Source organism: Eucyclogobius newberryi, unplaced genomic scaffold (genome assembly GCF_026437365.1).
Source record: "Eucyclogobius newberryi isolate DKJ021-1_F unplaced genomic scaffold, fEucNew1.0.hap1 SCAF_18, whole genome shotgun sequence".
In the NCBI taxonomy this organism is placed as follows: Eukaryota; Metazoa; Chordata; class Actinopteri; order Gobiiformes; family Gobiidae; genus Eucyclogobius; species Eucyclogobius newberryi.
In genome coordinates, this window is record NW_027315812.1 from 990,353 (window position 1) to 1,062,074 (window position 71,722).

Genomic DNA, 71,722 nt, shown 5'->3' on the forward strand with positions numbered 1-71,722 from the left:
TAGACCCGGTTTAGACCCGGTTTAGTCCCGTGGCAGTGGCAGAGTGGTTAGTCTTTCATCTGCTGTAGGAACTATCACTGCTGGAACGAGGTTCACCTGAAGAGGTCAGACGTCCCAGAGGAGTTCAGTGGATGGCAGGTCGTGGACTCAACGCCTCAGGAAACAAGCGACGGTACAAACACACACTAGCTTTAGCCACGCCCCTCACACACACTAGCTTTAGCCACGCCCCTCACACACACTAGCTTTAGCCACGCCCCTCACACACACTAGCTTTAGCCACGCCCCTCACACACACTAGCTTTAGCCACGCCCCTCACACACACTAGCTTTAGACACGCCCCTCACACACACTAGCTTTAGCCACGCCCCTCACACACACTAGCTTTAGCCACGCCCCTCACACACACTAGCTTTAGCCACGCCCCTCACACACACTAGCTTTAGACACGCCCCTCACACACACTAGCTTTAGCCACGCCCCTCACACACACTAGCTTTAGACACGCCCCTCACACACACTAGCTTTAGCCACGCCCCTCACACACACTAGCTTTAGCCACGCCCCTCACACACACTAGCTTTAGCCACGCCCCTCACACACACTAGCTTTAGCCACGCCCCTCACACACACTAGCTTTAGACACGCCCCTCACACACACTAGCTTTAGCCACGCCCCTCACACACACTAGCTTTAGCCACGCCCCTCACACACACTAGCTTTAGCCACGCCCCTCACACACACTAGCTTTAGCCACGCCCCTCACACACACTAGCTTTAGACACGCCCCTCACACACACTAGCTTTAGCCACGCCCCTCACACACACTAGCTTTAGCCACGCCCCTCACACACACTAGCTTTAGCCACGCCCCTCACACACACTAGCTTTAGCCACGCCCCTCACACACACTAGCTTTAGCCACGCCCCTCACACACACTAGCTTTAGACACGCCCCTCACACACACTAGCTTTAGACACGCCCCTCACACACACTAGCTTTAGCCACGCCCCTCACACACACTAGCTTTAGACACGCCCCTCACACACACTAGCTTTAGACACGCCCCTCACACACACCACCCTCAGGAGGAGTTAGATGTGATTTATTTATTTACTTCCTGCGTTGCATCTATGAAATTTCCCCATGTGGGACAATAAAGGAATATCTTATCTTATCTTATCTCATCTTATCTTATCTTGTGAAGAAAACATGAGTTTGTGATGTCAGAGTTTCAGGAGGCGGAGCTGAACTGTTTTAAGTCACATCTGAACTTTAAACTTTAAAGTTATTGATCTAATCTAAAGATGACAAAACTCTTCTCAGGAAACTATCGCTGTGGCCCCGCCTCCGTCAAAGCCATCAAGATGGGGAAAGTCTGCTTCCCTTTTGACGGGAGATTCATCTTTGCTGAGGTCAGAGTTCAGCTTCAGATCTTTTAACGTTTTCATAAAAACAACTTTGATTGAAACACTTTTGTCGACTAAAAGTAAAACAGAAGAGAAAAGAATGAAGCAGATGAAGCAGATGAAGCCTCAAATGTGACTTGAGTTTATTTGTGCCACAGACAAGTTTGTGTTTCATGTGGACAGAACCTGAGAGATGACCTCTGACCTCTGACCTCTGACCCCTGATCCTGACCTCTGACCCTGACACCCAGTTCTCCTGAGGGTTCTGACCTGACCTTGGACACGTGTCTGTGGTTTCCAGGTGAACAGTGACGTTCTTTATTACTCACGAGACAAATATGGAAATCTGAAGCTGGAGCACATCGACAAGACCAAAGTCGGGAAGAAACTCATGACACAATCTCCACACAACGGCCAGGGTCTGGACATCACTCTGGACTACAAGCACGACGAGTGTGAGTCCAGCTTTAGTCCTGGTTTGGACCTGGTTTAGTCCTGGTCTCAGTCCTGGTCCTGGTCCTGGTCCTGGTCCTGGTCCTGGTCCTGGTCTCAGTCCTGGTCCTGGTCTCAGTCCTGGTCCTGGTCTCAGTCCTGGTCCTGGTCCTGGTCCTGGTCCTGGTCCTGGTCCTGGTCCTGGTCCTGGTCCTGGTCTCAGTCCTGGTCCTGGTCTCAGTCCTGGTCCTGGTCTCAGTCCTGGTCCTGGTCCTGGTCTCAGTCCTGGTCCTGGTCTCAGTCCTGGTCCTGGTCCTGGTCCTGGTCTCAGTCCTGGTCCTGGTCTCAGTCCTGGTCCTGGTCTCTCCTCAGACTCTCCTGATGGTCAGCAGAAGAACGAGGAGGCTCTGGCCACGGCCGAGAGCTTCGGCTGCAGCAGAGAACACACTCAGCTCCCTCCAGCGACTGTGTCCATCAAGATCAACACCAAGAAGGTACGAGCCAATCAGAGCGCAGGGAACGGGCCAATCAGAGCGCAGGGAACGGGCCAATCAGAGCGCAGGGAACGGGCCAATCAGAGCGCAGGGAACGGGCCAATCAGAGCGCAGGGAACGGGCCAATCAGAGCGCAGGGAACGGGCCAATCAGAGCGCAGGGAACGGGCCAATCATATCCTTGAATAAGAGCTGAAGTGTCCTTTCTCTCCCCCTCTCTCAGGCCTTTGTGGGCAGTCCGGTGGAGGCACAGGTGGACTTTGTGAACCAATCAGACGCCCCGCTGCAGAGTCGGGTGCTGGTTACCGTGGAGACCATCTACTACACGGGTGTGAGCTCTCGACAGGTTCATCAGGAGACGTACAACCTGGACCTGCCCCCGAAGTCATGTGAGAAACGTGACATGTCTGACCAGTGTGTGACCGGTGTGTGACCAGTGTGTGACCGGTGTGTGACCAGTGTGTGACCAGTGTCTGACCGGTGTATGACCAGTGTCTGACCAGTGTCTGACCGGTGTGTGACCAGTGTGTGACCGGTGTGTGACCAGTGTGTGACCGGTGTCTGACCGGTGTGTGACCAGTGTGTGACCGGTGTGTGACCAGTGTGTGACCGGTGTGTGACCAGTGTGTGACCAGTGTCTGACCGGTGTATGACCAGTGTCTGACCAGTGTCTGACCGGTGTGTGACCGGTGTGTGACCAGTGTCTGACCGGTGTGTGACCAGTGTGTGACCGGTGTGTGACCAGTGTGTGACCGGTGTGTGACCAGTGTGTGACCAGTGTCTGACCGGTGTATGACCAGTGTCTGACCAGTGTCTGACCGGTGTGTGACCAGTGTGTGACCGGTGTGTGACCAGTGTGTGACCGGTGTCTGACCGGTGTGTGACCAGTGTGTGACCGGTGTGTGACCAGTGTGTGACCGGTGTGTGACCAGTGTGTGACCAGTGTCTGACCGGTGTATGACCAGTGTCTGACCAGTGTCTGACCGGTGTGTGACCGGTGTGTGACCAGTGTGTGACCGGTGTGTGACCAGTGTGTGACCAGTGTCTGACCGGTGTATGACCAGTGTGTGACCAGTGTGTGACCAGTGTGTGACCGGTGTGTGACCAGTGTGTGACCGGTGTGTGACCAGTGTGTGACCAGTGTCTGACCGGTGTGTGACCAGTGTGTGACCAGTGTCTGACCGGTGTATGACCAGTGTGTGACCAGTGTCTGACCGGTGTGTGACCGGTGTATGACCAGTGTGTGACCGGTGTATGACCGGTGTATGACCAGTGTGTGACCAGTGTCTGACCGGTGTGTGACCAGTGTGTGACCGGTGTGTGACCAGTGTGTGACCGGTGTGTGACCAGTGTGTGACCAGTGTCTGACCGGTGTGTGACCAGTGTGTGACCAGTGTCTGACCGGTGTGTGACCAGTGTGTGACCAGTGTCTGACCGGTGTATGACCAGTGTGTGACCAGTGTCTGACCGGTGTGTGACCGGTGTATGACCAGTGTGTGACCGGTGTATGACCGGTGTATGACCAGTGTGTGACCAGTGTCTGACCGGTGTGTGACCGGTGTATGACCAGTGTGTGACCGGTGTATGACCGGTGTATGACCAGTGTCTGACCAGTGTCTGACCGGTGTGTGACCGGTGTGTGACCAGTGTGTGACCGGTGTGTGACCAGTGTGTGACCAGTGTCTGACCGGTGTATGACCAGTGTGTGACCAGTGTGTGACCAGTGTGTGACCGGTGTGTGACCAGTGTGTGACCGGTGTGTGACCAGTGTGTGACCAGTGTCTGACCGGTGTGTGACCAGTGTGTGACCAGTGTCTGACCGGTGTATGACCAGTGTGTGACCAGTGTCTGACCGGTGTGTGACCGGTGTATGACCAGTGTGTGACCGGTGTATGACCGGTGTATGACCAGTGTGTGACCAGTGTCTGACCGGTGTGTGACCGGTGTGTGACCAGTGTGTGACCGGTGTGTGACCAGTGTGTGACCAGTGTCTGACCGGTGTATGACCAGTGTGTGACCAGTGTGTGACCAGTGTGTGACCAGTGTGTGACCAGTGTCTGACCGGTGTGTGACCAGTGTGTGACCAGTGTCTGACCGGTGTATGACCAGTGTGTGACCAGTGTCTGACCGGTGTGTGACCGGTGTATGACCAGTGTGTGACCGGTGTATGACCGGTGTATGACCAGTGTGTGACCAGTGTCTGACCGGTGTGTGACCGGTGTGTGACCGGTGTCTGACCGGTGTGTGACCGGTGTATGACCAGTGTGTGACCGGTGTATGACCGGTGTATGACCGGTGTATGACCAGTGTGTGACCGGTGTGTGACCGGTGTGTGACCGGTGTCTGACCGGTGTGTGACCGGTGTATGACCAGTGTGTGACCGGTGTATGACCGGTGTATGACCAGTGTGTGACCAGTGTCTGACCGGTGTGTGACCGGTGTGTGACCGGTGTCTGACCGGTGTGTGACCGGTGTATGACCAGTGTGTGACCGGTGTATGACCGGTGTATGACCGGTGTATGACCAGTGTGTGACCGGTGTGTGACCGGTGTGTGACCGGTGTCTGACCGGTGTGTGACCGGTGTCTGACCGGTGTGTGACCGGTGTATGACCAGTGTGTGACCGGTGTATGACCGGTGTATGACCGGTGTGTGACCGGTGTCTGACCGGTGGAACAGAAGGGCCTCTGACACGCCTGCACTGCCCCTCCAGCCCAGCAGATGGAGGTCACGGTTCCTTCTCACGACTACATGAGGTTCCTCAGTTCTCAGCCCAACCTGAAGCTCACAGTCACCGCCAAACTGCCCCAGGGCGGAATCGTCAGCGAGTCTGCCGTCATCAGCCTGGAAGTGCTGTGGCTGCAACTCAGGGTGAGACCGGGACCAGGACTAAAGACAGGACCGGGACCAGGACCAGGACCAGGACCAGGACCAGGACCAGGACCGGGACTAAAGACAGGACCAGGACCTGGACCGGGTTGGGGCCCGAGGCGGGTGTGGACACATGTTTAATGTAGAAGATAACGCGCACACACTCGCTGTCGCCCCCTGCAGGTGTCTTCTCCGGTGTACGTGGGACAGAGGACCATGGCCTCTGTGTCCTTCAACAACAAACTGGACGTGGCCCTGGTCCAGCCCAACCTGGCCATGGAAGGACCCGGGCTCCTGTCCTATAAGTCCAAGGACTTTGAGTAAGACCTGATGTTCAGATGAAGTTTGTGGCTGAAGCTGGAGTTCACTTTTGTTTCTTTGTAGAAACATTGAACCTGGAGCTTCTCTCAAATGGGACGTGGAGTTTTACGCCTACTCAGTCGGGACTAAAACACTCTCTGCTCTCCTGGTCAGCAAGAACCAGTACATGGTAAGTCCTGGTTTAGTCCTAGTTTAGTCCTGGTTTAGACCTGGTTTAGTCCTGGTTTAGTCCTGGTTTAGACCTGGTTTAGTCCTGGTTTAGACCTGGTTTAGTCCTGGTTTAGTCCTGGTTTAGACCTGGTTTAGACCTGGATTAGTCCTGGTTTAGTCCTGGTTTAGACCTGGTTTAGACCTGGTTTAGTCCTGGTTTAGACCTGGTTTAGTCCTGATTTAGACCTGGTTTAGTCCTGGTTTAGTCCTGGTTTAGACCTGGTTTAGACCTGGTTTAGTCCTGGTTTAGACCTTGTTTAGACCTGGTTTAGACCTGGATTAGTCCTGGTTTAGACCTGGTTTAGTCCTAGTTTAGTCCTGGTTTAGTCCTGGTTTAGACCTGGTTTAGACCTGGTTTAGTCCTGGTTTAGACCTGGTTTAGTCCTAGTTTAGACCTGGTTTAGACCTGGTTTAGACCTGGTTTAGTCCTGGTTTAGTCCTGGTTTAGACCTGGTTTAGACCTGGTGTAGTCCTGGTTTAGACCTGGTTTAGACCTGGTTTAGACCTGGTTTAGACCTGGTTTAGTCCTGGTTTAGACCTGGTTTAGACCTGGATTAGTCCTGGTTTAGTCCTGGTTTAGACCTGGTGTAGTCCTGGTTTAGACCTGGTTTAGACCTGGTTTAGTCCTGGTTTAGACCTGGTTTAGACCTGGATTAGTCCTGGTTTAGTCCTGGTTTAGACCTGGTGTAGTCCTGGTTTAGACCTGGTTTAGACCTGGTTTAGACCTGGTTTAGTCCTGGTTTAGACCTGGTTTAGACCTGGATTAGTCCTGGTTTAGACCTGGTTTAGACCTGGTTTAGTCCTGGTTTAGACCTGGTTTAGACCTGGATTAGTCCTGGTTTAGTCCTGGTTTAGACCTGGTGTAGTCCTGGTTTAGACCTGGTTTAGACCTGGTTTAGTCCTGGTTTAGACCTGGTTTAGACCTGGATTAGACCTGGTGTAGTCCTGGTTTAGACCTGGTTTAGACCTGGTTTAGTCCTGGTTTAGACCTGGTTTAGTCCTGGTTTAGACCTGGTGTAGTCCTGGTTTAGACCTGGTTTAGACCTGGTTTAGACCTGGATTAGTCCTGGTTTAGACCTGGTTTAGTCCTAGTTTAGTCCTGGTTTAGTCCTGGTTTAGACCTGGTTTAGACCTGGATTAGTCCTGGTTTAGACCTGGTTTAGTCCTAGTTTAGACCTGGTTTAGACCTGGTTTAGACCTGGTTTAGTCCTGGTTTAGTCCTGGTTTAGACCTGGTTTAGACCTGGATTAGTCCTGGTTTAGTCCTGGTTTAGACCTGGTTTAGACCTGGTGTAGTCCTGGTTTAGACCTGGTTTAGACCTGGTTTAGACCTGGTTTAGACCTGGTTTAGACCTGGTTTAGTCCTGGTTTAGACCTGGTTTAGACCTGGATTAGTCCTGGTTTAGTCCTGGTTTAGACCTGGTGTAGTCCTGGTTTAGACCTGGTTTAGACCTGGTTTAGTCCTGGTTTAGACCTGGTTTAGACCTGGATTAGTCCTGGTTTAGTCCTGGTTTAGACCTGGTTTAGTCCTGGTTTAGACCTGGTTTAGACCTGGATTAGTCCTGGTTTAGTCCTGGTTTAGACCTGGTGTAGTCCTGGTTTAGACCTGGTTTAGACCTGGTTTAGACCTGGATTAGTCCTGGTTTAGTCCTGGTTTAGACCTGGTGTAGTCCTGGTTTAGATCTGGTTTAGACCTGGTTTAGTCCTGGTTTAGACCTGGTTTAGACCTGGTTTAGACCTGGTTTAGTCCTGGTTTAGACCTGGTGTAGTCCTGGTTTAGACCTGGTTTAGACCTGGTTTAGACCTGGTTTAGACCTGGTGTAGTCCTGGTTTAGACCTGGTTTAGACCTGGTTTAGACCTGGTTTAGACCTGGTTTAGACCTGGTGTAGTCCTGGTTTAGACCTGGTTTAGACCTGGTTTAGACCTGGTTTAGTCCTGGTTTAGACCTGGTTTAGTCCTGGTTTAGACCTGGTTTAGTCCTGGTTTAGTCCTGGTTTAGACCTGGTTTAGACCTGGTTTAGTCCTGGTTTAGACCTGGTTTAGACCTGGTTTAGACCTGGTTTAGTCCTGGTTTAGACCTGGTTTAGACCTGGATTAGTCCTTTTTTAGACCTGGTTTAGTCCTGGTTTAGACCTGGTTTAGACCTGGTTTAGACCTGGTTTAGACCTGGTTTAGACCTGGTTTAGACCTGGTTTAGACCTGGTGTAGTCCTGGTTTAGACCTGGTTTAGACCTGGTTTAGACCTGGTTTAGTCCTGGTTTAGACCTGGTTTAGTCCTGGTTTAGACCTGGTTTAGTCCTGGTTTAGTCCTGGTTTAGACCTGGTTTAGACCTGGTTTAGTCCTGGTTTAGACCTGGTTTAGACCTGGTTTAGACCTGGTTTAGTCCTGGTTTAGACCTGGTTTAGACCTGGATTAGTCCTTTTTTAGACCTGGTTTAGTCCTGGTTTAGACCTGGTTTAGACCTGGTTTAGACCTGGTTTAGACCTGGTTTAGACCTGGTTTAGACCTGGTTTTTCTCTTTTATTTCAGGCTTGGGGATTCATCGATGTGAATGTTCTTCCCGCTCCTCATTGGCTGCCTCCGACCTTTGGCTCCGCCCCTTTTGGATATCCAACACTCGGAAGCTTTGGTCGGTCTTTGGGCGGGGCTTAGGATGACATGGACTTTGATTCGCTCTTTGCTTCTGTCAATCATTCATCTTAATCAATGTATTCTCTCATGAACACGTCAGTTTTATTTGTTTATGATTTGATCTAAATGATTGTATTGTTTGTTTTTAATTCTTTTATGAAATTTAACCTGATATTTTCTGAACAATAAAGCATCCACAAAGACAACTGTTTACACTCTGTTTGTATTATTGCATACACCATTTTATTCATTATTCATTGTCCCGCGTCCGGCCCGCGTCCAACCCGCGGCCCGCGTCCGGCCCGGGTCCGTCCCGCGTCCAACCCGCGTCCAACCCGCGTCCAACCCGCGTCCAACCCGCGGCCCGCGTCCGGCCCGGGTCCGTCCCGCGTCCAACCCGCGTCCAACCCGCGTCCAACCCGCGGCCCGCGTCCGGCCCGGGTCCGTCCCGCGTCCAACCCGCGTCCAACCCGCGTCCAACCCGCGTCCAACCCGCGGCCCGCGTCCGGCCCGGGTCCGTCCCGCGTCCAACCCGCGTCCAACCCGCGTCCAACCCGCGGCCCGCGGCCCGCGTCCGGCCCGGGTCCGTCCCGCGTCCAACCCGCGTCCAACCCGCGTCCAACCCGCGTCCAACCCGCGGCCCGCGTCCGGCCCGGGTCCGTCCCGCGTCCAACCCGCGTCCAACCCGCGTCCAACCCGCGTCCAACCCGCGGCCCGCGTCCGGCCCGGGTCCGTCCCGCGTCCAACCCGCGTCCAACCCGCGTCCAACCCGCGGCCCGCGGCCCGCGTCCGGCCCGGGTCCGTCCCGCGTCCAACCCGCGTCCAACCCGCGTCCAACCCGCGTCCAACCCGCGGCCCGCGTCCGGCCCGGGTCCGTCCCGCGTCCAACCCGCGTCCAACCCGCGTCCAACCCGCGGCCCGCGTCCGGCCCGGGTCCGTCCCGCGTCCAACCCGCGTCCAACCCGCGTCCAACCCGCGTCCAACCCGCGGCCCGCGTCCGGCCCGGGTCCGTCCCGCGTCCAACCCGCGTCCAACCCGCGTCCAACCCGCGGCCCGCGGCCCGCGTCCGGCCCGGGTCCGTCCCGCGTCCAACCCGCGTCCAACCCGCGTCCAACCCGCGTCCAACCCGCGGCCCGCGTCCGGCCCGGGTCCGTCCCGCGTCCAACCCGCGTCCAACCCGCGTCCAACCCGCGTCCAACCCGCGGCCCGCGTCCGGCCCGGGTCCGTCCCGCGTCCAACCCGCGTCCAACCCGCGTCCAACCCGCGGCCCGCGGCCCGCGTCCGGCCCGGGTCCGTCCCGCGTCCAACCCGCGTCCAACCCGCGTCCAACCCGCGTCCAACCCGCGGCCCGCGTCCGGCCCGGGTCCGTCCCGCGTCCAACCCGCGTCCAACCCGCGTCCAACCCGCGTCCAACCCGCGGCCCGCGTCCGGCCCGGGTCCGTCCCGCGTCCAACCCGCGTCCAACCCGCGTCCAACCCGCGGCCCGCGGCCCGCGTCCGGCCCGGGTCCGTCCCGCGTCCAACCCGCGTCCAACCCGCGTCCAACCCGCGTCCAACCCGCGGCCCGCGTCCGGCCCGGGTCCGTCCCGCGTCCAACCCGCGTCCAACCCGCGGCCCGCGTCCCGCGTCCGGCCCGGGTCCGTCCCGCGTCCAACCCGCGTCCAACCCGCGTCCAACCCGCGTCCAACCCGCGGCCCGCGTCCGGCCCGGGTCCGTCCCGCGTCCAACCCGCGTCCAACCCGCGTCCAACCCGCGGCCCGCGGCCCGCGTCCGGCCCGGGTCCGTCCCGCGTCCAACCCGCGTCCAACCCGCGTCCAACCCGCGTCCAACCCGCGGCCCGCGTCCGGCCCGGGTCCGTCCCGCGTCCAACCCGCGTCCAACCCGCGTCCAACCCGCGGCCCGCGGCCCGCGTCCGGCCCGGGTCCGTCCCGCGTCCAACCCGCGTCCAACCCGCGTCCAACCCGCGTCCAACCCGCGGCCCGCGTCCGGCCCGGGTCCGTCCCGCGTCCAACCCGCGTCCAACCCGCGTCCAACCCGCGTCCAACCCGCGGCCCGCGTCCGGCCCGGGTCCGTCCCGCGTCCAACCCGCGTCCAACCCGCGTCCAACCCGCGTCCAACCCGCGGCCCGCGTCCGGCCCGGGTCCGTCCCGCGTCCAACCCGCGGCCCGCGTCCGGCCCGGGTCCGTCCCGCGTCCAACCCGCGTCCAACCCGCGTCCAACCCGCGTCCAACCCGCGTCCAACCCGCGTCCAACCCGCGGCCCGCGTCCGGCCCGGGTCTGTAAACGACTGCGAGAGGCGAGGATCGTTCTTAAACTCTTTATTTGGTACAAACAGAAGCTTGTGGTGTCTGGCTCCTCCCACAGTTTAAATACTCTGTCAGTACACAGTTTAAATACTCTGTCAGTACACAGTTTAAATACTCTGTCAGTACACAGTTTAAATACTCTGTCAGTACACAGTTTAAATACTCTGTCAGTACACAGTTTAAATACTCTGTCAGTACACAGTTTAAATACTCTGTCAGTACACAGTTTAAATACTCTGTCAGTACACAGTTTAAATACTCTGTCAGTACACAGTTTAAATACTCTGTCAGTACACAGTTTAAATACTCTGTCAGTACACAGTTTAAATACTCTGTCAGTACACAGTTTAAATACTCTGTCAGTACACAGTTTAAATACTCTGTCAGTACACAGTTTAAATACTCTGTCAGTACACAGTTTAAATACTCTGTCAGTACACAGTTTAAATACTCTGTCAGTACACAGTTTAAATACTCTGTCAGTACACAGTTTAAATACTCTGTCAGTACACAGTTTAAATACTCTGTCAGTACACAGTTTAAATACTCTGTCAGTACACAGTTTAAATACTCTGTCAGTACACAGTTTAAATACTCTGTCAGTACACAGTTTAAATACTCTGTCAGTACACAGTTTAAATACTCTGTCAGTACACAGTTTAAATACTCTGTCAGTACACAGTTTAAATACTCTGTCAGTACACAGTTTAAATACTCTGTCAGTACACAGTTTAAATACTCTGTCAGTACACAGTTTAAATACTCTGTCAGTACACAGTTTAAATACTCTGTCAGTACACAGTTTAAATACTCTGTCAGTACACAGTTTAAATACTCTGTCAGTACACAGTTTAAATACTCTGTCAGTACACAGTTTAAATACTCTGTCAGTACACAGTTTAAATACTCTGTCAGTACACAGTTTAAATACTCTGTCAGTACACAGTTTAAATACTCTGTCAGTACACAGTTTAAATACTCTTAAAATGTGTTCAATATCATTTAATTAGTGATTTAATGACATCATCTAACGCTGATATTTTCTGAACAATAAAGCATCCACAAAGACAACTGTTTACAGGTTTACATGGTGTCCCGGTTGGACACACGGTGTCCCGGTTGGACATACGGTGTCCCGGTTGGACATACGGTGTCCCGGTTGGACACACGGTGTCCCGGTTGGACATACGGTGTCCCGGTTGGACACACGGTGTCCCGGTTGGACACACGGTGTCCCGGTTGGACATACGGTGTCCCGGTTGGACACATGGTGGTTGTAGTCCAGATTGTCAGGTTCAGACTAAGATATGTGAGTTTTGTCATCATCAGGGTCAGATTCTTGATCTGGCAACATTAATCCTCAAGGTCAGGACATGTGCAGGTGTTTGTTCTAAGACAGGAACACAATCCAATCACAATCAATACACTGACAACAACAAAGAGATGAGTGAACGCCACAGTGCAGCCCAAGGGCCCAAGGGCCCAAGAGGCTGTTTAACCACAGACCATGAGGCATCAGCAGTTCATCTGAGAGAGCTTTAGCCGGAGCTTTAGCCGGAGCTAAGCCGGAGCTTTAGCCGGAGCTTTAGCTGGAGCTTTAGCCGGAGCTTTAGCCGGAGCTTTAGCCGGAGCTTTAGCCGGAGCTAAGCTGGAGCTTTAGCCGGAGCTTTAGCCGGAGCTTTAGCCGGAGCTTTAGCCAGAGCTAAGCTGGAGCTTTAGCCGGAGCTTTAGCCGGAGCTTTAGCCAGAGCTAAGCTGGAGCTTTAGCCGGAGCTTTAGCCGGAGCTTTAGCCGGAGCTTTAGCCGGAGCTTTAGCCAGAGCTAAGCTGGAGCTTTAGCCAGAGCTAAGCTGGAGCTTTAGCATCCTTGCCATCAGGGGCAGTATTGTTAGGAATGAAAGTACCAAACAGAGCAAATAGCAGAAAGCATGTCAAGAGCAATGCCATTCTGACAATTGTTCTGTAATTCTTTGCGTCTGTTGTAAAGTTAAAGTTATAAACATCTTTTCTGTTTAGAATGAATGCACTTTATCCATTCAACATTAATATTAAATGTTGCCCGAAAATGGAACACCACTGAGGCTCCCACAGAATAGAGATAAACATCTGGGTCAAATGATGAAGGGCTGTTAAGGGTTAAAGGAGGAGGATGCTGAGGCGGGCGTGTCCTGTAATACCTCACTCGTCCAGGAGGGTTTCATTGTAGAAAAAGATTCAATTGTTTCATTTGGACTTTAAAAAAACCCGAAACGTTTCAACGCTCCAAGAATCCAAGAGTCATTCTCAATCTGCGGATCAAGACCGGAAATCCTACTCTGAGTAAGCCCCGCCCACCAGGCTCCGCCCCAAAGCTTTGGTGTCGCTACGTCGATGACACATTTGTAACAATCAAGAAACAAGAGCTGGAGCCAGCACAAGAGAAGACCCCAAGAGAAGACCCTAAGAGAAGACCCCAAGAGAAGACCCCAAGAGAAGACCCTAAGAGAAGACCCCAAGAGAAGACCCCAAGAGAAGACCCCAAGAGAAGACCCTAAGAGAAGACCCTAAGAGAAGACCCCAAGAGAAGACCCCAAGAGAAGACCCTAAGAGAAGACCCTAAGAGAAGACCCCAAGAGAAGACCCCAAGAGAAGACCCCAAGAGAAGACCCTAAGAGAAGACCCCAAGAGAAGACCCCAAGAGAAGACCCCAAGAGAAGACTCTAAGAGAGGTGCCCACCAGCTCAGAGGACAAGAGGAGGTGTCCACCAGCTCTGAGGACAAGAGGAGGTGTCCACCAGCTCAGAGGACAAGAGGAGGAGCCCACCAGCTCAGAGGACAAGAGGAGGTGTCCACCAGTTCAGAGGACAAGAGGAGGTGTCCACCAGTTCAGAGGACAAGAGGAGGTGTCCTACAGTGAGGAGGACAAGAGGAGGTGTCCTACAGTGAGGAGGACAAGAGGAGGTGTCCTACAGTGAGGAGGACAAGAGGAGGTGTCCACCAGCTCAAAGGACAAGAGGAGGAGCCCCCACCAGCTCAGAGGACAAGAGGAGGTGTCCACCAGCTCAGAGGACAAGAGGAGGAGCCCACCAGCTCAGAGGACAAGAGGAGGTGTCCACCAGTTTAGAGGACAAGAGGAGGAGCCCACCAGCTCAGAGGACAAGAGGAGGTGTCCACCAGCTCAGAGGACAAGAGGAGGTGTCCCCCAGCTCAGAGGACAAGAGGAGGTGTCCACCAGCTCAAAGGACAAGAGGAGGAGCCCACCAGCTCAAAGGACAAGAGGAGGTGTCCACCAGCTCAGAGGACAAGAGGAGGTGTCCACCAGCTCAGAGGACAAGAGGAGGTGTCCACCAGCTCAAAGGACAAGAGGAGGTGTCCACCAGCTCAGAGGACAAGAGGAGGTGTCCACCAGCCCAGAGGACAAGAGGAGGTGTCCACCAGCCCAGAGGACAAGAGGAGGTGTCCACCAGCTCAGAGGACAAGAGGAGGTGTCCACCAGCTCAGAGGACAAGAGGAGGTGTCCACCAGCTCAGAGGACAATAGGAGGTGTCCACCAGCTCAGAGGACAAGAGGAGGTGTCCACCAGCCCAGAGGACAAGAGGAGGAGGGGCCTTGTAACGCTTTGACAAACATGAAATACATAAATACAAGATGAAGCCTGTTTAAAAGTGGTTAAACGTTTTGCAGATATAAAGACTTATTATATTTAAATCATTTGATATTTTTTATTTCTGCTCGTTTCATTCACACATTGTAATGTAAAAAGAAAAGGAATCTTTTATAGTCAGCTTGAATAAAATAAAATAAATGAATATCACGTGATCTTGGAGTCACATGATTTAGGAAAAAGCAAAACATTGCCGTTTCCTTTTACATTTCAAAATAAAGTATTTAGCGTGCTTCAAACATGAAATAAATACTCGATATCCAACGAAGTAGCAAATATGTCCCTTTTAAATCATTCAAACGCTCTTTCGTTCAGTTTTATGACAATGTAAAGTTTAAAAATACAAAATCACGCGTTATTTGTCTCGGGTTCGTCTTATTTTGAAAGCGGCCGGTGACACGTGACGCGGAGCTGAAGCTTCCGCCGCGGCTGCGCATTTTCAGGACTTTTCGTCACTTTTCTCTCTAAAACGTGTCGCTTTGGTCCGTGAAAGTGTCGGAAATGTCGGAGGAACATTATCTGGAGCTGAGCGAGAGCCCCGTGACGTTTGAGCACGCGTCCAGCGTCAACAACGTGTTCTTCGACGAGGCTAACAAACAGGTTAGCCTGTTAGCCTGTTAGCTCTGCAGGAGCAGGTTTATTAAAGCTTTTAAACTTTTTTTTATGAGTTTGAATGAGGAAACCGCACTTGGATTTCAAATATGTTTTCGCACTACGACATCGACCAGAATATAAATGTATTATGTATATTCATGACATTAGTTTCAATGTTAGAAATGTAAACAAACACGAGCAGAGCCATAAGTGGCACAGAACATGAAATTAAATCACAGAAAAGCCTCACGATCATTTCAAATGCTTAGTTTGTATTTTATTCTTTAAATATGTTTAAAATGCACTTCCAGTTTCATTTCATTTAATGTTGTGGTCACAGTGTTTGTGTCAAGATAAAAACATGATGTCTTTAAAAGTACAAGATCCACGGATAAAACATCTAAAGAACTAAAGAAGCTGTTACTGATTATTGTGTTGATTCTGCAATATTAGATTTATCATCGTCCCTCCTGCGTCCAACTGAAGACCTCCTGAGGACATCATGAGACACCTTAGAGACCTGTCCACACGCTGACCTGTCCTCACGCTGACCTGTCCTCACACTGACCTGTCCACACGCTGACCTGTCCTCACGCTGACCTGTCCTCACACTGACCTGTCCACACGCTGACCTGTCCTCACGCTGACCTGTCCTCACACTGACCTGTCCTCACGCTGACCTGTCCACACGCTCACCTGTCCGACCTGTCCACACACTGACCTGTCCTCACACTGACCTGTCCTCACGCTGACCTGTCCACACACTGACCTGTCCACACGCTGACCTGTCCGACCTGTCCACACACTGACCTGTCCTCACACTGACCTGTCCTCACGCTGACCTGTCCACACACTGACCTGTCCACACGCTGACCTGTCCGACCTGTCCACACACTGACCTGTCCTCACGCTGACCTGTCCTCACGCTGACCTGTCCACACACTGACCTGTCCTCACACTGACCTGTCCTCACGCTGACCTGTCCACACACTGACCTGTCCTCACGCTGACCTGTCCACACGCTGACCTGTCCACACGCTGACCTGTCCTCACACTGACCTGTCCTCACGCTGACCTGTCCACACGCTGACCTGTCCTCACACTGACCTGTCCACACACTGACCTGTCCTCACGCTGACCTGTCCTCACACTGACCTGTCCTCACACTGACCTGTCCACACGCTGACCTGTCCTCACGCTGACCTGTCCTCACACTGACCTGTCCACACGCTGACCTGTCCTCACGCTGACCTGTCCACACACTGACCTGTCCTCACACTGACCTGTCCACACACTGACCTGTCCACACGCTGACCTGTCCTCACGCTGACCTGTCCACACACTGACCTGTCTGACCTGTCCTCACGCTGACCTGTCCACACACTGACCTGTCCACACGCTGACCTGTCCTCACGCTGACCTGTCCTCACACTGACCTGTCCACACACTGACCTGTCCACACGCTGACCTGTCCTCACGCTGACCTGTCCTCACACTGACCTGTCCACACGCTGACCTGTCCTCACGCTGACCTGTCCTCACGCTGACCTGTCCTCACACTGACCTGTCCTCACGCTGACCTGTCCTCACACTGACCTGTCCACACACTGACCTGTCCTCACACTGACCTGTCCTCACGCTGACCTGTCCTCACGCTGACCTGTCCTCACACTGACCTGTCCACACACTGACCTGTCCACACGCTGACCTGTCCTCACGCTGACCTGTCCACACGCTGACCTGTCCACACGCTGACCTGTCCTCACACTGACCTGTCCTCACGCTGACCTGTCCACACGCTGACCTGTCCTCACACTGACCTGTCCACACACTGACCTGTCCTCACGCTGACCTGTCCTCACACTGACCTGTCCTCACACTGACCTGTCCACACGCTGACCTGTCCTCACGCTGACCTGTCCTCACACTGACCTGTCCACACGCTGACCTGTCCTCACGCTGACCTGTCCACACACTGACCTGTCCTCACACTGACCTGTCCACACACTGACCTGTCCACACGCTGACCTGTCCTCACGCTGACCTGTCCACACACTGACCTGTCTGACCTGTCCTCACGCTGACCTGTCCACACACTGACCTGTCCACACGCTGACCTGTCCTCACGCTGACCTGTCCTCACACTGACCTGTCCACACACTGACCTGTCCACACGCTGACCTGTCCTCACGCTGACCTGTCCTCACACTGACCTGTCCACACGCTGACCTGTCCTCACGCTGACCTGTCCTCACGCTGACCTGTCCTCACACTGACCTGTCCTCACGCTGACCTGTCCTCACACTGACCTGTCCACACACTGACCTGTCCTCACACTGACCTGTCCACACACTGACCTGTCCGACCTGTCCACACGCTGACCTGTCCTCACGCTGACATGTCCACACACTGACCTGTCCTCACGCTGACCTGTCCTCACGCTGACCTGTCCACACACTGACCTGTCCTCACACTGACCTGTCCTCACGCTGACCTGTCCACACGCTGACCTGTCCTCACACTGACCTGTCCACACGCTGACCTGTCCTCACGCTGACCTGTCCTCACACTGACCTGTCCTCACACTGACCTGTCCACACACTGACCTGTCCACACGCTGACCTGTCCTCACGCTGACCTGTCCTCACGCTGACCTGTCCACACACTGACCTGTCCTCACACTGACCTGTCCACACACTGACCTGTCCACACGCTGACCTGTCCTCACGCTGACCTGTCCTCACACTGACCTGTCCACACACTGACCTGTCCACACGCTGACCTGTCCTCACGCTGACCTGTCCGACCTGTCCTCACACTGACCTGTCCACACACTGACCTGTCCACACGCTGACCTGTCCTCACGCTGACCTGTCCGACCTGTCCACACACTGACCTGTCCTCACACTGACCTGTCCTCACACTGACCGCTCTGCTTCTGTGGCAGGTGTTCGCGGTGCGTTCGGGCGGAGCCACGGGAGTCGTCGTCAAAGGGCCGGAGGACAAAAGCAGCGTGGCGTTCAGGTAACACACCTCACACGTTCTGCTCAGGGATGCAGACCTAAACCCACGTTCAAGTTCAAGTCTGGATTCGAATCCAGAGGTTTTAGGTTCAGGTCCGGACTCATTAGGTCCGGACCTGAACACAGGCCATATTTGCATAATGTTATAACAGCATAACACAAGACACTTGGCTAAATTAAGTGAAGACACTTGAACAAGGACAACTATCAAACACAAGGCTTAACTGCAACTGAAATAAACTCAACTTGTCTGATTTATTCACTGCTTTTAACAGAAGCTACAACTTACAAATCACAAGCTACGAGCTAAACTATAGCTTAAACAGTTCACACACATTCATGTGTTTTACTTGAGGAACAAGAGCATGTTGAGTGTTGTTGACAGGGTCAGTCGGGGTCAAGGGTCAAAGCAGCTGTTTCATCTGATACAATGTTTCATCTTTAGACACATTTCCATCTTTAAAGGCGGTATGGACGATTTTTCGGCGATTTGAGAATGCAGGCGGAAGTGCACATGCCACTCCCCCGTGCACATGCCACTCCCCCGTGCACATGCCACTCCCCCGTGCACATGCCACTCCCCCGTGCTCATGCCACTCCCCCGTGCACATGCCACTCCCCCGTGCTCATGCCACTCCCCCGTGCTCATGCCACTCCCCCGTGCTCGTGCCACTCCCCCGTGCACGTGCCACTCCCCCGTGCTCGTGCCACTCCCCCGTGCACATGCCACTCCCCCGTGCTCATGCCACTCCCCCGTGCACATGCCACTCCCCCGGGCACATGCCACTCCCCCGGGCACATGCCACTCCCCCGTTCACATGCCACTCCCCCGGGCACATGCCACTCCCCCGTGCTCATGCCACTCCCCCGTGCTCATGCCACTCCCCCGTGCACATGCCACTCCCCCGGGCACATGCCACTCCCCCGTGCACATGCCACTCCCCCGTGCACATGACACTCCCCCGTGCTCGTGCCACTCCCCCGTGCACATGCCACTCCCCCGTGCTCGTGCCACTCCCCCGTGCACATGCCACTCCCCCGTGCTCGTGCCACTCCCCCGTGCACATGCCACTCCCCCGTGTGGATTGATACAACACACACGTGCGTTTGTTTATTAGTGCAACGGAGCGCATCACATCTTTCGTCTCCCGTAGATTTCTGTCACTTCTGCGTCAGCTCGAACTGTCTTTCTCCGTCTTCATTTTGCCCCGTTCACTGAGGGAACTATATTATGATAGATCCATGCGCTTAGGCACGCAGAAACGTGAGGACGAGCCTGACGCGGCTGCAGGTGAGCGACAGGTGCGTTTTATGATTGACACGTGGCAGGACAAATGATTTATCCATGACACGAGGAAATATGATAAAACATTTGCTGGAAAAAATGGTCCATTCCACATTTAATGTTCAGATCCTTTAGCATCAAAAGTCAGATAAAACCGTCAAACAGACAAAACACCAGTGTAAATAATTAAATAACAGTGTAAAATAACAGTTACAAAAACTAGCATAAAAGTCAACTAGAATCACTATAAAGCAGCAACTTAGCAGTATCAAAAATAGAATATGAAAATGTTTTACACATCACATCAAAATAATGCATCATATTAACAGCATTAAACACCAGACCATATTTAACAACTGTAGAATACAAATACAAAATACTATTACAAAATATAAACTCCAATGAATGAATGCAGCAATTAAGCAATATTACTTTAACTTTACTTTGTATTTACTTAATGCCAAATACATCACACCACAACATAATACTTCAGTTATTTCATTCATATTTACACCCAGACCACGCTAACCCCGCCCCTTTAACACATGGCCACGCCCCTTTAACACGCCACGACGCCCGCAGCACATTAGCCAGCGATCTTACCGGCTTCAGTGTTCACGTGTGGAGACACGGTTCACTTCAGTGTTCACGTGTGGAGACACGGTTCACTTCAGCGTTCACCCGTGGAGACACGGTTCACTTCAGCGTTCACCCGTGGAGACACGGTTCACTTCAGTGTTCACGTGTGGAGACACGGTTCACTTCAGCGTTCACGCGTGGAGACACGGTTCACTTCAGCGTTCACCCATGGAGACACGGTTCACTTCAGCGTTCACCCGTGGAGACACGGTTCACTTCAGTGTTCACGTGTGGAGACACGGTTCACTTCAGCGTTCACCCGTGGAGACACGGTTCACTTCAGCGTTCACCCGTGGAGACACGGTTCACTTCAGTGTTCACGTGTGGAGACACGGTTCACTTCAGCGTTCACGCGTGGAGACACGGTTCACTTCAGCGTTCACGTGTGGAGACACGGTTCACTTCAGCGTTCACGTGTGTGTGGAGACACAGTTCACTTCAGCGTTCACCCGTGGAGACACGGTTCACTTCAGCGTTCACCCGTGGAGACACGGTTCACTTCAGTGTTCACGTGTGGAGACACGGTTCACTTCAGTGTTCACGTGTGGAGACACGGTTCACTTCAGCGTTCACCCGTGGAGACACGGTTCACTTCAGCGTTCACCCGTGGAGACACGGTTCACTTCAGTGTTCACGTGTGGAGACACGGTTCACTTCAGCGTTCACGTGTGGAGACACGGTTCACTTCAGTGTTCACGTGTGGAGACACGGTTCACTTCAGTGTTCACGTGTGGAGACACGGTTCACTTCAGTGTTCACGTGTGGAGACACGGTTCACTTCAGTGTTCACGTGTGGAGACACGGTTCACTTCAGTGTTCACGTGTGGAGACACGGTTCACTTCAGTGTTCACGTGTGGAGACACGGTTCACTTCAGTGTTCACGTGTGGAGACACGGTTCACTTCAGTGTTCACGTGTGGAGACACGGTTCACTTCAGTGTTCACGTGTGGAGACACGGTTCTGTCTCTCGCATCTTTAATCCTATTTCACCGGCTTCATCTTCTGCCCTGAAGACGTGTGCGTCACTAATTATGGTCCGTGTGCGACATTGACAGCGACACATGTCAGTGTTTACGTCTTTTCCAGCGTGAATTTGGCGATGAATGGAAGGTTTAAGATGGTTTAGATTCTAGAACAAAAAGGAGATAATTTGTCTGTGTTATATTTTATATGAGTCCAGAACCGAATCACCGGGTTTCGTTTTTTTTGGACCTGAACCGAAAAGTTTTTACAAGTCCAGATCCGGTCCGTCGTAGCGGTACACACGTTCTGCTCCTCACGTTCTGCTCCTAAAGCCAGTATAACTCCACCACTGACGTGCGCTTCTCTTCAAACCTGGCGGTATGTTTGACCACTGCGGTTGCCATGGTAACGGCCCTCACGGAGAACACTTCAGGCACAGATATTATCATTGATGGATCTGGTTCTTGTGCTCCTGAAGGATGGAGGACAGAGGAGAGGTCAAGTGCATCAAGTTCTCTCTGGGGAACAAGATCCTGGCCGTGCAGAGGACCTCCAAGTCTGTGGTCAGTCCTGGACCTGGACCTGGACCTGGACCTGGACCTGGACCTGGACCTGGACCTGGACCTGGACCTGGACCTGGACCTGGACCAGTTTGTATTGGGTCTTTAAAGGGTTTTGTGTGTTTTGTGCTTTTAGGATTTCTTAAACTTCATCCCAGATTTCCCGCACACAGAGTTCTCTCAGGAGTGTAAGGTCTGGAGAAAAACTTGTTTTTTACAAAATATTCTGCTTTTTTTTTATTTCATGGACATGTTTTAACTGTTTGATGTCATTTTCAGACCAAGAATGCGTCTGTGCTGGGATTCTGCTGGACCAACTGGAACGAGGTCGTCTTCATCACTGACCAAGGCATCGAGTACTACCAGGTCTGAACCAGGTCTAAACCAGGTCTGAACCAGGTCTGAACCAGGTCTAAACCGGGTCTGAACCAGGTCTGAACCAGGTCTAAACCAGGTCTGAACCAGGTCTGAACCAGGTCTAAACCAGGTCTGAACCAGGTCTAAACCAGGTCTGAACCAGGTCTGAACCAGGTCTAAACCGGGTCTGAACCAGGTCTGAACCAGGTCTAAACCGGGTCTGAACCAGGTCTGAACCAGGTCTGAACCAGGTCTAAACCGGGTCTGAACCAGGTCTAAACCGGGTCTAAACCAGGTCTGAACCAGGACTAAACCAGGTCTAAACCAGGACTAAACCAGGACTAAACCAGGTCTGAACCAGGTCTAAACCAGGTCTGAACCAGGTCTGAACCAGGTCTAAACCGGGTCTGAACCAGGTCTAAACCGGGTCTAAACCAGGTCTGAACCAGGTCTGAACCAGGTCTAAACCAGGTCTGAACCAGGTCTAAACCAGGTCTGAACCAGGTCTAAACCGGGTCTGAACCAGGTCTGAACCAGGTCTGAACCAGGTCTAAACCGGGTCTAAACCAGGTCTGAACCAGGTCTAAACCGGGTCTGAACCAGGTCTGAACCAGGTCTAAACCGGGTCTGAACCAGGTCTGAACCAGGTCTAAACCAGGTCTGAACCAGGTCTAAACCGGGTCTGAACCAGGTCTAAACCAGGTCTGAACCAGGTCTGAACCAGGTCTAAACCAGGTCTGAACCAGGTCTAAACCAGGTCTGAACCAGGTCTGAACCAGGTCTAAACCGGGTCTGAACCAGGTCTAAACCGGGTCTAAACCGGGTCTGAACCAGGTCTGAACCAGGTCTAAACCGGGTCTGAACCAGGTCTGAACCAGGTCTAAACCAGGTCTAAACCGGGTCTGAACCAGGTCTAAACCGGGTCTGAACCAGGTCTGAACCAGGTCTGAACCAGGTCTAAACCAGGTCTGAACCAGGTCTAAACCAGGTCTGAACCAGGTCTAAACCGGGTTTGAACCAGGTCTAAACCGGGTCTGATCCGGGTCTGATCCGGGTCTGAACCAGGTCTGAACCAGGTCTGAACCGGGTCTAAACCAGGTCTGAACCAGGTCTGAACCAGGTCTGAACCAGGTCTAAACCGGGTCTGAACCAGGTCTGAACCAGGTCTAAACCAGGTCTGAACCAGGTCTAAACCAGGTCTGAACCAGGTCTAAACCGGGTCTGAACCAGGTCTGAACCAGGTCTAAACCGGGTCTGAACCAGGTCTGAACCAGGTCTGAACCAGGTCTAAACCGGGTCTGAACCAGGTCTAAACCGGGTCTAAACCAGGTCTGAACCAGGTCTAAACCGGGTCTGAACCAGGTCTAAACCGGGTCTGAACCAGGTCTAAACCAGGTCTAAACCGGGTCTGAACCAGGTCTGAACCAGGTCTAAACCAGGTCTGAACCAGGTCTAAACCAGGTCTGAACCAGGTCTGAACCAGGTCTAAACCGGGTCTGAACCAGGTCTAAACCGGGTCTGAACCAGGTCTGAACCAGGTCTAAACCGGGTCTGAACCGGGTCTGAACCAGGTCTAAACCAGGTCTAAACCGGGTCTGAACCAGGTCTAAACCGGGTCTGAACCAGGTCTGAACCAGGTCTGAACCAGGTCTAAACCAGGTCTGAACCAGGTCTAAACCGGGTCTGAACCAGGTCTGAACCAGGTCTGAACCAGGTCTGAACCAGGTCTGAACCGGGTCTAAACCGGGTCTGATCCGGGTCTGATCCGGGTCTGATCCGGGTCTGATCCGGGTCTGATCCGGGTCTGATCCTCTGTGTGGCAGGTGTTCCCGGACAGGCGCAGTCTGAAGCTGCTGAAGTCTCAGAACATAAACGTGAACTGGTTTCAATATTGTCCTGAACCGTGTGTGATTCTACTGTCCTCTACTGTCCAGGGCAATGTACTGCAGCCACTCAGCTTCAGAGTAAGACTCCTCCTCCTTTTGTCTGTGGAACCTTTGACTCCTCCTCCTTTTGTCTGTGGAACCTTTGACTCCTCCTCCTTTTGTCTGTGGAACCTTTGACTCCTCCTCCTTTTGTCTGTGGAACCTTTGACTCCTCCTCCTTTTGTCTGTGGAACCTTTGACTCCTCCTCCTTTTGTCTGTGGAACCTTTGACTCCTCCTCCTTTTGTCTGTGGAACCTTTGACTCCTCCTCCTTTTGTCTGTGGAACCTTTGACTCCTCCTCCTTTTGTCTGTGGAACCTTTGACTCCTCCTCCTTTTGTCTGTGGAACCTTTGACTCCTCCTCCTTTTGTCTGTGGAACCTTTGACTCCTCCTTTTGTCTGTGGAACCTTTGACTCCTCCTCCTTTTGTCTGTGGAACCTTTGACTCCTCCTCCTCCTGTGTGTGGAACCTTTGACTCCTCCTCCTTTTGTCTCTGGAACCTTTGACTCCTCCTTTTGTCTCTGGAACCTTTGACTCCTCCTCCTGTCTCTGGAACCTTTGACTCCTCCTCCTGTCTGTGGAACCTTTGACTCCTCCTCCTGTCTCTGGAACCTTTGACTCCTCCTCCTGTCTGTGGAACCTTTGACTCCTCCTCCTCCTGTCTGTGGAACCTTTGACTCCTCCTCCTCCTGTCTGTGGAACCTTTGACTCCTCCTCCTGTCTGTGGAACCTTTGACTCCTCCTCCTTCTGTCTCTGGAACCTTTGACTCCTCCTCCTTCTGTCTCTGGAACCTTTGACTCCTCCTCCTTCTGTCTGTGGAACCTTTGACTCCTCCTCCTCCTGTCTGTGGAACCTTTGCCTCCTCCTCCTCCTGTCTGTGGAACCTTTGACTCCTCCTCCTCCTGTCTGTGGAACCTTTGACTCCTCCTCCTTCTGTCTGTGGAACCTTTGACTCCTCCTCCTTCTGTCTGTGGAACCTTTGACTCCTCCTCCTTCTGTCTGTGGAACCTTTGACTCCTCCTCCTCCTGTCTGTGGAACCTTTGACTCCTCCTCCTCCTGTCTGTGGAACCTTTGACTCCTCCTCCTCCTGTCTGTGGAACCTTTGACTCCTCCTCCTCCTGTCTGTGGAACCTTTGACTCCTCCTCCTTCTGTCTGTGGAACCTTTGACTCCTCCTCCTCCTGTCTGTGGAACCTTTGACTCCTCCTCCTCCTGTGTGTGGAACCTTTGACTCCTCCTCCTCCTGTGTGTGGAACCTTTGACTCCTCCTCCTGTCTGTGGAACCTTTGACTCCTCCTCCTCCTGTCTGTGGAACCTTTGACTCCTCCTCCTCCTGTGTGTGGAACCTTTGACTCCTCCTCCTCCTGTGTGTGGAACCTTTGACTCCTCCTCCTCCTGTGTGTGGAACCTTTGACTCCTCCTCCTCCTGTGTGTGGAACCTTTGACTCCTCCTCCTCCTGTCTGTGGAACCTTTGACTCCTCCTCCTCCTGTGTGTGGAACCTTTGACTCCTCCTCCTCCTGTGTGTGGAACCTTTGACTCCTCCTCCTCCTGTCTGTGGAACCTTTGACTCCTCCTCCTCCTGTCTGTGGAACCTTTGACTCCTCCTCCTCCTGTGTGTGGAACCTTTGACTCCTCCTCCTCCTGTGTGTGGAACCTTTGACTCCTCCTCCTCCTGTGTGTGGAACCTTTGACTCCTCCTCCTCCTGTGTGTGGAACCTTTGACTCCTCCTCCTTCTGTCTGTGGAACCTTTGACTCCTCCTCCTCCTGTCTGTGGAACCTTTGACTCCTCCTCCTCCTGTCTGTGGAACCTTTGACTCCTCCTCCTCCTGTCTGTGGAACCTTTGACTCCTCCTCCTCCTGTGTGTGGAACCTTTGACTCCTCCTCCTCCTGTGTGTGGAACCTTTGACTCCTCCTCCTCCTGTGTGTGGAACCTTTGACTCCTCCTCCTCCTGTGTGTGGAACCTTTGACTCCTCCTCCTCCTGTGTGTGGAACCTTTGACTCCTCCTCCTCCTGTCTGTGGAACCTTTGACTCCTCCTCCTCCTGTCTGTGGAACCTTTGACTCCTCCTCCTCCTGTCTGTGGAACCTTTGACTCCTCCTCCTCCTGTGTGTGGAACCTTTGACTCCTCCTCCTCCTGTGTGTGGAACCTTTGACTCCTCCTCCTCCTGTCTGTGGAACCTTTGACTCCTCCTCCTCCTGTCTGTGGAACCTTTGACTCCTCCTCCTTCTGTCTGTGGAACCTTTGACTCCTCCTCCTTCTGTCTGTGGAACCTTTGACTCCTCCTCCTTCTGTCTGTGGAACCTTTGACTCCTCCTCCTCCTGTCTGTGGAACCTTTGACTCCTCCTCCTCCTGTCTGTGGAACCTTTGACTCCTCCTCCTCCTGTCTGTGGAACCTTTGACTCCTCCTCCTCCTGTGTGTGGAACCTTTGACTCCTCCTCCTCCTGTCTGTGGAACCTTTGACTCCTCCTCCTCCTGTCTGTGGAACCTTTGACTCCTCCTCCTCCTGTCTGTGGAACCTTTGACTCCTCCTCCTCCTGTCTGTGGAACCTTTGACTCCTCCTCCTCCTGTCTGTGGAACCTTTGACTCCTCCTCCTCCTGTCTGTGGAACCTTTGACTCCTCCTCCTCCTGTGTTTGGAACCTTTGACTCCTCCTCCTCCTGTCTGTGGAACCTTTGACTCCTCCTCCTCCTGTGTGTGGAACCTTTGACTCCTCCTCCTCCTGTGTGTGGAACCTTTGACTCCTCCTCCTCCTGTGTGTGGAACCTTTGACTCCTCCTCCTCCTGTGTGTGGAACCTTTGACTCCTCCTCCTCCTGTGTGTGGAACCTTTGACTCCTCCTCCTCCTGTGTGTGGAACCTTTGACTCCTCCTCCTCCTGTGTGTGGAACCTTTGACTCCTCCTCCTCCTGTGTGTGGAACCTTTGACTCCTCCTCCTCCTGTCTGTGGAACCTTTGACTCCTCCTCCTCCTGTGTGTGGAACCTTTGACTCCTCCTCCTCCTGTGTGTGGAACCTTTGACTCCTCCTCCTCCTGTGTGTGGAACCTTTGACTCCTCCTCCTCCTGTGTGTGGAACCTTTGACTCCTCCTCCTCCTGTCTGTGGAACCTTTGACTCCTCCTCCTCCTGTGTGTGGAACCTTTGACTCCTCCTCCTCCTGTGTGTGGAACCTTTGACTCCTCCTCCTCCTGTGTGTGGAACCTTTGACTCCTCCTCCTCCTGTGTGTGGAACCTTTGACTCCTCCTCCTCCTGTCTGTGGAACCTTTGACTCCTCCTCCTCCTGTGTGTGGAACCTTTGACTCCTCCTCCTCCTGTGTGTGGAACCTTTGACTCCTCCTCCTCCTGTCTGTGGACCTGTTCTGTGTAAAGAACACTCGAGCGATGGTTCTTATCTCTTATGGAGGTTCCACACGCCGGCGGCTGAAGCCTCAGTTTACATTAAAGTCCATGTAAACGCCTCGAGCTCGTCGCGCGATTTCTTTGTTTTTGCGGCGCGATTGGTGTTTTTTTACGCTCTGGAGGCTTTGAGCGCGTATGAGGCGACCGAGGCCACGAAAGCGGCTGACGCGACGTGTTCAGATATGTTCAGGTCTCTGCAGCTGAAGCGTAGCAGCCACGCAGCAGCCAATCAGAGCTGACGCTCCAGCTCCTTTTTCCTTCTTCGTCAACAAAGGCAGACGAACGACTGATTGTGGCTGTTTGTGGGAGAAAGGAGCTGTAGCATGTGACACCTCTACTGCGCATGTGACACCTCTACTACGCATGTGACACCTCTACTGCGCATGTGACACCTCTACTACGCATGTGACACCTCTACTGCGCATGTGACACCTCTACTACGCATGTGACACCTCTACTACGCATGTGACACCTCTACTGCGCATGTGACACCTCTACTACGCATGTGACACCTCTACTACGCATGTGACACCTCTACTGCGCATGTGACACCTCTACTACGCATGTGACACCTCTACTACGCATGTGACACCTCTACTGCGCATGTGACACCTCTACTACGCATGTGACACCTCTACTACGCATGTGACACCTCTACTGCGCATGTGACACCTCTACTACGCATGTGACACCTCTACTGCGCATGTGACACCTCTACTACGCATGTGACACCTCTACTGCGCATGTGACACCTCTACTACGCATGTGACACCTCTACTACGCATGTGACACCTCTACTGCGCATGTGACACCTCTACTACGCATGTGACACCTCTACTGCGCATGTGACACCTCTACTACGCATGTGACACCTCTACTACGCATGTGACACCTCTACTACGCATGTGACACCTCTACTGCGCATGTGACACCTCTACTACGCATGTGACACCTCTACTGCGCATGTGACACCTCTACTGCGCATGTGACACCTCTACTACGCATGTGACACCTCTACTGCGCATGTGACACCTCTACTACGCATGTGACACCTCTACTACGCATGTGACACCTCTACTGCGCATGTGACACCTCTACTGCGCATGTGACACCTCTACTACGCATGTGACACCTCTACTGCGCATGTGACACCTCTACTACGCATGTGACACCTCTACTGCGCATGTGACACCTCTACTACGCATGTGACACCTCTACTGCGCATGTGACAACACCTCTACTGCGCATGTGACACCTCTACTGCGCATGTGACACCTCTACTACGCATGTGACACCTCTACTGCGCATGTGACACCTCTACTGCGCATGTGACACCTCTACTGCGCATGTGACACCTCTACTGCGCATGTGACACCTCTACTGCGCATGTGACACCTCTACTGCGCATGTGACACCTCTACTGCGCATGTGACACCTCTACTGCGCATGTGACACCTCTACTGCGCATGTGACACCTCTACTGCGCATGTGACACCTCTACTGCGCATGTGACACCTCTACTGCGCATGTGACACCTCTACTGCGCATGTGACACCTCTACTGCGCATGTGACACCTCTACTGCGCATGTGACACCTCTACTGCGCATGTGACACCTCTACTGCGCATGTGACACCTCTACTGCGCATGTGACACCTCTACTGCGCATGTGACACCTCTACTGCGCATGTGACACCTCTACTGCGCATGTGACACCTCTACTGCGCATGTGACACCTGTACTGCGCATGTGACACCTCTACTGCGCATGTGACAACACCTCTACTGCGCATGTGACAACACCTCTACTGCGCATGTGACAACACCTCTACTGCGCATGTGACAACACCTCTACTGCGCATGTGACAACACCTTTACTGCGCATGTGACAACACCTCTACTGCGCATGTGACAACACCTCTACTGCGCATGTGACAACACCTCTACTGCGCATGTGACAACACCTCTACTGCGCATGTGACAACACCTTTACTGCGCATGTGACAACACCTCTACTGCGCATGTGACACCTCTACTGCGCATGTGACAACACCTTTACTGCGCATGTGACAACACCTCTACTGCGCATGTGACAACACCTTTACTGCGCATGTGACAACACCTGTACTGCGCATGTGACAACACCTTTACTGCGCATGTGACAACACCTCTACTGCGCATGTGACAACACCTCTACTGCGCATGTGACACCTCTACTGCGCATGTGACAACACCTCTACTGCGCATGTGACAACACCTCTACTGCGCATGTGACAACACCTCTACTGCGCATGTGACACCTCTACTGCGCATGTGACAACACATTTACTGCGCATGTGACAACACCTCTACTGCGCATGTGACAACACCTCTACTGCGCATGTGACAACACCTCTACTGCGCATGTGACAACACCTCTACTGCGCATGTGACAACACCTCTACTGCGCATGTGACAACACCTCTACTGCGCATGTGACAACACCTTTACTGCGCATGTGACAACACCTTTACTGCGCATGTGACAACACCTCTACTGCGCATGTGACAACACCTCTACTGCGCATGTGACAACACCTCTACTGCGCATGTGACAACACCTCTACTGAGCATGTGACACCTCTACCGCGCATGTGACAACACCTTTACTGCGCATGTGACAACACCTCTACTGCGCATGTGACAACACCTTTACTGCGCATGTGACAACACCTCTACTGCGCATGTGACAACACCTTTACTGCGCATGTGACAACACCTTTACTGCGCATGTGACAACACCTCTACTGCGCATGTGACACCTCTACTGCGCATGTGACAACACCTCTACTGCGCATGTGACAACACCTCTACTGCGCATGTGACAACACCTCTACTGCGCATGTGACAACACCTCTACTGCGCATGTGACAACACCTCTACTGCGCATGTGACAACACCTTTACTGCGCATGTGACAACACCTCTACTGCGCATGTGACAACACCTCTACTGCGCATGTGACAACACCTCTACTGCGCATCTGACAACACCTCTACTGCGCATGTGACAACACCTCTACTGCGCATCTGACAACACCTCTACTGCGCATGTGACAACACCTCTACTGCGCATGTGACAACACCTCTACTGCGCATCTGACAACACCTCTACTGCGCATGTGACAACACCTCTACTGCGCATGTGACAACACCTCTACTGCGCATGTGACAACACCTCTACTGCGCATGTGCACAGAGAGCACGGGCGCGCCGTACACGCGCCTGTGCACAGTGACCGGGGCGCCGAGAGCGCGCGTCCGGTGCCTAAACCTTTCAAATGTACACGCGCTCAAATTCTGCGTCGGGCGCGATGAGGCCGCGGCGTCTGTACGTAGCTTAGTCCTCTGCTGTTTTAGGTCTTGATGTGATTGTGTTTATTCCCCAGATTGACCCCATCTTAGTCCTCTGCTCTTAGACGTGTCCTCATCTTAGTCCTCTGCTGTTAGACGTGTCCTCACCTTAGTCCTCTGCTGTTAGACGTGTCCTCATCTTAGTCCTCTGCTGTTAGACGTGTCCTCATCTTAGTCCTCTGCTGTTAGACGTGTCCTCATCTTAGTCCTCTGCTGTTAGACGTGTCCTCATCTTAGTCCTCTGCTGTTAGACGTGTCCTCATCTTAGTCCTCTGCTGTTAGACGTGTCCTCATCTTAGTCCTCTGCTGTTAGACGTGTCCTCATCTTAGTCCTCTGCTCTTAGACGTGTCCTCATCTTAGTCCTCTGCTCTTAGACGTGTCCTCATCTTAGTCCTCTGCTCTTAGACGTGTCCTCACCTTAGTCCTCTGCTGATAGACGTGTCCTCACCTTAGTCCTCTGCTGTTAGACGTGTCCTCATCTTAGTCCTCTGCTGTTAGACGTGTCCTCATCTTAGTCCTCTGCTCTTAGACGTGTCCTCATCTTAGTCCTCTGCTGTTAGACGTGTCCTCATCTTAGTCCTCTGCTCTTAGACGTGTCCTCATCTTAGTCCTCTGCTCTTAGACGTGTCCTCACCTTAGTCCTCTGCTGTTAGACGTGTCCTCATCTTAGTCCTCTGCTGTTAGACGTGTCCTCATCTTAGTCCTCTGCTGTTAGACGTGTCCTCATCTTAGTCCTCTGCTGTTAGACGTGTCCTCATCTTAGTCCTCTGCTCTTAGACGTGTCCTCATCTTAGTCCTCTGCTCTTAGACGTGTCCTCATCTTAGTCCTCTGCTCTTAGACGTGTCCTCACCTTAGTCCTCTGCTGATAGACGTGTCCTCACCTTAGTCCTCTGCTGTTAGACGTGTCCTCATCTTAGTCCTCTGCTGTTAGACGTGTCCTCATCTTAGTCCTCTGCTGTTAGACGTGTCCTCATCTTAGTCCTCTGCTGTTAGACGTGTCCTCATCTTAGTCCTCTGCTGTTAGACGTGTCCTCATCTTAGTCCTCTGCTGTTAGACGTGTCCTCATCTTAGTCTTCTGCTGTTAGACGTGTCCTCATCTTAGTCCTCTGCTGTTAGACGTGTCCTCATCTTAGTCCTCTGCTGTTAGACGTGTCCTCATCTTAGTCCTCTGCTGTTAGACGTGTCCTCATCTTAGTCCTCTGCTGTTAGACGTGTCCTCATCTTAGTCCTCTGCTCTTAGACGTGTCCTCATCTTAGTCCTCTGCTCTTAGACGTGTCCTCATCTTAGTCCTCTGCTGTTAGACGTGTCCTCATCTTAGTCCTCTGCTGTTAGACGTGTCCTCATCTTAGTCCTCTGCTGTTAGACGTGTCCTCATCTTAGTCCTCTGCTGTTAGACGTGTCCTCATCTTAGTCCTCTGCTGTTAGACGTGTCCTCATCTTAGTCCTCTGCTGTTAGACGTGTCCTCATCTTAGTCCTCTGCTGTTAGACGTGTCCTCATCTTAGTCCTCTGCTGTTAGACGTGTCCTCATCTTAGTCCTCTGCTGTTAGACGTGTCCTCATCTTAGTCCTCTGCTGTTAGACGTGTCCTCATCTTAGTCCTCTGCTGTTAGACGTGTCCTCTCCTTTACTTGTCTGGATGGATTATGTTTCTCTCTTTCAGAACGGTACGATGTCTAAAATGTCCAAGTTTGAGATCGAGCTTCCTGTCGTTCCCAAACCGGCCAAACTCAGCCTGTCAGAGCGGGATGTCGCCATGGCAACCATGTAAAGCTCCTTTATTCACCTCTTTATAGCCGTAGATGAAAGTAAAAGTGCTATGTGTCTTTTGTCCTCCAGGTGGCAGTAGAGTTTGTCATGAATAATGTGTGTTACAGTTATGGTCAGCTGTATGTCATGTACCTGAAGCACCACTCTCGCTCTGCAAACAGCCCCAGTGCAGAGGTCGTGCTCTATCACCTGCCCAGGTAAACACGCACCTGTCACTGCACCTGTCTCTGCACCCGCCTGCAATAACTAATATCATCACATATTAGTCGCACCCCGGCCAAACTATGAAAGAACCCAAACTCAAACCCAATTTATAGTCTGGAAGATACGGTAGTTCCTTTAATAGGTTTGCAGATCAAAACTGTTCCCGGCTGTGCCCGTGATCTGTGTCTGTTTGAACTGTGGCTTGTGGAGCTGCCCATGCGCATGAGAGGGCAGCAACACTCAACTCCTAGTTTTGAATTGATAAAGAACTAAAGACAGAGTAGCCTCTGTACCCTCCCAGTTTAATATCCAGAGGAACAGTGAAACTGCTGCACAAATAGCTCAGGCTGGAGCCCCTCAGTTCAAACTGCCTGGTCAGGCTGGTGCCCCTCAGTTCAAACTGCCTGGTCAGGCTGGTGCCCCTCAGTTCAAACTGCCTGGTCAGGCTGGTGCCCCTCAGTTCAAACTGCCTGGTCAGGCTGGTGCCCCTCAGTTCAAACTGCCTGGTCAGGCTGGTGCCCCTCAGTTCAAACTGCCTGGTCAGGCTGGTGCCCCTCAGTTCAAACTGCCTGGTCAGGCTGGTGCCCCTCAGTTCAAACTGCCTGGTCAATAATCACACTTCACATACACCATTCACACTTATATAAAGGAAAAGCAGGTGTGGTTAAAGTGCTGGTGTCACCATGGTAACTGAATGTAAAGGTCATGTCTGCTGCACATTTGTGTTCAGAGACGGACAGTGTAAAAAAGCACACGTCCTGAAGCTGAACACGACGGGGAAGTTTGCTCTGAACGTGGTGGACAATCTGATCGTGGTCCATCATCAAAGCTCTCAGGTCTGAGACTGACCCTCTGACCCTCTGACCCTCTGACTCTCTGACTCTCTGACCCTGACCCTCTGACTCTGACTCTCTGACCCTCTGACTCTCTGACCCTCTGACTCTCTGACCCTGACCCTCTGACTCTGACTCTCTGACCCTCTGACTCTCTGACCCTCTGACTCTCTGACCCTGACCCTCTGACTCTGACCCTCTGACTCTCTGACCCTGACCCTCTGACTCTGACCCTCTGACTCTGACCCTCTGACTCTCTGACCCTGACCCTCTGACCCTCTGACCCTCTGACCCTCTGACCCTCTGACCCTCTGACCCTCTGACCCTCTGACCCTTCTCTTTCAGACGTCGTTGATCTTTGACATAAACCTGAAGGAGCCAGACTGTGCTGTGACTCATCAGCCTGTGCTGCCTGCGCGCTCTATCGCCCCCTGCAGGATCCCTCTGTCCGGTAACACATGACCACACACACACACACACTACATCTGACCACACACACACACTACATCTGACCACACACACACACTCTACATCTGACCACACACACACACACACACTACACATGACCACACACACACACACTCTACATCTGACCACACACACACACTACATCTGACCACACACACACACTCTACATCTGACCACACACACACACACACACTACATCTGACCACACACACACACTCTACATCTGACCACACACACACACTCTACATCTGACCACACACACACACACACACTCTACATCTGACCACACACACACACTACATCTGACCACACACACACACTCTACATCTGACCACACACACACACACACACTACATCTGACCACACACACACACTCTACATCTGACCACACACACACACTCTACATCTGACCACACACACACACACTCTACATCTGACCACACACACACACACACACACTCTACATCTGACCACACACACACACACACTCTACATCTGACCACACACACACACACACACTCTACATCTGACCACACACACACACACACTCTACATCTGACCACACACACACACACACTCTACATCTGACCACACACACACACACTCTACATCTGACCACACACACACACACTCTACATCTGACCACACACACACACACTCTACATCTGACCACACACACACACACACTCTACATCTGACCACACACACACACACACTCTACATCTGACCACACACACACACACACTCTACATCTGACCACACACACACACACACACACACACAGAAACTAAACCAAACTAAGCAGAGCGGGGTGGTGGTCCCTCTGTTCCAGAAGGGGGACCAGAGGGTGTGTCCCACCTACAGAGGGATCACACTCCTCAGCCTCCCATAAGGTCTGTTCCAGGTCCTGGAGGAGAATCTGACCCATAGAACCTCAGATTCAGGAGGAGCAGGTTTAGGTCCTGGTGGTGCAACACTTGAACAGCTCTAGACTCTCCACCAGGGGGCGCCAGGGCTCATGGGAGTTTGCACAGTCACATGTGCTTTGTGGATCTGGAGAAGGCTTTGGACCGTGTCCCTCAGGGTGTCCTTTGGGGGGTGCTCCGGGAGTACAGGGTCCGGGGCCCTTTGCTCAGGGCTGTCCGGTCCCTGTTTGATGTCTCCATCAAACCTGCACCTGCAGCTGCACTGGGACGTTTCAGCCGAGTGTGAAGCGTCTGGGATGAGACTCTGCACCTCAGAATCCATGTCATGGTTCTCAACCGGTAAAAGGTGTCTTGTCCTCTCCAGGTGGGTGGGGGGTCCTTGTCCTCTCCAGGTGGGTGGGGGGTCCTTGTCCTCTCCAGGTGGGTGGGGGTCCTTGTTCTCTCCAGGTGGGTGGGGGGTCCTTGTCCTCTCCAGGTGGGTGGGGGGTCCTTGTCCTCTCCAGGTGGGTGGGGGGTCCTTGTCCTCTCCAGGTGGGTGGGGGGTCCTTGTTCTCTTCAGGTGGGTGGGGGGTCCTTGTCCTCTCCAGGTGGGTGGGGGGTCCTTGTCCTCTCCAGGTGGGTGGGGGGTCCTTGTCCTCTCCAGGTGGGTGGGGGGTCCTTGTCCTCTCCAGGTGGGTGGGGGGTCCTTGCCCCAAGTGGAGGAGTTCAAGTATCTTGGGGTCTTGTTCAGAGTGAGTGAAGGATGGAGCGTGTGATAAAAGACACTCTATTGCGCCCTCTGGTGGATCAGAATGTGTTCCACAAATGAGAGAGAACTCTTTGTAACTAAATCAGATTACAGCCTGTTGTAGACTAAAGTATAAGAAGAGACTTTAAATAAATGTAAATAATGTGTGTGTGTGTGTGTGTGTGTGTGTGCAGGTCCGTCGGTGCCGCCCCTGCCCTGCCAGCTCTGTATCCTGCTCTAGAACTAGTGTTTACATGTTCAAATGTGTGTGTCATGAACTCTCAGGAGCGGGCGTTTGACCCTTGACCCCGGCCCAGACTCCTCGTCGTGGAGCGTGTTCCAGCCCGACATCATCATCAGCGCCAGTGAAGGTTTGTCCCGCGTTCATCCCGAGGTCACTTCTCCTGCAGGTGGCGCTGTTCTCTCACCCCGGGGTCACTTCTCCTGCAGGTGGCGCTGTTCTCTCACCCCGGGGTCACTTCTCCTGCAGGTGGCGCTGTTCTCTCACCCCGGGGTCACTTCTCCTGCAGGTGGCGCTGTTCTCCGTCCGCTTTAGATCTGAGTTAGTTTGGTTTCTGGACAGTTAAAGCTCGTGTTTGTGCTCTCATGCGCCCCCTCCTGTTTGTGCCCGGCATGACTTACCCAGGGTTCCTGTGGTACCTGGAGGTGCGGCTTCCTCCCACCGTGAACCTGCTGCAGGACAAAGGCAAACTCATGGACTTCCTCCTGAGACGCAGAGACTGTAAGATGGTCATCCTGTCCGTCTGCCAGAACAGTACGACTTTTACACGCTACAAACACATGTCCACATGTCCTCACACTGTGTGTGTGTGTGTGTGTGTGTGTGTAAACCTGTGTTAATGTGTCATCATGTGTGTTGCAGTTCTGGAGGCTGCAGACAGGGGGAGCCTTCCTGTGGTGGCCACAGTGTTTGACAAACTGAACCAGGTGTATAAAGAGTATCTGGAGGCGGAGCAGAGCTACTCTCAGGTCTGAACACTTCACACTCCCGCTCCCGGGGGCCTCTTGTCAAAAGTAAACTGAAATCACATTTCCATCTCCACGTTCACTTCCTGTCGCAGGCGATGGAGTCCGGAGCGAGTCGAGGAAACGCTGCACAGAAACGACCAATCAGAACGCAGGCTGTGATCGACCAATCGGACATGTACACTCACGTGCTGTCGACCTTCAGTGAGAAGAAGGTCAGGTCTGAAGAGCTGCAGCACGTCTGAAGCTCACAGTCTTTACAGTGTGTATTCTCCTCAGGACGTGTGCCACAAGTTCACCATCGCCGTCCTCATGGAGTACATCCGCTCTCTGAACCAGAGCCAGATCACCGTCCAGGTTTGTCTTCTTCAGGACACAACATTTAGACTCTTTACCTGCTTCTGTTAGAACATTACTGGTTTCTCACACCTGAGTTCAGTTTGTCTGGCCACGCCCAGCTCTGATTACTGCCACGCCCAGCTCTGATTACTGCCGCGCCCAGCTCTGATTACTGCCACGCCCAGCTCTGATTACTGCCACGCCCAGCTCTGATTACTGCCGCGCCCAGCTCTGATTACTGCCACGCCCAGCTCTGATTACTGCCGCGCCCAGCTCTGATTACTGCCACGCCCAGCTCTGATTACTGCCACGCCCAGCTCTGATTACTGCCACGCCCAGCTCTGATTACTGCCACGCCCAGCTCTGATTACTGCCACGCCCAGCTCTGATTACTGCCACGCCCAGCTCTGATTACTGCCACGCCCAGCTCTGATTACTGCCACGCCCAGCTCTGATTACTGCCACGCCCAGCTCTGATTACTGCCACGCCCAGCTCTGATTACTGCCACGCCCAGCTCTGATTACTGCCACGCCCAGCTCTGATTACTGCCACGCCCAGCTCTGATTACTGCCACGCCCAGCTCTGATTACTGCCACGCCCAGGCTTTCAATCACCTAAAGGAATAATAAGAGGATTTTTCGCTATTTGAAAACTCAAGCGACTGTTAGTGGTGGAGGTGGTGTGGGGTTCTGCTGCTTCATGTAGCTTTAGGGGGACATTACTGTAGGTTTAGGGGGACATTACTGTAGCTTTAGGGGGACATTACTGTAGCTTTAGGGGGACATTACTGTAGGTTTAGGGGACATTACTGTAGGTTTAGGGGACATTACTGTAGCTTTAGGGGGACATTACTGTAGCTTTAGGGGGACATTACTGTAGGTTTAGGGGACATTACTGTAGCTTTAGGGGGACATTACTGTAGGTTTAGGGGACATTACTGTAGGTTTAGGGGACATTACTGTAGGTTTAGGGGGACATTACTGTAGGTTTAGGGGACATTACTGTAGGTTTAGGGGACATTACTGTAGCTTTAGGGGGACATTACTGTAGTTTAGGGGGACATTAGGTTTAGGGGACATTACTGTAGCTTTAGGGGGACATTACTGTAGCTTTAGGGGGACATTACTGTAGGTTTAGGGGGCATTACTGTAGGTTTAGGGGGACATTACTGTAGCTTTAGGGGACATTACTGTAGGTTTAGGGGACATTACTGTAGGTTTAGGGGACATTACTGTAGCTTTAGGGGGACATTACTGTAGCTTTAGGGGGACATTACTGTAGGTTTAGGGGACATTACTGTAGCTTTAGGGGACATTACTGTAGGTTTAGGGGACATTACTGTAGGTTTAGGGGACATTACTGTAAGTTTAGGGGACATTACTATAGCTTTTGGGGGACATTACTGTAAGTTTAGGGGACATTACTATAGCTTTTGGGGGACATTACTGTAGGTTTAGGGGACAGGTTTAGGGGACATTAATGTAGGTTTACGGGACATTACTGTAGGTTTAGGGGACATTACTGTAGGGTTAGGGGGACATTACTGTAGGTTTAGGGGACATTACTGTAGGTTTAGGGGACATTACTGTAAGTTTAGGGGACATTACTATAGCTTTTGGGGGACATTACTGTAGCTTTAGGGGGACATTACTGTAGGTTTAGGGGACATTACTGTAGGTTTAGGGGACATTACTGTAAGTTTAGGGGACATTACTATAGCTTTAGGGGGACATTACTGTAGGTTTAGGGGACATTACTGTAGGTTTAGGGGGACATTACTGTAGCTTTAGGGGGACATTACTGTAGCTTTAGGGGACATTACTGTAGGTTTAGGGGACATTACTGTAGGTTTAGGGGGACATTACTGTAGGTTTAGGGGGACATTACTGTAGGTTTAGGGGACATTACTGTAGGTTTAGGGGACATTACTGTAAGTTTAGGGGACATTACTGTAGGTTTAGGGGACATTACTGTAGGTTTAGGGGACATTACTGTAGGTTTAGGGGACATTACTGTAGCTTTAGGGGACATTACTGTAGCTTTAGGGGGACATTACTGTAGGTTTAGGGGACATTACTGTAGGTTATGGGGGACATTACTGTAGCTTTAGGGGACATTACTGTAGGTTTAGGGGACATTACTGTAGGTTTAGGGGACATTACTGTAGCTTTAGGGGGACATTACTGTAGGTTTAGGGGACATTACTGTAGCTTTAGGGGGACATTACTGTAGGTTTAGGGGACATTACTGTAGGTTTAGGGGACATTACTGTAAGTTTAGGGGACATTACTATAGCTTTTGGGGGACATTACTGTAGCTTTAAGGGGACATTACTGTAGGTTTAGGGGACATTACTGTAGGTTTAGGGGACATTACTGTAGGTTTAGGGGACATTACTGTAGGTTTAGGGGACATTACTGTAAGTTTAGGGGACATTACTATAGCTTTTGGGGGACATTACTGTAGGTTTAGGGGACATTACTGTAGCTTTAGGGGGACATTACTGTAGCTTTAGGGGGACATTACTGTAGGTTTAGGGGACATTACTGTAGGTTTAGGGGACATTACTGTAAGTTTAAGGGGACATTACTGTAGGTTTAGGGGACATTACTGTAGGGTTAGGGGGACATTACTGTAGGTTTAGGGGATATTACTGTAGGTTTAGGGGACATTACTGTAAGTTTGGGGGACATTACTGTAGCTTTAGGGGGACATTACTGTAGCTTTAGGGGGACATTACTGTAGGTTTAGGGGACATTACTGTAGGTTTAGGGGACATTACTGTAAGTTTAGGGGACACTACTATAGCTTTAGGGGGACATTACTGTAGGTTTAGGGGACATTACTGTAGGTTTAGGGGGACATTACTGTAGGTTTAGGGGACATTACTGTAGGTTTAGGGGACATTACTGTAGGTTTGAGGGGACATTACTGTAAGTTTAGGGGACATTACTGTAGGTTTAGGGGGACATTACTGTAGCTTTAGGGGACATTACTGTAGGTTTAGGGGACATTACTGTAGGTTTAGGGGACATTACTGTAGGTTTAGGGGGACATTACTGTAGGTTTAGGGGACATTACTGTAGGTTTAGGGGACATTACTGTAGCTTTAGGGGGACATTACTGTAGCTTTAGGGGACATTACTGTAGCTTTAGGGGACATTACTGTAGGTTTAGGGGACATTACTGTAGCTTTAGGGGGACATTACTGTAGGTTTAGGGGACATTACTGTAGGTTTAGGGGACATTACTGTAGCTTTAGGGGGACATTACTGTAGGTTTAGGGGACATTACTGTAGGTTATGGGGGACATTACTGTAGCTTTAGGGGACATTACTGTAGGTTTAGGGGACATTACTGTAAGTTTAAGGGGACATTACTGTAGGTTTAGGGGACATTACTGTAGGGTTAGGGGGACATTACTGTAGGTTTAGGGGACATTACTGTAGGTTTAGGGGACATTACTGTAGGTTTAGGGGACATTACTGTAAGTTTAGGGGACATTACTATAGCTTTTGGGGGACATTACTGTAGCTTTAGGGGGACATTACTGTAGGTTTAGGGGACATTACTGTAGGTTTAGGGGACATTACTGTAAGTTTAAGGGGACATTACTGTAGGTTTAGGGGACATTACTGTAGGGTTAGGGGGACATTACTGTAGGTTTAGGGGACATTACTGTAGGTTTAGGGGACATTACTGTAAGTTTAGGGGACATTACTATAGCTTTAGGGGGACATTACTGTAGGTTTAGGGGACATTACTGTAGGTTTAGGGGACATTACTGTAAGTTTAGGGGACATTACTGTAGGTTTAGGGGACATTACTGTAGGTTTAGGGGACATTACTGTAGGTTTAGGGGACATTAATGTAGCTTTAGGGGGACATTACTGTAGCTTTAGGGGACATTACTGTAGGTTTAGGGGACATTACTGTAGGTTTAGGGGACATTACTGTAGCTTTAGGGGACATTACTGTAGGTTTAGGGGACATTACTGTAGGTTTAGGGGACATTACTGTAGCTTTAGGGGGACATTACTGTAGGTTTAGGGGACATTACTGTAGCTTTAGGGGACATTACTGTAGGTTTAAGGGGACATTACTGTAGGTTTAGGGGACATTACTGTAGCTTTAGGGGGACATTACTGTAGGTTTAAGGGGACATTACTGTAGGTTTAAGGGGACATTACTGTAGGTTTAGGGGACATTACTGTAGGTTTAGGGGACATTACTGTAGGTTTAAGGGGACATTACTGTAGGTTTAGGGGACATTACTGTAGGTTTAAGGGGACATTACTGTAGGTTTAGGGGACATTACTGTAGGTTTAAGGGGACATTACTGTAGGTTTAGGGGACATTACTGTAGGTTTAAGGGGACATTACTGTAGGTTTAGGGGACATTACTGTAGGTTTAAGGGGACATTACTGTAGGTTTAAGGGGACATTACTGTAGGTTTAGGGGACATTACTGTAGGTTTAAGGGGACATTACTGTAGCTTTAGGGGGACATTACTGTAGGTTTAAGGGGACATTACTGTAGGTTTAAGGGGACATTACTGTAGGTTTAGGGGACATTACTGTAGGTTTAAGGGGACATTACTGTAGGTTTAAGGGGACATTACTGTAGGTTTAGGGGACATTACTGTAGGTTTAAGGGGACATTACTGTAGGTTTAGGGGACATTACTGTAGGTTTAAGGGGACATTACTGTAGGTTTAGGGGACATTACTGTAGGTTTAAGGGGACATTACTGTAGGTTTAGGGGACATTACTGTAGGTTTAAGGGGACATTACTGTAGGTTTAGGGGACATTACTGTAGGTTTAAGGGGACATTACTGTAGGTTTAGGGGACATTACTGTAGGTTTAAGGGGACATTACTGTAGGTTTAGGGGACATTACTGTAGGTTTAAGGGGACATTACTGTAGGTTTAGGGGACATTACTGTAAGTTTAAGGGGACATTACTGTAGGTTTAGGGGACATTACTGTAGGTTTAAGGGGACATTACTGTAGGTTTAGGGGACATTACTGTAGGTTTAAGGGGACATTACTGTAGGTTTAGGGGACATTACTGTAAGTTTAAGGGGACATTACTGTAGGTTTAGGGGACATTACTGTAGGTTTAGGGGACATTACTGTAAGTTTAAGGGGACATTACTGTAGGTTTAGGGGACATTACTGTAGGTTTAGGGGACATTACTGTAGGTTTAGGGGACATTACTGTAGCTTTAGGGGACATTACTGTAAGTTTAAGGGGACATTACTGTAGGTTTAGGGGACATTACTGTAGGTTTAGGGGACATTACTGTCGGTTTAGGGGACATTACTGTCGGTTTAGGGGACATTACTGTAGGTTTAGGGGACATTACTGTCGGTTTAGGGGACATTACTGTAAGTTTAAGGGGACATTACTGTAGGTTTAGGGGACATTACTGTAGGTTTAGGGGACATTACTGTCGGTTTAGGGGACATTACTGTCGGTTTAGGGGACATTACTGTAGGTTTAGGGGACATTACTGTCGGTTTAGGGGACATTACTGTAGGTTTAGGGGACATTACTGTGTTGTGTTTCCTCGTGTTGTCATCATTAATAATACACTTTATCCATAAATATTCTATTTTTTAACATTTAGATTTCATAATATCACTGTGTGTCTGTGTGTGTGTGTGTGTGTGTCTTTGTGTGTATGTGTGTGTGTGTGTGTGTCTGTGTGTATGTGTGTGTGTCTTTGTGTGTATGTGTCTGTGTGTGTGTGTCTGTCTGTCTGTGTGTGTGTGTGTGTGTCTTTGTGTGTATGTGTGTGTGTGTGTGTCTTTGTGTGTATGTGTGTGTGTGTGTCTGTCTGTGTGTGTGTGTGTGTGTCTTTGTGTGTATGTGTGTGTGTGTGTGTCTTTGTGTGTATGTGTGTGTGTGTGTCTGTCTGTCTGTGTGTGTGTGTGTGTCTTTGTGTGTATGTGTGTGTGTGTGTCTGTCTGTCTGTGTGTGTGTGTGTGTGTGTGTGTGTGTCTTTGTGTGTATGTGTGTGTGTGTGTGTGTCTGTCTGTCTGTGTGTGTGTGTGTGTGTCTTTGTGTGTATGTGTGTGTGTGTGTGTGTCTTTGTGTGTATGTGTGTGTGTGTGTCTGTCTGTTTGTGTGTGTGTCTGTGTGTGTGTGTTTCTGTGTGTCTGTGTGTGTGTGTGTTTCTGTGTGTCTGTGTGTGTGTGTGTGTCTGTGTGTGTGTGTGTGTGTGTGTGTGTTTCTGCAGCACTACCTGTACGAGCTGGTGATCAAGACTCTGGTCCAGCACGAGCTCTTCTACATGTTGCACCAGTTCCTCCAGTATCACGTCCTCAGCGACTCCAAACCACTGGTATGTATACACCACACGTCCTAATGTCAAAGAGCCAAACAAGAGCCACCACGGCCTAATGTCAAAGAGCCAAACAAGAGCCACCACGTCCTAATGTCAAAGAGCCAAACAAGAGCCACCACGGCCTAATGTCAAAGAGCCAAACATGAGCCACCACGTCCTAATGTCAAAGAGCCAAACAAGAGCCACCACGGCCTAATGTCAAAGAGCCAAACAAGAGCCACCACGTCCTAATGTCAAAGAGCCAAACAAGAGCCACCACGGCCTAATGTCAAAGAGCCAAACATGAGCCACCACGTCCTAATGTCAAAGAGCCAAACAAGAGCCACCACGTCCTAATGTCAAAGAGCCAAACAAGAGCCACCACGGCCTAATGTCAAAGAGCCAAACAAGAGCCACCACGTCCTAATGTCAAAGAGCCAAACAAGAGCCACCACGGCCTAATGTCAAAGAGCCAAACAAGAGCCACCACGTCCTAATGTCAAAGAGCCAAACAAGAGCCACCACGGCCTAATGTCAAAGAGCCAAACAAGAGCCACCACGGCCTAATGTCAAAGAGCCAAACAAGAGCCACCACGGCCTAATGTCAAAGAGCCAAACATGAGCCACCACGGCCTAATGTCAAAGAGCCAAACAAGAGCCACCACGGCCTAATGTCAAAGAGCCAATCAAGAGCCACCACGGCCTAATGTCAAAGAGCCAAACATGAGCCACCACGGCCTAATGTCAAAGAGCCAAACATGAGCCACCACGGCCTAATGTCAAAGAGCCAAACAAGAGCCAACACGGCCTAATTTCAAAGAGCCAAACATGAGCCACCACGGCCTAATGTCAAAGAGCCAAACAAGAGCCAACACGGCCTAATGTCAAAGAGCCAAACAAGAGCCACCACGGCCTAATTTCAAAGAGCCAAACATGAGCCACCACGGCCTAATGTCAAAGAGCCAAACAAGAGCCAACACGGCCTAATGTCAAAGAGCCAAACAAGAGCCACCACGGCCTAATGTCAAAGAGCCAAACAAGAGCCACCACGTCCTAATGTCAAAGAGCCAAACAAGAGCCACCACGTCCTAATGTCAAAGAGCCAAACATGAGCCACCACGGCCTAATGTCAAAGAGCCAAACAAGAGCCAACACGGCCTAATGTCAAAGAGCCAAACAAGAGCCACCACGGCCTAATGTCAAAGAGCCAATCAAGAGCCACCACGGCCTAATGTCAAAGAGCCAAACAAGAGCCACCACGTCCTAATGTCAAAGAGCCAAACAAGAGCCACCACGTCCTAATGTCAAAGAGCCAATCAAGAGCCACCACGTCCTAATGTCAAAGAGCCAAACAAGAGCCACCACGTCCTAATGTCAAAGAGCCAAACAAGAGCCAGACACGTCCTAATGTCAAAGAGCCAAACAAGAGCCACCACGGCCTAATGTCAAAGAGCCAAACAAGAGCCACCACGGCCTAATGTCAAAGAGCCAAACAAGAGCCACCACGTCCTAATGTCAAAGAGCCAAACAAGAGCCACCACGTCCTAATGTCAAAGAGCCAAACATGAGCCACCACGTCCTAATGTCAAAGAGCCAAACAAGAGCCACCACGGCCTAATGTCAAAGAGCCAAACAAGAGCCACCACGTCCTAATGTCAAAGAGCCAAACATGAGCCACCACGGCCTAATGTCAAAGAGCCAAACATGAGCCACCACGGCCTAATGTCAAAGAGCCAAACATGAGCCACCACGGCCTAATGTCAAAGAGCCAATCAAGAGCCACCACGGCCTAATGTCAAAGAGCCAAACATGAGCCACCACGGCCTAATGTCAAAGAGCCAAACAAGAGCCACCACGGCCTAATGTCAAAGAGCCAAACAAGAGCCACCACGTCCTAATGTCAAAGAGCCAAACAAGAGCCAGACACGTCCTAATGTCAAAGAGCCAAACATGAGCCACCACGTCCTAATGTCAAAGAGCCAAACATGAGCCACCACGTCCTAATGTCAAAGAGCCAAACAAGAGCCACCACGGCCTAATGTCAAAGAGCCAAACAAGAGCCACCACGGCCTAATGTCAAAGAGCCAAACAAGAGCCACCACGGCCTAATGTCAAAGAGCCAAACAAGAGCCACCACGGCCTAATGTCAAAGAGCCAAACAAGAGCCACCACGGCCTAATGTCAAAGAGCCAAACATGAGCCACCACGTCCTAATGTCAAAGAGCCAAACATGAGCCACCACGTCCTAATGTCAAAGAGCCAAACAAGAGCCACCACGGCCTAATGTCAAAGAGCCAAACAAGAGCCACCACGGCCTAATGTCAAAGAGCCAAACATGAGCCACCACGTCCTAATGTCAAAGAGCCAAACATGAGCCACCACGGCCTAATGTCAAAGAGCCAAACAAGAGCCACCACGTCCTAATGTCAAAGAGCCAAACAAGAGCCACCACGGCCTAATGTCAAAGAGCCAAACAAGAGCCACCACGTCCTAATGTCAAAGAGCCACCACGTCCTAATGTCAAAGAGCCAAACAAGAGCCACCACGGCCTAATGTCAAAGAGCCAGACACGTCCTGATGTAAAGCCTCATTCTGTAACTTTCCTCTGGCTCTTCTGTCTCAGGCTTGTCTGCTGCTGTCTCTGGAGAGCACTTATCCTCCTGCACATCAACTGTCTCTGGACATGCTCAAGGTGAGACCTGGACCTGGGACTGGACCTGGTCCTGGACCTGGGACTGGACCTGGTCCTGGACCTGGGACTGGACCTGGTCCTGGACCTGGGACTGGACCTGGTCCTGGACCTGGGACTGGACCTGGTTCTGGTTCTGGTTCTGGACCTGGTTCTGGACCTGGTCCTGGACCTGGGAATCATTCTGGACCAGGTCCAGGTCCAGGTCTCACAGTTTTTCTTCTGTCGCTTCAGCGTTTGTCGACGGCGAATGACGAGATCGTGGAAGTTCTTCTGTCCAAACAGCAGGTTCTGAGCGCGCTGCGATTCATCCGCTCAGTCGGTGCGTTTACATTCCAGAGTGTTCTACATTATATATGTATATTATATTTGTATATTATAACAGTTATATCTCAGCTGTTATAGATTATATATGTATATATCTCAGGTGGTCATGACAACGTGTCGGCGCGTAAGTTCCTGGACGCTGCTCTTCAAACTGAAGACGAGATGTTGTTCTTCACCGTGTTCAGGTCGTTTCAGCAGCGAAACCAGCGCCTCAGAGGAAGTCCAGTGTTCAACCTAGGTGTGGGAGGGCATCTGACTAACTCTGACTCTCACTCTGACTCTCTCACTGACTCTCACACTGACTCTCACACTGACTCTCACACTGACTCTCACACTGACTCTCACACTGACTCTCACACTGACTCTCACACTGACTCTCACTCTGACTCTCTCACTGACTCTCTCACTGACTTTCTCACTCTGACTCTCTCACTGACTCTCTCACTGACTTTCTCACTCTGACTCTCTCACTGACTCACTCTGACTCTCACACTGACTCTCTCACTGACTCTCACTCTGACTCTCACACTGACTCTCACACTGACTCGCTCACTGACTCTCACACTGACTCTCACACTGACTCTCACACTGACTCTCACACTGACTCACACTGACTCTCTCACTGACTCACACTGACTCTCACACTGACTCACTCTGACTCTCACACTGACTCTCACACTGACTCGCTCACTGACTCTCACACTGACTCTCACACTGACTCTCTCACTGACTCTCACACTGACTCTCACTGACTAACTCTGACTCTCACACTGACTAACTCTGACTCTCACTCTGACTCTCTCTCACTGACTCTCACACTGACTCTCTCTCACACTGACTCTCTCACTGACTCTCTCACTGACTCTCACACTGACTCTCACTCTGACTCTCTCTCACTGACTCTCACACTGACTCTCTCTCACTGACTCTCACACTGACTCTCTCACTGACTCTCTCACTGACACTCACTGACTCTCTCACTGACTCTCTCACTGACTCTCTCACTGACTCTCTCTCACTGACTCTCACACTGACTCTCACTGACTCTCTCACTGACTCTCTCACTGACTCTCACTCTGACTCTCACACTGACTCTCTCACTGACTCTCACACTGACTCTCACTGACTCTCACACTGACTCTCACTCTGACTCTCACACTGACTCGCTCACTGACTCGCTCACTGACTCTCACACTGACTCTCACACTGACTCTCTCACTGACTCTCTCACTGACTCTCACACTGACTCTCACTCTGACTCTCTCACTGACTCTCACACTGACTCTCACTCTGACTCTCTCTCACTGACTCTCACACTGACTCTCTCTCACTGACTCTCTCACTGACTCTCACACTGACTCTCTCACTGACTCTCACACTGACTCTCACACTGACTCTCACTCTGACTCTCACACTGACTCTCACACTGACTCGCTCACTGACTCTCACACTGACTCTCACACTGACTCTCTCACTGACTCTCACACTGACTCACTCTGACTCTCACTCTGACTCTCTCTCACTGACTCTCACACTGACTCTCACACTGACTCTCACTGACTCTAACTCTGACTCTCACACTGACTAACTCTGACTCTCACTCTGACTCTCTCTCACTGACTCTCACACTGACTCTCTCTCTCACTGACTCTCTCACTGACTCACATTTTCTCTCACACTGACTCTCTCACTGACTCTCTCACTGACTCTCACACTGACTCTCACTCTGACTCTCTCACACTGACTCTCTCTCACTGACTCTCACACTGACTCTCTCTCACTGACTCTCTCTCACTGACTCTCACACTGACTCTCACACTGACTCTCTCACTGACTCTCTCACTGACTCTCACACTGACTCTCTCACTGACTCTCTCACTGACTCTCTCACTGACTCTCACTCTGACTCTCACACTGACTCACTCTGACTCTCTCACTGACTCTCACTCTCACACTGACTCTCACACTGACTCTCACACTGACTCGCTCACTGACTCTCACACTGACTCTCACTCTGACTCTCACACTGACTCTCACTCTGACTCTCACACTGACTCTCACACTGACTCTCACACTGACTCGCTCACTGACTCTCACACTGACTCTCACTCTGACTCTCACTCTGACTCTCACACTAACTCTGACTCTCACACTGACTCTCTCACTGACTCTCACTCTGACTCTCACACTGACTCTCACTCTGACTCTCACTGACTCTAACTCTGACTCTCACACTGACTCTCACACTGACTCTCACTCTGACTCTCACACTGACTCTCACTCTGACTCTGACTCTCACACTGACTCTCACACTGACTCTCACTCTGACTCTCACTCTGACTCTCACTCTGACTCTCACACTGACTCTCACACTGACTCTCACTCTGACTCTCTCACTGACTCTCTCACTGACTCTCACTCTCACACTGACTCTCACACTGACTCTCACACTGACTCGCTCACTGACTCTCACACTGACTCTCACTCTGACTCTCACACTGACTCTCACTCTGACTCTCACACTGACTCTCACACTGACTCTCACACTGACTCGCTCACTGACTCTCACTCTGACTCTCACTCTGACTCTCACACTAACTCTGACTCTCACACTGACTCTCTCACTGACTCTCACTCTGACTCTCACTCTGACTCTCACACTGACTCTCACTCTGACTCTCACTGACTCTAACTCTGACTCTCACACTGACTCTAACTCTGACTCTCACACTGACTCTCACACTGACTCTCACTCTGACTCTCACACTGACTCTCACTCTGACTCTGACTCTCACACTGACTCTCACACTGACTCTCACTCTGACTCTCACTCTGACTCTCACACTTTATCTCACACTGACTCTCTCACTGACTCTCTCACTGACTCTCTCACTGACTCTCTCTCACACTGACTCTCACTCTGACTCTCTCTCACACTGACTCTCACTCTGACTCTCTCTCACTGACTCTCTCACTGACTCACACTTTCTCTCACTCTGACTCTCACTCTGACTCTCACACTGACTCTCTCACTGACTCTCTCACTGACTCTCACACTGACTCTCTCACTGACTCTCACACTGACTCGCTCACTGACTCTCACACTGACTCTCTCACTGACTCTCACTCTGACTCTCACACTGACTCTCACACTGACTCTCACTCTGACTCTCACACTGACTCTCACACTGACTCTCACTGACTCTAACTCTGACTCTCACACTGACTCTCACACTGACTCTCACACTGACTCTCACTCTGACTCGCTCACTGACTCTCACTGACTCTCACTGACTCTCACACTGACTCTCACACTGACTCTCACTCTGACTCTCTCACTGACTCTCACTCTGACTCTCACACTGACTCTCACTCTGACTCACACTGACTCTCACACTGACTCTCACTCTGACTCTCACACTGACTCTGACTCTCACACTGACTCTCACACTGACTCTCACTCTGACTCTCACTCTGACTCTCACTCTGACTCTCACACTGACTCTCACACTGACTCTCACTCTGACTCTCTCACTGACTCTCTCACTGACTCACACTTTCTCTCTCACTGACTCTCACTCTGACTCTCACACTGACTCTCTCACTGACTCTCACACTAACTCTGACTCTCTCACTGACTCTCACACTGACTCTCACACTGACTCTTACACTGACTCTCACTCTGACTCTCACACTGACTCTCACACTGACTCTCTCACTGACTCTCTCACTGACTCACTCTGACTCTCACACTGACTCTCTCACTGACTCTCACTCTGACTCTCACTCTGACTCTAACTCTGACTCTCACTGACTCTCTCACTGACACTCTCAAACTGACTCTCACACTGACTCTCACACTAACTCTGACTCTCTCACTGACTCTCACACTGACTCTCACACTGACTCTTACACTGACTCTCACTCTGACTCTCACACTGACTCTCACACTGACTCTCTCACTGACTCTCTCACTGACTCACTCTGACTCTCACACTGACTCTCACACTGACTCTCTCACTGACTCTCACACTGACTCTCACACTGACTCTCTCACTGACTCTCACTCTGACTCTCACACTGACTCTCTCACTGACTCTCTCACTGACTCTCACTCTGACTCTCACACTGACTCTCTCACTGACTCTCTCACTGACTCTCACTCTGACTCTCACACTGACTCTAACTCTGACTCTCACTGACTCTCTCACTGACACTCTCAAACTGACTCTCACACTGACTCTCACTCTGACTCTCACACTGACTCTCTCACTGACTCACTCTGACTCTCACACTGACTCTCACTCTGACTCACACTGACTCTCACACTGACTCTCACTCTGACTCTCACACTGACTCTGACTCTCACACTGACTCTCACACTGACTCTCACTCTGACTCTCACTCTGACTCTCACTCTGACTCTCACACTGACTCTCACACTGACTCTCACTCTGACTCTCTCACTGACTCTCTCACTGACTCACACTTTCTCTCTCACTGACTCTCACTCTGACTCTCACACTGACTCTCTCACTGACTCTCACACTAACTCTGACTCTCTCACTGACTCTCACACTGACTCTCACACTGACTCTTACACTGACTCTCACTCTGACTCTCACACTGACTCTCACACTGACTCTCTCACTGACTCTCTCACTGACTCACTCTGACTCTCACACTGACTCTCTCACTGACTCTCACTCTGACTCTCACTCTGACTCTAACTCTGACTCTCACTGACTCTCACTGACACTCTCAAACTGACTCTCACACTGACTCTCACACTAACTCTGACTCTCTCACTGACTCTCACACTGACTCTCACACTGACTCTTACACTGACTCTCACTCTGACTCTCACACTGACTCTCACACTGACTCTCTCACTGACTCTCTCACTGACTCACTCTGACTCTCACACTGACTCTCTCACTGACTCTCACACTGACTCTCACACTGACTCTCTCACTGACTCTCACTCTGACTCTCACACTGACTCTCTCACTGACTCTCACTCTGACTCTCACACTGACTCTAACTCTGACTCTCACTGACTCTCTCACTGACACTCTCAAACTGACTCTCACACTGACTCTCACACTGACTCTCACTCTGACTCTCTCACTGACTCTCTCACTCTGACTCTCTCACTGACTGTTCTGTGTTTCAGGAGAACACTGTGAGGAACACGTGGCTCATTTTCAGAAGCTTTTTGGAGAACAAGCGTTGATGAAAGCTGCGTCCTCCTGAAGCCTCCTGGAGCTTCCTGGAGCTTCCTGAAGCCTCCTGAAGCCTCCTGAAGCCTCCTGAAGCCTCCTGGAGCCTCCTGAAGCCTCCTGGAGCCTCCTGAAGCCTCCTGGAGCTTCCTGAAGCCTCCTGAAGCCTCCTGGAGCTTCCTGAAGCCCCCCAAAGCCTCCTGAAGCCTCCTGAAGCCTCCTGAAGCCTCCTGGAGCTTCCTGGAGCCTCCTGAAGCCTCCTGGAGCCTCCTGAAGCCTCCTGGAGCTTCCTGAAGCCCCCCAAAGCCTCCTGAAGCCTCCTGAAGCCTCCTGAAGCCTCTTGGAGCTTCCTGAAGCCTCCTGAAGCCTCCTGAAGCCTCCTGAAGCCCCCCAAAGCCTCCTGAAGCCTCCTGAAGCCTCCTGAAGCCTCCTGGAGCTTCCTGAAGCCTCCTGAAGCCTCCTGGAGCTTCCTGAAGCCCCCCAAAGCCTCCTGAAGCCCCCTGAAGTCTGTATGGTCCAAAGTCAACTCCAAGTGCTTTTATTGTAAATATTTGTCACATGATTGTGAATAAAATAATGTCCTGACTCATGTTTCTGCTCAAAGACTTTCTGAGCTTTAGATGAATAAAGTTGGACCTGTAATGGCCCCGAGCCGCCACCAGGAGGCGCCAGAAACAGCACCTCCTGCAGAGGAGGAGGCGCACCACCAGAGGGAGCTCACGCTTCAGTTTGTGCTTCTGAAAAACACAGTTCAAAAGTCAAATGTTCAGAAGAAAAACAGGACAAAGAAATACTTTTAGGATCAAAAGTATTTTGTGCAAAAGAGCGAAGATATGTAGTGCAGTAAAAGTACAAAGGGTCCTGGTCCTGGCCCCTGGGGGTCCTTTATTATTTCATATCTTTTGTGTCCCAAAGTGGGGTCCAGGGCCCAAGATAGTGTGAGGATGAGAGCGGGGAAGGACATGCAGCACATGTGCTGTTCCCTCTGCCACGAGCTTTAAAGGAAATTAAGCTGAGATCAGAGCGACATGCTCCTGCCCCGCCCACAGGGGGCGCTGCCCCGCCCACACAGGGGGCGCTGCCCCGCCCACAGGGGGCGCTGCAAACACAGGTACAAAGTGTCTAATGTCTGTGATTGTGGACAAGATGAGACAAATACTTGTTTTTTTTCTTCTGTTCTGAAGTATTAAATATATGAACTTTGAGCTTTTCACACCTCAATAAAAACTATGACGACACTTTAGTCATTTACAATAATCCACAGCTGCAATAATGAATACAAATAAAAGTAGTTTTGTCTAAAGTGAATGTTTGTCTGGATGAAACATAAAGAGCTTTTAGAACAAACACATTATGAACTCAAACTGTCACAAACAATAAACAGATTTACACTTTATTTGTTTCAAAAGTCTAAATGTTCAGTAGAAATAACTAAAATCATGAACAAGTTTGCAAAACAATATAAAAAGAAATAAAAATCAGACTCTGAACTGCAACTCCCGTTTGTGACTCCATTTCCCATAATGCCCCTGTGCACCGGGAGGAAACAGGGGGAGGGCCGTATCCATGGAGACGGGTGATTTGTGAGCAACAGTTGCTTCAGCCTCAGGAACAGCTTTTCTCTCCCTCCCCCAAAAGAGCCATCAGCACATGGACAACTACTGACCACTACTGACCACTACTGCAGTACTACTGACCACTACTGCAGAACTACTGACCACTACTGCAGAACTACTGACCACTACTGACCACTACTGCAGAAATACTGACCACTACTGCAGTACTACTGACCACTACTGACCACTACTGCAGTACTACTGACCACTACTGCAGAACTACTGACCACTACTGACCACTACTGCAGAAATACTGACCACTACTGACCACTACTGCAGAACTACTGACCACTACTGACCACTACTGCAGAAATACTGACCACTACTGACCACTACTGCAGAACTACTGACCACTACTGACCACTACTGCAGAACTACTGACCACTACTGCAGAACTACTGACCACTACTGACCACTACTGCAGAACTACTGACCACTACTGACCACTACTGCAGAACTACTGACCACTACTGACCACTACTGCAGAACTACTGACCACTACTGACCACTACTGCAGAAATACTGACCACTACTGACCACTACTGACCACTACTGCAGAACTACTGACCACTACTGACCACTACTGCAGAAATACTGACCACTACTGCAGAAATACTGACCACTACTGACCACTACTGCAGAAATACTGACCACTACTGACCACTACTGCAGAAATACTGACCACTACTGACCACTACTGACCACTACTGCAGAATTACTGACCACTACTGACCACTACTGCAGAACTACTGACCACTACTGACCACTACTGCAGAAATACTGACCACTACTGACCACTACTGCAGAAATACTGACCACTACTGACCACTACTGCAGAACTACTGACCACTACTGACCACTACTGACCACTACTGCAGAACTACTGACCACTACTGACCACTACTGCAGTACTACTGACCACTACTGCAGAACTACTGACCACTACTGACCACTACTGCAGTACTACTGACCACTACTGCAGAACTACTGACCACTACTGACCACTACTGCAGAAATACTGACCACTACTGACCACTACTGCAGTACTACTGACCACTACTGCAGAACTACTGACCACTACTGACCACTACTGCAGTACTACTGACCACTACTGACCACTACTGCAGAACTACTGACCACTACTGCAGTACTACTGACCACTACTGCAGAACTACTGACCACTACTGACCACTACTGCAGTACTACTGACTACTACTGACCACTACTGCAGAACTACTGACCACTACTGCAGAACTACTGACCACTACTGACCACTACTGACCACTACTGACCACTACTGCAGAACTACTGACCACTACTGACCACTACTGCAGAACTACTGACCACTACTGACCACTACTGCAGAACTACTGACCACTACTGACCACTACTGCAGTACTACTGACCACTACTGCAGAAATACTGACCACTACTGACCACTACTGCAGAACTACTGACCACTACTGACCACTACTGCAGAAATACTGACCACTACTGACCACTACTGCAGAACTACTGACCACTACTGCAGTACTACTGACCACTACTGACCACTACTGCAGTACTACTGACCACTACTGCAGAACTACTGACCACTACTGACCACTACTGCAGTACTACTGACCACTACTGCAGAAATACTGACCACTACTGACCACTACTGCAGAACTACTGACCACTACTGACCACTACTGCAGAAATACTGACCACTACTGACCACTACTGCAGAACTACTGACCACTACTGCAGTACTACTGACCACTACTGACCACTACTGCAGTACTACTGACCACTACTGAAAACTACTGCAGTACTACTGACCACTACTGACCACAACTGCAGTACTACTGACCACTACTGACCACTACTGCAGAACTACTGACCACTACTGACCACTACTGACCACTACTGCAGAACTACTGACCACTACTGACCACTACTGCAGTACTACTGACCACTACTGCAGAACTACTGACCACTACTGACCACTACTGCAGTACTACTGACCACTACTGCAGAACTACTGACCACTACTGACCACTACTGCAGAAATACTGACCACTACTGACCACTACTGCAGTACTACTGACCACTACTGACCACTACTGCAGAAATACTGACCACTACTGCAGAAATACTGACCACTACTGACCACTACTGCAGAACTACTGACCACTACTGACCACTACTGCAGAAATACTGACCACTACTGCAGAAATACTGACCACTACTGACCACTACTGCAGAACTACTGACCACTACTGCAGTACTACTGACCACTACTGACCACTACTGCAGAACTACTGACCACTACTGCAGTACTACTGACCACTACTGACCACTACTGCAGAACTACTGACCACTACTGACCACTACTGACCACTACTGCAGAACTACTGACCACTACTGACCACTACTGACCACTACTGACCACTACTGACCACTACTGCAGAACTACTGACCACTACTGACCACTACTGCAGAACTACTGACCACTACTGCAGAACTACTGACCACTACTGACCACTACTGCAGAACTACTGACAAACTACCAGCGGTGGAAAGTCCACGTGTCGGACACAAAAATATTTACAGAGGATTTTGGACTAAACTAGATGAAAATGGTCGTCGATGGACGAACATGTTTTTGATTTAAATGTTGTGTCTCTGTGGGAGGAGCCTGTCTCTGTGGGAGGAGCCTATCCCAGAGAAATCAAGTGGATTCAATAGGAGAAGAACAGACTGGACACAACTGTTTCAGGTCAAAGGTTAAATGAGAGAAAAGTGTGAGACTGGAACTTTACCTTTTTGTGTTTCCTTTGAGAAAAAGACTTTTCACGACTAAAAATCTGAGAAAAGAAGAGAAAGAAGGAGGAAAAAGAGAGAAACAGAATGTTGAGAAACATGTGCTTCTGCGTCATGTGACCAGCGAGTCCAGACAGGTGTGGATCATGTGACCAGAGCGACCAATCAGAGCGAAGACACAGCAGCAGAACTGAGCCCAAACTGAACCAGAAACCTCCTGGTTTAGACCTGTTTTGGACCTGGTTTAGTCCCGGTTTAGTCCTGGTTTAGTCCTAGTTCAGACCTGGTTTAGACCTGGTTTAGTCCTGGTTTAGACCTGGTTTAGTCCTGGTTTAGTCCTGGTTTAGTCCATGTTTAGACCTGGTTTAGACCTGGTTTAGTCCTGGTTTAGACCTGGTTTAGACCTGGTTTAGTCCTGGTTTAGTCCTGGTTTAGACCTGGTTTAGACCTGGTTTAGTCCTGGTTTAGTCCTGGTTTAGTCCTGCTTTAGTCCTGCTTTAGACCTGGTTTAGTCCTGGTTTAGTCCTGGTTTAGTCCTGGTTTAGTCCTAGTTCAGACCTGGTTTAGACCTGGTTTAGTCCTGGTTTAGACCTGGTTTAGTCCTGGTTTAGTCCCGGTTTAGTCCTGGTTTAGTCCTAGTTCAGACCTGGTTTAGACCTGGTTTAGTCCTGGTTTAGACCTGGTTTAGTCCTGGTTTAGTCCTGGTTTAGTCCATGTTTAGACCTGGTTTAGACCTGGTTTAGTCCTGGTTTAGACCTGGTTTAGACCTGGTTTAGTCCTGGTTTAGTCCTGGTTTAGACCTAGTTTAGTCCTGGTTTAGACCTGGTTTAGTCCTGGTTTAGTCCTGGTTTAGTCCTGGTTTAGACCTGGTTTAGTCCTGGTTTAGTCCTGGTTTAGTCCTGGTTTAGACCTGGTTTAGACCTGGTTTAGACCTGCTTTAGTCCTGGTTTAGTCCTGGTTTAGTCCTGGTTTAGTCCTGGTTTAGTCCATGTTTAGACCTGGTTTAGTCCTGGTTTAGTCCTGGTTTAGTCCTGGTTTAGTCCTGGTTTAGATCTAGTTTGGACCTAGTTTAGTCCTGGTTTAGTCCTGGTTTAGTCCTGGTTTAGTCCTGGTTTAGACCTGGTTTAGTCCTGGTTTAGTCCTGGTTTAGACCTGGTTTAGACCTGGTTTAGTCCTGGTTTAGTCCTGGTTTAGTCCTGGTTTAGACCTGGTTTAGTCCTGGTTTAGTCCTGCTTTAGATCTAGTTTGGACCTAGTTTAGTCCTGGTTTAGACCTGGTTTAGTCCTGGTTTAGTCCTGGTTTAGTCCTGGTTTAGTCCTGGTTTAGACCTGGTTTAGTCCTGGTTTAGTCCTGGTTTAGTCCTGGTTTAGACCTGGTTTAGACCTGGTTTAGACCTGCTTTAGTCCTGGTTTAGTCCTGGTTTAGTCCTGGTTTAGACCTGCTTTAGTCCTGGTTTAGTCCTGGTTTAGTCCATGTTTAGACCTGGTTTAGTCCTGGTTTAGTCCTGGTTTAGTCCTGGTTTAGTCCTGGTTTAGATCTAGTTTGGACCTAGTTTAGTCCTGGTTTAGACCTGGTTTTGTCCTGGTTTAGTCCTGGTTTGGACCTGGTTTAGACCTGGTTTAGTCCTGGTTTAGTCCTGGTTTAGACCTGGTTTAGACCTGGTTTAGTCCTGGTTTAGTCCTGGTTTAGTCCATGTTTAGACCTGGTTTAGTCCTGGTTTAGTCCTGGTTTAGTCCTGGTTTAGTCCTGGTTTAGATCTAGTTTGGACCTAGTTTAGTCCTGGTTTAGACCTGGTTTAGTCCTGGTTTAGTCCTGGTTTAGTCCTGGTTTAGTCCTGGTTTAGATCTAGTTTGGACCTAGTTTAGTCCTGGTTTAGACCTGGTTTAGTCCTGGTTTAGTCCTGGTTTTGTCCTGGTTTAGTCCTGGTTTAGACCTGGTTTAGTCCTGGTTTAGTCCTGGTTTAGACCTGGTTTAGTCCTGGTTTAGTCCTGGTTTAGTCCTGGTTTAGACCTGGTTTAGACCTGGTTTAGACCTGGTTTAGACCTGCTTTAGTCCTGGTTTAGTCCTGGTTTAGTCCTGGTTTAGTCCTGGTTTAGTCCATGTTTAGACCTGGTTTAGTCCTGGTTTAGACCTGGTTTAGATCTAGTTTGGACCTAGTTTAGTCCTGGTTTAGACCTGGTTTAGTCCTGGTTTAGTCCTGGTTTAGACCTGGTTTAGACCTGCTTTAGTCCTGGTTTAGACCTGGTTTAGTCCTGGTTTAGTCCTGGTTTAGACCTGGTTTAGTCCTGGTTTAGTCCTGGTTTAGTCCTGGTTTAGACCTGGTTTAGTCCTGGTTTAGTCCTGGTTTAGTCCTGCTTTAGTCCTGGTTTAGACCTGGTTTAGACCTGGTTTAGTCCTGGTTTAGTCCTGGTTTAGTCCTGGTTTAGACCTGGTTTAGACCTGGTTTAGTCCTGGTTTAGTCCTGGTTTAGTCCTGGTTTAGACCTGGTTTAGTCCTGGTTTAGTCCTGGTTTAGTCCTGGTTTAGACCTGGTTTAGTCCTGGTTTAGACCTGGTTTAGTCCTGGTTTAGTCCTGATTTAGACCTGGTTTAGTCCTGGTTTAGACCTGGTTTAGACCTGGTTTAGACCTGGTTTAGACCTGGTTTAGTCCTGGTTTAGTCCTGGTTTAGACCTGGTTTAGTCCTGGTTTAGACCTGGTTTAGACCTGGTTTAGTCCTGGTTTAGTCCTGGTTTAGTCCTGATTTAGACCTGGTTTAGTCCTGGTTTAGTCCTGGTTTAGTCCTGGTTTAGTCCTGGTTTAGACCTGGTTTAGACCTGGTTTAGACCTGCTTTAGTCCTGGTTTAGTCCTGGTTTAGTCCTGGTTTAGTCCTGGTTTAGACCTGGTTTAGACCTGGTTTAGTCCTGGTTTAGTCCTGGTTTAGTCCTGGTTTAGACCTGGTTTAGTCCTGGTTTAGTCCTGGTTTAGTCCTGGTTTAGACCTGGTTTAGTCCTGGTTTAGACCTGGTTTAGTCCTGGTTTAGTCCTGATTTAGACCTGGTTTAGTCCTGGTTTAGTCCTGGTTTAGTCCTGGTTTAGTCCTGGTTTAGTCCTGGTTTAGTCCTGGTTTAGACCTGGTTTAGTCCTGGTTTAGTCCTGGTTTAGTCCTGGTTTAGACCTGGTTTAGTCCTGGTTTAGTCCTGGTTTAGACCTGGTTTAGACCTGGTTTAGACCTGCTTTAGTCCTGGTTTAGTCCTGGTTTAGTCCTGGTTTAGTCCTGGTTTAGTCCTGGTTTAGTCCTGGTTTAGTCCTGGTTTGACTCGACTCACGGTTAATCTGACACGGCCCCGCCCCCAAAGGCCCAGCTCTGGCATCCTCCTGAAGTCTCGCGTGAGCAGCTTCATCCTCGCTCTGTTCCTGCTCCTCTCGCGAGACTCTCGTGCTCCGTGTGTGTGTGTGAGCAGCCAAACAGCACCGACCTGTTCCACTCGCGGACAAACTCGCCAAAGACACGCGTCCCACCGCAAACACGCGGCAAAAGCCACGCACCGCGACCGTGACACGCGCGTCCCGCCTGTGCGCGTGAAGCATGCGTGACTTTACGTCCCGGTCACGGCGCGCGGCGGGATGCGAAGTGGATCAAAGTGGCGTAAAAGTGTGTTAGAGCCTGTGCGGGAGGATGAGCGGGGGCCGCGCGTGAAGGAGGCGCGTGAAGGAGGCGCGTGAAGGAGGGGTGAGAGATGCTTGGTGGCCACGTCCCCTTGGAGACTGGAGACAACACGTGATGAGCCCTGCTTATCAGGTTTAGTGCGAGCGAGACGCGAGAGACACGCGAGAGAGACGCGGCGCAGCGCAGGCCCGAGCCACGCGCAGGAATCCACCGCAAAAAAGTCTCCAAAACACACAGGAAAAGTAGTTTCTCCGCGCGTTTCATCCCCGCCGCGGAGTGCGCAGGCTTTTTTCAAGAAGAGGAGAGAAGGAAGCGCGAGAGGAGGCGAGCCGCGCGGAGGGAGGAGGCAGCGGGAGGAGGAGGAGGCAGACGGACTAAACTTTGTCCAAGTTTGCACATCCCTTCGGAAGGAAACGCCATTTTGATTGCTCTCCTCTCCGCCGCAGCCTCCGCCGCGCCGCCGCCGCCGCTCCCGCCTCTGTCCGGCTCTGGTCCTGCCGCTGACCGCTCGAGCATCCTCGTCAACCGGACCGGAGCCGGAGCTCGTGGAGGGGCCCCCGTGTCCCCCCCTGGCCCCGCACGGCCCTCCTCCTCCCGGCTCCATCCCCATCATCCCCCCGCCGCGGAGCCACGATGTCTCGGCGCAAACAGCCCAACCCCAACAAAGTCCAGCCCGGTGAGTCCCCCGCGCGCCGCACGCGCTCCCCGCGCGCCGCACACGCACTTCACGCAACTTTCACGCACTTTGGGGCGTCCCGCTCGCGTCGCGTCCAACTCCGCGGAACTTATGCAACTCGACACGGGATGTTTGGTGCCGCGCGCGGACTTTGCATCCGAGCGGTGGAATTCCGCCTCGCGTCTTCCTCATTCACGCGCGCGCCCGTGTGCGGTGATTGTGCACGTTTTCTGTGGCTTTGTGCGTGACTGTGTCGCGGCGGGACGCGGCGCCGGAGCCTCCGCGGCGGGGGTAAAGTCTGCGCGCGGCCGCTCCGGAGCATCCGTATCTCGGGTGCACTTTGGCCCGAGCCTCGCCGTGGCCCGAGCGCGTGAAGCGGCGACGCGGACACCGCAGCCACTTCCGCTGGCGCTTTCACAATAAAAAGCACCTGTTGCTCCAAGTCTGAGACAGGGCCTGTGTGTGCAGCACAGCCTCACCTGTCAACACTTTACACACACTTTACACACACTTTACACACACTTTACACACACTTTACACACACTTTACACACTTTACACACACTTTACACACTTTACACACACTTTACACACACTTTACACTTTACACACACTTTACACACACTTTACACTTTACACACACTTTACACACACTTTACACTTTACACACACTTTACACACACTTTACACACACTTTACACACACTTTACACACTTTACACACTTTACACACTTTACACACTTTACACACTTTACACACTTTACACACACTTTACACACTTTACACACACTTTACACACTTTACACACACTTTACACACACTTTACACACACTTTACACACACTTTACACACACTTTACACTTTACACACACTTTACACACACTTTACACTTTACACACACTTTACACACACTTTACACTTTACACACACTTTACACTTTACACACACTAGTACAACATGATATAAATACTCCACATATTCAATATTAACATGAACAAAGCTTAAGTCTCTACAACAAAGAACAAGCGACACTTTGACTGGAAATGACACGTTGTTTTGCTTTTCTGTTGTAAAGAATGACAAAAAATCTGTTTTTTAGCCTCAAATGTGTGTATTTACAATAAAGTGTTCAATATATCTGTAGCAAAGAAGCATCTGAAACTCTTTTAACTCATAACAATATAAAATAGAGTGAATAAAGTCTTTAAAGCGGCTCATTATGACTTTGTCTACATTATAAAGAGCTGAACGTCTCCATTTGTGTTGACTTGACCTGTTTACTTTCATCATGCTAAGGCCTTTAGTGCTCTTTTATCCATGTTTGTGTGTTTGTGCAGTTACATTAAACACAGTGTAACAGTTTAAACACGCAACAGTTTCAAATACACTGAACTTAAAGTGAAAAGACGCTTTTATTTGAGCAGCTGCAGTTTGTGTGTCTGAGGTTAGCTCGCGGCTAATGCTAGCATTAATCTCACTTTGACCTGTTGATGATGATGTTCGTGTTTTGTCACGTTTTAGAACGACTTTGTCCCGTTTTATCCCCGTGTCGCGGTTGAACTGGTCAGAACCGCGTGACAAAGAGTCGAAGGTGTCTTTTATTTGCGTCGTGTGTTTATTTAAGCGACTTTTGGAACGTTAGCATGTGGCTAACAGCTGCTGCCTGCATCACCTGTTTGTTTGACAGATTATCGCTCTTAAAGTGATTAAAGTTGATGAATGGGGCTGGTTGGGCCGCGGTGGCGCGTGGTAAGTGCTTTTACGTCTTTAAAGTGTGTATTTAGCGCTGTTAAAGGTGATTTTGATGACTTTTCACTCGGGCTCTTTTACTTTGAACGTGCGTTTCCGGCCGCCGCTGCGCACCGCCGCTAGCCTGACGCGGCGGTGTGACCTTGCTCGGACATTTTTAGCCCGAAACTGAGCCGTGTTCGCGATTAAACCGCGGCAACGCGACGTGGCCGCGGCGCCGCCGCTCCGGGCTCGCGCTGCCGTCACTTTGCGCACTTTCCCGCCGCGTTCGAGCCACTTTTCCGCAGTCTCATCGACGCAGCATCGACGCGGCTGCCGCCTGTTGCATCCTCCTCCTCCTCCTGCCGCTTCTCTGCCGCACCTCCTCCTCCTGCCGCTTCTCTGCCGCACCTCCTCCTCCTGCCGCTTCTCTGCCGCACCTCCTCCTCCTGCCGCTTCTCTGCCGCACCTCCTCCTCCTGCCGCCTCTCTGCCGCACCTCCTCCTCCTGCCGCTTCTCTGCCGCACCTCCTCCTCCTGCCGCTTCTCTGCCGCACCTCCTCCTCCTGCCGCTTCTCTGCCGCACCTCCTCCTCCTGCCGCCTCTCTGCCGCACCTCCTCCTCCTGCCGCTTCTCTGCCGCACCTCCTCCTCCTGCCGCTTCTCTGCCGCACCTCCTCCTCCTGCCGCTTCTCTGCCGCACCTCCTCCTCCTGCCGCTTCTCTGCCGCACCTCCTCCTCCTGCCGCTTCTCTGCCGCACCTCCTCCTCCTGCCGCTTCTCTGCCGCACCTCCTCCTCCTGCCGCCTCTCTGCCGCACCTCCTCCTCCTGCCGCTTCTCTGCCGCACCTCCTCCTCCTGCCGCTTCTCTGCCGCACCTCCTCCTCCTGCCGCCTCTCTGCCGCACCTCCTCCTCCTGCCGCTTCTCTGCCGCACCTCCTCCTCCTGCCGCCTCTCTGCCGCACCTCCTCCTCCTGCCGCTTCTCTGCCGCACCTCCTCCTCCTGCCGCCTCTCTGCCGCACCTCCTCCTCCTGCCGCTTCTCTGCCGCACCTCCTCCTCCTGCCGCTTCTCTGCCGCACCTCCTCCTCCTGCCGCCTCTCTGCCGCACCTCCTCCTCCTGCCGCCTCTCTGCCGCACCTCCTCCTCCTGCCGCCTCTCTGCCGCACCTCCTCCTCCTGCCGCTTCTCTGCCGCACCTCCTCCTCCTGCCGCTTCTCTGCCGCACCTCCTCCTCCTGCCGCCTCTCTGCCGCACCTCCTCCTCCTGCCGCCTCTCTGCCGCACCTCCTCCTCCTGCCGCCTCTCTGCCGCACCTCCTCCTCCTGCCGCTTCTCTGCCGCACCTCCTCCTCCTGCCGCTTCTCTGCCGCACCTCCTCCTCCTGCCGCTTCTCTGCCGCACCTCCTCCTCCTGCCGCCTCTCTGCCGCACCTCCTCCTCCTGCCGCCTCTCTGCCGCACCTCCTCCTCCTCCTGCCGCCTCTCTGCCGCACCTCCTCCTCCTGCCGCTTCTCTGCCGCACCTCCTCCTCCTGCCGCCTCTCTGCCGCACCTCCTCCTCCTGCCGCCTCTCTGCCGCACCTCCTCCTCCTGCCGCCTCTCTGCCGCACCTCCTCCTCCTCCTGCCGCCTCTCTGCCGCACCTCCTCCTCCTGCCGCCTCTCTGCCGCACCTCCTCCTCCTGCCGCCTCTCTGCCGCACCTCCTCCTCCTGCCGCTTCTCTGCCTCACCTCCTCCTCCTGCCGCCTCTCTGCCGCACCTCCTCCTCCTCCTGCCGCCTCTCTGCCGCACCTCCTCCTCCTCCTGCCGCCTCTCTGCCGCACCTCCTCCTCCTCCTGCCGCCTCTCTGCCGCACCTCCTCCTCCTGCCGCCTCTCTGCCGCACCTCCTCCTCCTGCCGCCTCTCTGCCGCACCTCCTCCTCCTGCCGCTTCTCTGCCTCACCTCCTCCTCCTCCTGCCGCCTCTCTGCCGCACCTCCTCCTCCTGCCGCCTCTCTGCCGCACCTCCTCCTCCTCCTGCCGCCTCTCTGCCGCACCTCCTCCTCCTGCCGCCTCTCTGCCGCACCTCCTCCTCCTCCTGCCGCCTCTCTGCCGCACCTCCTCCTCCTGCCGCCTCTCTGCCGCACCTCCTCCTCCTCCTGCCGCCTCTCTGCCGCACCTCCTCCTCCTGCCGCCTCTCTGCCGCACCTCCTCCTCCTGCCGCCTCTCTGCCGCACCTCCTCCTCCCGCACCTCCTGCAGGAGATGGCGGTTGCTAAGCGTCCATCTTCTGGCTGTGATGACATAAAGTCACAGAATCTTTTCTCTTTGAACGGTTTAAACACTTTAAAAGATTTTAATTTCTGGAAAGTCTGAGGACTAAAGTCTGGCGGTAATGCAACACTTGGATGCCAACCGCCATAAAACAACAACAACAACAACAACAACAACATTAATTTCTGTAAAAACAGCGTCTTTAAAACTCTTTCATTTGCTGCTGTCGCTAAAGCCCGAACTTTAGTGTCTGTAATAAACTGTACAAGTCATTTATTTAAGACGTTACACTTTTATTTAAGACGTTACACTTTTATTTAAGACGTTACACTTTCATTTAAGACGTTACACTTTTATTTAAGACGTTACACTTTCATTTAAGACGTTACACTTTTATTTAAGACGTTAGACTTTTATTTAAGACGTTACACTTTTATTTAAGACGTTACACTTTTATTTAAGACGTTACACTTTTATTTAAGACGTTACACTTTTATTTAAGACGTTACACTTTTATTTAAGACGTTACACTTTTATTTAAGACGTTACACTTTTATTTAAGACGTTACACTTTTATTTAAGACGTTACACTTTTATTTAAGACGTTACACTTTTATTTAAGACGTTACACTTTTATTTAAGACGTTACACTTTTATTTAAGACGTTACACTTTTATTTAAGACGTTACACTTTTATTTAAGACGTTACACTTTTATTTAAGACGTTACACTTTTATTTAAGACGTTACACTTTCATTTAAGACGTTAGACTTTTATTTAAGACGTTACACTTTTATTTAAGACGTTACACTTTTATTTAAGACGTTACACTTTCATTTAAGACGTTACACTTTTATTTAAGACGTTACACTTTTATTTAAGACGTTACACTTTTATTTAAGACGTTAGACTTTTATTTAAGACGTTACACTTTTATTTAAGACGTTACACTTTTATTTAAGACGTTACACTTTCATTTAAGACGTTACACTTTTATTTAAGACGTTACACTTTTATTTAAGACGTTACACTTTTATTTAAGACGTTACACTTTTATTTAAGACGTTACACTTTTATTTAAGACGTTACACTTTTATTTAAGACGTTACACTTTCATTTAAGACGTTACACTTTTATTTAAGACGTTACACTTTTATTTAAGACGTTACACTTTCATTTAAGACGTTACACTTTTATTTAAGACGTTACACTTTTATTTAAGACGTTAGACTTTCAAACTCATCGTGCGCCAAGAAGTAAACAACGTAAACACCAGAAATATTGAGCCCAAAAATACCCGATCTAATGATGGAGATGGACATGTCCTCTAAAGACACAGGTCCTCTAAAGACACATGTCCTCTAAAGACACATGTCCTCTAAAGACACAGGTCCTCTAAAGACACATGTCCTCTAAAGACACATGTCCTCTAAAGACACAGGTCCTCTAAAGACACATGTCCTCTAAAGACACAGGTCCTCTAAAGACACATGTCCTCTAAAGACACAGGTCCTCTAAAGACACAGGTCCTCTAAAGACACATGTCCTCTAAAGACACAGGTCCTCTAAAGACACAGGTCCTCTAAAGACACAGGTCCTCTAAAGACACAGGTCCTCTAAAGACACAGGTCCTCTAAAGACACATGTCCTCTAAAGACACATGTCCTCTAAAGACACATGTCCTCTAAAGACACAGGTCCTCTAAAGACACATGTCCTCTAAAGACACATGTCCTCTAAAGACACAGGTCCTCTAAAGACACAGGTCCTCTAAAGACACAGGTCCTCTAAAGACACAGGTCCTCTAAAGACACATGTCCTCTAAAGACACATGTCCTCTAAAGACACAGGTCCTCTAAAGACACAGGTCCTCTAAAGACACATGTCCTCTAAAGACACAGGTCCTCTAAAGACACAGGTCCTCTAAAGACACATGTCCTCTAAAGACACATGTCCTCTAAAGACACAGGTCCTCTAAAGACACAGGTCCTCTAAAGACACATGTCCTCTAAAGACACATGTCCTCTAAAGACACAGGTCCTCTAAAGACACATGTCCTCTAAAGACACATGTCCTCTAAAGACACATGTCCTCTAAAGACACATGTCCTCTAAAGACACAGGTCCTCTAAAGACACAGGTCCTCTAAAGACACATGTCCTCTAAAGACACATGTCCTCTAAAGACACAGGTCCTCTAAAGACACATGTCCTCTAAAGACACATGTCCTCTAAAGACACATGTCCTCTAAAGACACAGGTCCTCTAAAGACACAGGTCCTCTAAAGACACATGTCCTCTAAAGACACAGGTCCTCTAAAGACACAGGTCCTGCAGCGTGGAGTTGATGAAGCTCCGCCTCCTGATGAAGCTCCGCCTCCTGATGAAGCTCCGCCCCCTGTGCAGCTTTACAATGAAAATGTCTCAATTAGCCTTGATTTAAGTCGAGTTTATATCGTGTTGAATGTGTTTGAGTCACGACGTTCAAATATCGATACCTCGTCATATCGATACCTCGTCATATCGATACCTCGTCATATCGATACCTCGTCATATCGATACCTCTTGGGCTCAGACCTGCAGGGTGGATTGGGCGGGGACACTTTATGTGGTAACACCAGGGTCCAGAGTGCAGCTGCTGGTTAAAAGTTAATCTTCTCTCCACTCGTGCCACTTACGTAACGTCCTGCGCCTCCTCCTGGTGCTGCGCCTCCTCCTGGTGCTGCGCCTCCTCCTGGTGCTGCGCCTCCTCCTGGTGCTGCGCCTCCTCCTGGTGCTGCGCCTCCTCCTGGTGCTGCGCCTCCTCCTGGTGCTGCTGGTCTTACTGGTGCTTGTACTGGTCTTACTGGTGCTTGTACTGGTCTTACTGGTGCTTGTTCTGGTCTTACTGGTGCTTGTACTGGTCTTACTGGTGCTTGTTCTGGTCTTACTGGTGCTGCTGGTCTTACTGGTGCTTGTTCTGGTCTTACTGGTGCTTGTACTGGTCTTACTGGTGCTTGTTCTGGTCTTACTGGTGCTTGTTCTGGTCTTACTGGTGCTTGTTCTGGTCTTACTGGTGCTTGTTCTGGTCTTACTGGTGCTGCTGGTCTTACTGGTGCTTGTTCTGGTCTTACTGGTGCTTGTTCTGGTCTTACTGGTGCTTGTACTGGTCTTACTGGTGCTTGTTCTGGTCTTACTGGTGCTTGTACTGGTCTTACTGGTGCTTGTTCTGGTCTTACTGGTGCTTGTTCTGGTCTTACTGGTGCTTGTTCTGGTCTTACTGGTGCTTGTTCTGGTCTTACTGGTGCTTGTACTGGTCTTACTGGTGCTTGTTCTGGTCTTACTGGTGCTTGTACTGGTCTTACTGGTGCTTGTACTGGTCTTACTGGTGCTTGTTCTGGTCTTACTGGTTCTGGTCTTACTGGTGCTTGTACTGGTCTTACTGGTGCTGCTGGTCTTACTGGTGCTTGTACTGGTCTTACTGGTGCTTGTACTGGTCTTACTGGTGCTTGTTCTGGTCTTACTGGTGCTTGTACTGGTCTTACTGGTGCTTGTTCTGGTCTTACTGGTGCTTGTTCTGGTCTTACTGGTGCTTGTACTGGTCTTACTGGTGCTTGTACTGGTCTTACTGGTGCTTGTTCTGGTCTTACTGGTGCTTGTACTGGTCTTACTGGTGCTTGTTCTGGTCTTACTGGTGCTTGTTCTGGTCTTACTGGTGCTTGTACTGGTCTTACTGGTGCTTGTACTGGTCTTACTGGTGCTTGTTCTGGTCTTACTGGTTCTGGTCTTACTGGTGCTTGTACTGGTCTTACTGGTGCTGCTGGTCTTACTGGTGCTTGTACTGGTCTTACTGGTGCTTGTACTGGTCTTACTGGTGCTTGTTCTGGTCTTACTGGTGCTTGTACTGGTCTTACTGGTGCTTGTTCTGGTCTTACTGGTGCTTGTACTGGTCTTACTGGTGCTTGTTCTGGTCTTACTGGTGCTTGTTCTGGTCTTACTGGTGCTTGTTCTGGTCTTACTGGTGCTTGTTCTGGTCTTACTGGTGCTTGTACTGGTCTTACTGGTGCTTGTTCTGGTCTTACTGGTGCTTGTACTGGTCTTACTGGTGCTTGTACTGGTCTTACTGGTGCTTGTTCTGGTCTTACTGGTTCTGGTCTTACTGGTGCTTGTACTGGTCTTACTGGTGCTGCTGGTCTTACTGGTGCTTGTACTGGTCTTACTGGTGCTTGTACTGGTCTTACTGGTGCTGCTGGTCTTACTGGTGCTTGTACTGGTCTTACTGGTGCTTGTTCTGGTCTTACTGGTGCTGCTGGTCTTACTGGTGCTTGTTCTGGTCTTACTGGTGCTGCTGGTCTTACTGGTGCTTGTACTGGTCTTACTGGTGCTTGTTCTGGTCTTACTGGTGCTTGTTCTGGTCTTACTGGTGCTTGTACTGGTCTTACTGGTGCTTGTTCTGGTCTTACTGGTGCTTGTTCTGGTCTTACTGGTGCTGCTGGTCTTACTGGTGCTTGTTCTGGTCTTACTGGTGCTTGTACTGGTCTTACTGGTGCTTGTTCTGGTCTTACTGGTGCTGCTGGTCTTACTGGTGCTTGTACTGGTCTTACTGGTGCTTGTTCTGGTCTTACTGGTGCTTGTTCTGGTCTTACTGGTGCTGCTGGTCTTACTGGTGCTTGTTCTGGTCTTACTGGTGCTTGTTCTGGTCTTACTGGTGCTTGTTCTGGTCTTACTGGTGCTTGTTCTGGTCTTACTGGTGCTGCTGGTCTTACTGGTGCTTGTACTGGTCTTACTGGTGCTTGTACTGGTCTTACTGGTGCTTGTACTGGTCTTACTGGTGCTTGTTCTGGTCTTACTGGTGCTTGTTCTGGTCTTACTGGTGCTTGTACTGGTCTTACTGGTGCTTGTTCTGGTCTTACTGGTGCTTGTTCTGGTCTTACTGGTGCTGCTGGTCTTACTGGTGCTTGTTCTGGTCTTACTGGTGCTTGTACTGGTCTTACTGGTGCTTGTACTGGTCTTACTGGTGCTTGTTCTGGTCTTACTGGTGCTTGTTCTGGTCTTACTGGTGCTGCTGGTCTTACTGGTGCTTGTTCTGGTCTTACTGGTGCTTGTTCTGGTCTTACTGGTGCTTGTACTGGTCTTACTGGTGCTGCTGGTCTTACTGGTGCTTGTACTGGTCTTACTGGTGCTTGTTCTGGTCTTACTGGTGCTTGTTCTGGTCTTACTGGTGCTTGTACTGGTCTTACTGGTGCTTGTTCTGGTCTTACTGGTGCTTGTTCTGGTCTTACTGGTGCTGCTGGTCTTACTGGTGCTTGTTCTGGTCTTACTGGTGCTTGTACTGGTCTTACTGGTGCTTGTTCTGGTCTTACTGGTGCTTGTTCTGGTCTTACTGGTGCTGCTGGTCTTACTGGTGCTTGTTCTGGTCTTACTGGTGCTTGTTCTGGTCTTACTGGTGCTTGTTCTGGTCTTACTGGTGCTTGTTCTGGTCTTACTGGTGCTGCTGGTCTTACTGGTGCTTGTACTGGTCTTACTGGTGCTTGTACTGGTCTTACTGGTGCTTGTACTGGTCTTACTGGTGCTTGTTCTGGTCTTACTGGTGCTTGTTCTGGTCTTACTGGTGCTTGTACTGGTCTTACTGGTGCTTGTACTGGTCTTACTGGTGCTTGTACTGGTCTTACTGGTGCTTGTTCTGGTCTTACTGGTGCTTGTTCTGGTCTTACTGGTGCTTGTACTGGTCTTACTGGTGCTTGTTCTGGTCTTACTGGTGCTTGTTCTGGTCTTACTGGTGCTGCTGGTCTTACTGGTGCTTGTTCTGGTCTTACTGGTGCTTGTACTGGTCTTACTGGTGCTTGTACTGGTCTTACTGGTGCTTGTACTGGTCTTACTGGTGCTTGTTCTGGTCTTACTGGTGCTTGTTCTGGTCTTACTGGTGCTGCTGGTCTTACTGGTGCTTGTACTGGTCTTACTGGTGCTTGTTCTGGTCTTACTGGTGCTTGTACTGGTCTTACTGGTGCTTGTACTGGTCTTACTGGTGCTTGTACTGGTCTTACTGGTGCTGCTGGTCTTACTGGTGCTTGTACTGGTCTTACTGGTGCTTGTTCTGGTCTTACTGGTGCTGCTGGTCTTACTGGTGCTTAAAGCGTTTATGGTTCAGATTGTATTCGACTGATGTCATCAGTGTGATGTCATCAGTGTGATGTCATCAGTGTGATGTCATCAGTGTGATGTCATCAGTGTGTGTTTTATGGTCTTGTGTCAGATCAGAACTGATGTGGACTCTACATATGTCATATTGATGCTCCAAATGTCAGAAAGTACTTTTCCTTCTACATTTGTTTGGTCCAGCTCGTGTTTTTTAAATATATTGTACATTTAGAGAAATAGTAGAAAAAGCTTCAGTTGTAGTCATCTGGACTCAGTTTGAACTGAGTCCAGATGACTACAACTGAAGCTTTTTCTACTATGGAACACGCCTGGACCAATGAGGGATTACACCCACATTTAGAGAAATGTTCAGTGTAATTCACCTCCAGAGTTCAAGCAGTTTGGGTGTTTACACTTTGAGCAACATCACATACTGTGTTATTAGTGTTATTACAGTGTTATTACAGTGTTATCACAGTTTTACCACAGTGATATTACAGTGATACCACAGTGTTATCACAGTGTTATTACAGTGTTACCACAGTGTTATTACAGTGTTACCACAGTGTTATTACAGTGTTACCACAGTGTTATCACAGTGTTATTACAGTGATATTACAGTGATACCACAGTGTTATTACAGTGTTACCACAGTGTTATTACAGTGTTACCACAGTGTTATTACAGTGTTACCAGTGTTATTACAGTGTTACCAGTGTTATTACAGTGTTACCACAGTGTTATTACAGTGTTACCACAGTGTTACCACAGTGTTATTACAGTGTTACCACAGTGTTACCACAGTGTTATTACAGTGTTACTACAGTGATATTACAGTGTTACCACAGTTTTACCACAGTGATATTACAGTGTTACCACAGTGTTATTACAGTGTTACCAGTGTTATTACAGTGTTACCACAGTGTTATTACAGTGATATTACAGTGTTACCACAGTGTTATTACAGTGATATTACAGTGTTACCACAGTGTTATTACAGTGTTACCAGTGTTATTACAGTGTTACCAGTGTTATTACAGTGTTACCACAGTGTTATTACAGTGATATTACAGTGTTACCACAGTTTTACCACAGTGATATTACAGTGTTACTACAGTGATATTACAGTGTTACCACAGTGTTACTACAGTGTTACCACAGTGATATTACAGTGTTACCACAGTGTTACTACAGTGATATTAGTGTTACCACAGTGTTACTACAGTGATATTACAGTGTTACCACAGTGATATTACAGTGTTACCACAGTGATATTACAGTGTTACCACAGTGTTATTACAGTGTTACTACAGTGATATTACAGGTTTACCACAGTGATATTACAGTGATATTACAGTGTTACCAGTGTTATTACAGTGATATTACAGTGTTACCACAGTGTTATTACAGTGTTACCACAGTGTTATTACAGTGTTACTACAGTGATATTACAGTGTTACCACAGTGTTACTACAGTGATATTACAGTGTTACCACAGTGTTACTACAGTGATATTACAGTGTTACCACAGTGTTACTACAGTGTTACCACAGTGTTACCACAGTGTTACCACAGTGTTACTACAGTGATATTACAGTGTTACCACAGTT

The 71,722-nt window shown here is 50.5% G+C and overlaps 3 protein-coding genes across 4 annotated transcripts in view; all 3 read left to right on the plus strand.

Moving 5' to 3' along the window:
- Positions 1–8,436, plus strand: part of LOC140364281 (coagulation factor XIII A chain-like) — a 21,186-nt gene extending 12,750 nt beyond the window's left edge. The window contains exons 10-18 of the mRNA XM_072450371.1: positions 69–172; positions 1,330–1,418; positions 1,714–1,867; positions 2,217–2,338; positions 2,561–2,726; positions 5,050–5,207; positions 5,391–5,527; positions 5,592–5,697; positions 8,269–8,436. Of these exons, the coding sequence (XP_072306472.1) occupies positions 69–172; positions 1,330–1,418; positions 1,714–1,867; positions 2,217–2,338; positions 2,561–2,726; positions 5,050–5,207; positions 5,391–5,527; positions 5,592–5,697; positions 8,269–8,391 (1,159 nt within the window). The 3' untranslated portion in view covers positions 8,392–8,436. The remainder of the gene's footprint in view (positions 1–68; positions 173–1,329; positions 1,419–1,713; positions 1,868–2,216; positions 2,339–2,560; positions 2,727–5,049; positions 5,208–5,390; positions 5,528–5,591; positions 5,698–8,268) is intronic.
- Positions 8,437–14,702: 6,266 nt separating this feature from the next.
- On the plus strand, positions 14,703–51,813 carry rmc1 (regulator of MON1-CCZ1). The gene is made up of 21 exons (XM_072450372.1): positions 14,703–14,916; positions 17,858–17,934; positions 21,300–21,384; positions 21,518–21,574; positions 21,661–21,747; positions 23,562–23,702; positions 32,123–32,226; positions 32,337–32,426; positions 33,164–33,269; positions 33,612–33,717; positions 35,582–35,614; positions 35,705–35,758; positions 36,034–36,162; positions 36,271–36,377; positions 36,470–36,589; positions 36,654–36,731; positions 42,961–43,065; positions 45,671–45,739; positions 45,971–46,058; positions 46,164–46,301; positions 51,240–51,813. Exons 1-21 carry the CDS (start codon positions 14,818–14,820, stop codon positions 51,317–51,319), a joined length of 1,953 nt encoding a protein of 650 aa, XP_072306473.1. The 5' UTR covers positions 14,703–14,817; the 3' UTR covers positions 51,320–51,813.
- A 7,717-nt stretch (positions 51,814–59,530) lies between these two features.
- Positions 59,531–71,722, plus strand: part of LOC140364283 (ras-responsive element-binding protein 1-like) — a 70,860-nt gene continuing 58,668 nt past the window's right edge. The window contains exon 1 of one of the 2 annotated variants that reach the window (XM_072450375.1): positions 59,531–60,028. In XM_072450375.1, the coding sequence (XP_072306476.1) occupies positions 59,986–60,028 (43 nt within the window). In that variant the 5' untranslated portion in view covers positions 59,531–59,985. The remainder of the gene's footprint in view (positions 60,029–71,722) is intronic. The other variant, XM_072450376.1, reaches the window with a different exon arrangement.

What these genes read in the sequence shown, in the direction of transcription:
- rmc1 (XM_072450372.1), top strand. Translation starts at nt 14,818, where the DNA reads ATGTCGGAGGAACATTATCTGGAGCTGAGCGAGAGCCCCGTGACGTTT. An exon ending in GATGTCGCCATGGCAACCAT is followed by an intron (nt 32,227 to 32,336) that starts GTAAAGCTCCTT and finishes TGTGTGTTACAG; the next exon opens with TTATGGTCAGCTGTATGTCA. An exon ending in AGAGCCAGATCACCGTCCAG is followed by an intron (nt 36,732 to 42,960) that starts GTTTGTCTTCTT and finishes GTGTTTCTGCAG; the next exon opens with CACTACCTGTACGAGCTGGT.